Source organism: Leguminivora glycinivorella, chromosome 24 (genome assembly GCF_023078275.1).
Source record: "Leguminivora glycinivorella isolate SPB_JAAS2020 chromosome 24, LegGlyc_1.1, whole genome shotgun sequence".
In the NCBI taxonomy this organism is placed as follows: Eukaryota; Metazoa; Arthropoda; class Insecta; order Lepidoptera; family Tortricidae; genus Leguminivora; species Leguminivora glycinivorella.
This window is the reverse complement of record NC_062994.1, coordinates 10,652,860-10,724,948: the sequence shown is the minus strand read 5'-3', so window position 1 is coordinate 10,724,948 and position 72,089 is coordinate 10,652,860. Positions and strand designations below refer to the sequence as shown.

General features: G+C 38.4%; 4 protein-coding genes and 1 pseudogene across 4 annotated transcripts in view; all 5 read left to right on the top strand.

The window, feature by feature from the left end:
* Positions 1-6,072, top strand: part of LOC125238529 (zinc finger protein 271-like) — a 9,014-nt gene extending 2,942 nt beyond the window's left edge. Inside the window, exons 4-5 of the mRNA XM_048145863.1 lie at positions 1,197-1,817; positions 5,957-6,072. Of these exons, the coding sequence (XP_048001820.1) occupies positions 1,197-1,817; positions 5,957-6,072 (737 nt within the window). The remainder of the gene's footprint in view (positions 1-1,196; positions 1,818-5,956) is intronic.
* Positions 6,073-6,919: 847 nt separating this feature from the next.
* LOC125238528 (zinc finger protein draculin-like) lies at positions 6,920-9,975 on the top strand. Its single transcript, XM_048145862.1, has 5 exons — positions 6,920-7,185; positions 7,379-7,723; positions 7,875-8,147; positions 8,449-9,798; positions 9,968-9,975. The coding sequence occupies exons 1-5, from the start codon at positions 7,086-7,088 to the stop codon at positions 9,973-9,975; spliced, it is 2,076 nt and encodes a 691-aa protein (XP_048001819.1). The 5' UTR covers positions 6,920-7,085.
* Positions 9,976-16,833: 6,858 nt separating this feature from the next.
* LOC125238527 lies at positions 16,834-25,757 on the top strand. The gene is made up of 6 exons (XM_048145860.1): positions 16,834-16,885; positions 17,083-17,225; positions 17,416-17,763; positions 19,172-19,444; positions 24,148-24,339; positions 25,753-25,757. The coding sequence occupies exons 2-6, from the start codon at positions 17,126-17,128 to the stop codon at positions 25,755-25,757; spliced, it is 918 nt and encodes a 305-aa protein (XP_048001817.1). The 5' UTR covers positions 16,834-16,885; positions 17,083-17,125.
* A 19,929-nt stretch (positions 25,758-45,686) lies between these two features.
* Positions 45,687-50,369, top strand: LOC125238526 (zinc finger protein 58-like). Its single transcript, XM_048145859.1, has 4 exons — positions 45,687-45,943; positions 46,134-46,481; positions 46,633-46,908; positions 48,997-50,369. The coding sequence occupies exons 1-4, from the start codon at positions 45,844-45,846 to the stop codon at positions 50,367-50,369; spliced, it is 2,097 nt and encodes a 698-aa protein (XP_048001816.1). The 5' UTR covers positions 45,687-45,843.
* A 10,049-nt stretch (positions 50,370-60,418) lies between these two features.
* LOC125238804 lies at positions 60,419-67,888 on the top strand (annotated as a pseudogene).
* Positions 67,889-72,089: the final 4,201 nt, after the last annotated feature.

Genomic DNA, 72,089 nt, shown 5'->3' with positions numbered 1-72,089 from the left:
AATACTTGCTAATGTCAAAATACGTTTTTCTTTAAATACGTCACGAAGTGAATCTTCTGTGTACATACGATATACAGTTCTTAAGCATTTTTTCTGTAATTTGAATGTTTTATGTACATCTACAGAATTACCCCAGTAGATAACTCTGCATGTAAGTAAGGGATAGACATTTCCATAGTAAGCATTTAGTACAATATTTTCTCAACATGTTTGAGCAAGTAGAGATAAGGCATAGCAACTACTGGATATCTTATTATTTATATGTTCAATATGAGTCTTCCAATTTAAGTGAGAGTCTATTTTAATCCCAAGAAAACTAGCACTGGTCACAACTAGCACTAGTCAGTGTATTTAGTTGATGACCGAATTAAAACCGGCCAAGAGCGTGTCGGGCCACGCTCAGTGTAGGGTTCCGTAGTTTTCCGTATTTTTCTCAAAAACTACTTAACCTATCAAGTTCAAAACAATTTTCCTAGAAAGTCTTTATAAAGTTCTACTTTTGTGATTTTTTTCATATTTTTTAAACATATGGTTCAAAAGTTAGAGGGGGGGGGGGGGGGGGGACGCACTTTTTTTCCTTTAGGAGCGATTATTTCCGAAAATATTAATATTAGCAAAAAACGATCTTAGTAAACCCTTATTCATTTTTAAATACCGATCCAACAATATATCACACGTTGGGGTTGGAATGAAAAAAAATATCAGTCCCCACTTTACATGTAGGGGGCCGTACCCTAATAAAATACTTTTTTCCATTTTTTATTTTTGCACTTTGTCGGCGTGATTGATATACATATTGGTACTAAATTTCAGCTTTCTGCTAACGGTCACTGAGATTATCCGCGGACGGACGGACGGACGGACGGACAGACAGACATGGCGAAACTATAAGGGTTCCTAGTTGACTATGGAACCCTAAAAATGATAGAAATTTGTATTGTGTTGTGCCTGTAATCATTTTTAAAATGGCATATATAAATTGGCTGTGCGTTTGAATACTTTCTGCAGCTTTTCTTAATGATTTACGGATATGAAACATAAAATAATTAAATTAAAAATATAACTGAAGGAAAGTGAGGAAACACTTTATTTTACTGTGAAAAAATTGTAGGTGTTTTGCAGAGTACCTAATGTGATTACAGTAAAAATATGTTTGTGATATTTTATCATTATTAATACTGTCTAAAATGTTTTAGCATTTGCTGGTCAGTGCCAGCAAGAGCAGGAGCGGGCTTTGTGCCGAAGATACGCGATCCAGGACTGCCGCGTGCGCCTCGAACGGCTCCGACACCACGAGGCTCTTGCCACCAACGACACGCAACACACGCATACGGAAATTGATGCGGAGGATATACACACTAGAGTTGACAATGGGAAACCTACTTGTGATCTTTGTGGAGATAGTTTTGCACTGAAATCGGATTTGAAAAAACATATCATGATTGATGTTCACATGCCGACCACACGACGTTCACAAGACCTTAGTCTGAACAAGGAATCAGATAATAGGATTCATATGTATGAGTGTGATATTTGCGGTGAAACATTTCAGCAAAAAAATACTTTACAAATTCATATTCTAACACACTCAACACAGTCAAAGTCCAAGGACTCTAAATGCGATAACATAGGAGAAAAATCTTACAGTTGCGAAATATGTGCAGAGAGTTTCCGAAGTAGATTCCGATTGAATAAACATAGAAGAGTTCATTATAATATAAGTTCATATTCTTGCCACGTATGCGAAAAAAGATTTAAAATTCCTTCTGATTTTAAAAGACATACAAGTTTATGTAGTGACAAACGACCATATTCATGTGATATGTGTAATAAACGATTTAAAACTGACGCTTGTTTAAAACGTCATATACTGTTTCACAGTGATATAAGGCCATATTCTTGTGATGTGTGTAAAAACCGATTCAAAACTGTTTCCGAAGTTAATAGTCATACAAGGACACATAGTGACCTAAGACCACATTCTTGTGACGTATGTAAAAAGCGATTTAAGTTAAAGGCTGTTTTAAATCGACATACACTGACTCATAGAGCACCTTCACATTCGTGTGGTGTGTGTAAAAAACGATTTAGTACTAAGGATTATTTAAAACTACATATTCTGATTCATGGCGATTTAAGATCATATTCGTGTGATGTGTGTAAAAAACGCTTTAACACTCACGTTTATTTAAAACGACATATACTATTACACAGTGATACAAGGCCATATTCTTGTGATGTTTGTAAAAAACCATTTCATACTACTTCTGACTTGAATAAACATACAAAGATACATAGTGATCTAAGACCATATTCGTGTGACGTATGTAAAAAAAGATTTAAGTTTAAGGCTGTTTTAAATCGACATGCACGGACTCATAGAGCTACACGTTCACATTCGTGTGACGTGTGTAAAAAACGATTTAGAACTGAGACTTATTTAAAACTACATACTCTTCTCCATAGTGATGTAAGACCATATTCATGTGATGTGTGTAAAAGAGGATTTATAACTATGTCTCTATTAAAACGACATACATTGGTCCATGCCGAAGTAAGACCAGATTCATAGAGATACAAAACCATATTTAAAAATATTTTAAGCGGGTTACTCACGTATTAAGTCGATATAGCATGTGCCTCGCGCTCTCGACATATAAAGGCGGGGTCGCTACTCTTGAGAAAGATCCTCGAAAATAGATCGTAACATGTCGAACGCTACTCTCAACTCATCTGAGAGGAGAGGTCATCACTCGTATGGATCACCTAGTGTGGATATGCCGCGGGATTCCAGGCTTTATGTGGTTAGAAAAAGGACAGTTTTTTATCATAATATTATGCCTACCTACCTTTGTATTATCAATTTATGGCTATTACCGGTCAATGTTTTAAATAGACCTCAAATCATCTTTGTTATTACCGCTGAAAGTGCTGAATTTATTTTTCTTAATTCACTTACAATAAAATAATAATACGTATAAAAATTCACTTTATTATAGATAAATAATTTAGTGCAAAATAACAAAGTCATTTTCTTATTGACAAAGAAAGTTTGACTTTTTTATATTACACGTAAATAATACCTACATTTACAATTTCATTATTAGACTTATATTGACCGGGATTTAGACCGTCCAAGTCAAGCAAGTGCGTCCGTGCAAGTCTGCTATTGCTCAACATCTCATTGAGTCGGGTGCAAATCATTGGATCGAGCTGCATAGTCCTAAGGTAATTTCGACGGAACGCCACTACATACCGAGATTGGTAAGAGAAGCCATTGAGATTCACAAATATAAAAATTTCAATCGTGAGGATGGCTTCAAAACTATCTAATGTATGGAATCCAGTGATTTGTTTGTGTAAAAAACCGGTGAAGTCAGAATTGAACAAACGTAGTGACACTGTGAGTGTAGTGTGTTTGGACAGACCATCGAGTGTGAATGCGACCAGTGGTAACGCTGAAAGTGAACGCAGCCGACGCGCGCGAAGGAGGGTAGATCGCGCGCTGTCTATGCAACTTTAACATCCACCCGCCTTCGTCAGTTTTCCGTGATCATGATACATGCAACTGCGTCGAAATATCGGGAGCTCGACAAAAATCAAAAAGGTAATCACGGTCTAAATCCCGGTCAATATAAGTCTAATGAAAATAACCGTGAATCGTTCAAAACTCTAATTTCATTATTTTTATATAATCATTCCTATTTCCCTATATCATAACCAACACTTGCTCTTATTCAGTATCGTTTAATTTATAAATATTAAGTATTACTTACACGGGAATTGCTTTTAGTTTTCGACCAGTTACTGTATGCATGTTATGAAGTCATGCATGCCTTAATTCACCAAAAACTCAACACATAGATTTTGCAAGTTTTGCATCTCGCTATCAATCTGTCTATCATTTACAGTGTTTTACTAATATAATATACTGAACCGTAAAATTGTTTCTTTTTATAACCCCCATAATCTCCAAACATAGCTGGGCATTAACTCGTTAATCCGTTAATCGTTAATTAACGAAGTTAACATTTTGGTTAACGGATTAACTTTTAAGTTAACTTTAAAAAATGTTAACGGATTCGTTAACTTCCGTTAAATTTCTTCGAGTCCGTTAATCGTTAATCCAGTTTCGCGCGTGCCGAGTAAAACTTGCTCTGATCGCTACTGTAAAAGGCCGGAGTACGGCGAAATCTTGGATTTTCTCGTAAATTCACAGTCTACAGACCAATTGGTGCCTTTTCGGTCACTTGTTGGACACCTGCTAAAGTTTATTAGTCCTACTGCACCCATCACTAACTGGGAAATAGAATGTAAATCATCAAGGCGTACACAAATCGCGCAACCGACGCATCAAGCCAGGGTTCGGCGGGCCGCGCTATCTAGCAAGTTACCGTGGATCACAACTTCGATTAGAAGTGTCTCAATCCGAGGAACCTACGCACCATGACTACGACCGCATGAATGACCCAATATCTACAGGTCACCAATTTAAAACCTAGGATTTACCGAACCAACGTCGGTGTAAGTCCATAGAGAATATTTTATTAACATTTCGCTTTTACCAATTGGCAGCTGGGATTTTTAAGAGATTTTGGCGAACTTCGGGCTTTTACAGTAACATATAAACTTACGCACACTACAGTAAAATATTTTTTTTATCAAGATTAACGGCTTATCGATTAACTTTAACTTCCGTTAAATTTGTAGAAATGTATCGCTTTAACGATTAACGAAGTTAACTTTTATATTAACGGATTAGCGATTATCGAAGTTAACTATTTGATTAACGGTGCCCAGCTATGTCTCCAAACCTATGATTTTTGAATAATACCACATGGTGGCAAAACAAGCAAACGGCTCGTCTGGTGGTAAGTAGTCACCGTAGCCTAAGGATGCTTGCAACTCCAGAAGTATTACTTCCACGATGCTGGCCCTTTCGCAATCTGTATAATATACTCCTGTTTTGAAGAATTCCATGTTGTACACCCTCAGTAAAATGGCAGGGAGCTGAAATTAATTGAACTGAAATGAAATATTTATTTTCCAAGTAGGCATATTACAATGCGCTTATGATCGTCAAATAAAACTACGCCGGCTCTAACCCTACGCCTCAGCCTCGAGAAGATTTTAGTCCCCCCTCAGTTGGAGGGGGGTATCCACTAAGGGATCGGCAAGAAACATTCCACAGTCGGTCGCGGGAGGAAACTCCTCTTAAACCGCACAGTGCAGTGCAGGCTCCGGGGTGAGAGAAGGAGCACGCAGCCGACGGTAAGCGCGGCGGTGGTAGAAAGCGGCCGTTGGCATCATGCCAAACAATTCGTACGTGACCCCATGTCTGGCTCTGGTGCGCCAGTACGCAAGAGCGATACTTAGAGATAGATTGCAGATGTGTTACGGACACAGGTTTCGTCCGTGAGCTGCTGTTTAGCTTTGGTTTTTTAGGAAGTGTCCTTTCTATTCATAAGTACTATTTCATCATCATCATATCAGCCCTTTATCGTCCACTGCTGAGCATAGGCCTCTCTTCTAGTACGCCACTTGTCCCGGTCCTGAGCTAGTCTCATCCAGTTGTCACCCTCAATTTTCCGGATGTCGTCCACCCAACGAGCTAACGGATGCCAAGAACTTCTTACATCTGTGAGCGGCCACCATTCTGTTAACATTTTAGTCCATCTGCCATCACTCTGCCTAGCAACATGTCCCGCCCAACTCCATTTTAGTTTGGTAATGACGAAACCTACGTCTAGCACCTTGGTGCGACGACGGATCTCGGCATTCCTCTCCCGATCTTGAATCTTGATACCGAGCATGGCGCGCTCCATGGCTCTCTGTGCAACTCGGATCTTATGCACAGCCTTTTTAGTGAGCGTCCATATTTCGGCACCGTAGGTCATGGTGGGCAAGACACATTGGTTAAAGAGGCGAGTCTTCAGGCATTGTGGAATGTTAACAGGTTTGAGGATGTCCGCCAACTTGTTGAATGCCGCCCAACCCAGCTGGGTTCTCCTAGAGATCTCCTGCTCCTGTTGTGTTATGTCCAAGATACACGTAATGCTTGACAGACTCTAGCTCTTCGTTCCCCACCATAATGGTTGAGACCGAATCACCAGAGATGTTCGTCATTACTTTAGTCTTGGACATATTCATCTTAAGACCTATTTTCAAAGAAGCATGGTACAGGTGTTCGACCATGCCTTGGAGCTCTTCTAGGGTCTCGGCGAACAATACAATATCGTCGGCAAACCTCAGGTGCGACAAGAAGACACCATGGATGTTGATACCAGTTTTGTCCCATTTAAGCGTTTTTATGACGACTTCTAGTACCGTCGTAAAAAGTTTGGGTGAAATGGTATCTCCTTGGCGCACCCCCCTACGGATGGATATTGGATCACTGAGTCTATGAAGCCGGACTTGCATTGTTGCCGAGCTGTATAGCTCCCGGAGCACATCCACATAGCGAGCATCAACTGAGCAGCGATGGAGAGAGTCAAACACAACCCAATGTCCGACACTGTCGAAAGCCTTTTCGTAATTTACGAATGCCATGCACAAAGGACGGTTGTACTCGTGCTTTTTCTCCATAAGTTGCTTTACTACGTGAGTGGTACTAGAAGTACTATTTATTTTGTGGTTACAGTCCAATATTATTTACCTATGTAAAGATCAATGCAGATTTGGAGATGATGTCCAGCTATTTAATCTCATCACGAAAAAAACTATTTTAATCACAAATTCATCACCGGATTTGTATGTACCGGTCTGTACTGACCTCTGAACACATCGTATATTCTGGTGACCGGACCAATGCTGCGTCAGGTACGCCCGTCTGTTACGATTTTTAAGTTGATATTTTGTGTTTAAGGTTATGTTGTGTTGTAGAAAAATGTAAATAGAAATTGATATCTTGTATAAAATACGATAGTAAATGTAGAAAAAAACTATACAAGTGAACATTATTAATTCACTAATGTTTTCTATAAAGTACTTAATATTATTTAGATCATCGTAATAGGTACATAGTGTAACTATCAAAAATTTACTTGTATGGAACTAGAATCACAGAATATATAATAGTTGCTAGAATGGAGTTTGTAACTGAAGTGTCAGAGTTTGTGCGATTGAAGGAGGAGCCCGCTGAGCCAGAAGCGGAGCCCGAGCGGCGGCCGCCCGGCGCGGCGCGAGGTGAGTGTCCGGGTGTTTCTCGCGTGCATTTGGCTTCACGACATTGGCAGTGATTCTAACAGCCTCGCAGGTGCAATTTTTACAGAACTATCTTCTTTGTAATTATGGCGTTTACTTAACTCTTGTACATGCTATTAAAATCGTTGCCAAATAAATTTGTTCTGAGTCTAATCGTAATCGTTTTATTCAGCAGTGCACATCAAAGAAGAACCACAGAATGAACATCAGTCAGACAGTGACGAAAAGGAAGATTGTTTGCAACACACAATGAGTGAATACGAAATAAAGAAGGATCCCTCATGCTTTGAAAATATTGTGAGTGATGTGATACATGGCTTGTGTGACGGTAGAGTGAAGGATGAGGTTATGCAGCCGGAGTCCGTGCCACAGATCCCACAGACAGCCTCCTGCTCGGACAGGGAGTGTGTGAGCGAAGCAGCCATGCTGGCCGGCCTGTACACGGACCATGATGTTAAAGATGAGCTTGTGCTGGGTGCGGAGTGCCCATATCGCCCTGATGTCACTCTAGTAGTTCATGGTAAGTTCTGAATTCTTGTGTAATGATGCACTCCCTATATTGGTACTAGTTCTATATTATGCCACATGTTTAATCCTTGAGTAGATAAGAAAGATTTAAATTTAGCATCATATCTACAGAGATTGATCATAATTTAATGTTTGTTGTGCAGGTCGCATTGGCCGTACGCTTCGAGATTGCTCTGTGACACTTGAACGCATCCCACACATCGATGTGCTCGCTAAGCGACAAGGCACAACTAGTAGTGACACTGAGTCCGATACTGATAAATTGCCATTTAGAGATGAATTTTACACAGAAGAGAAAGAACCATTATGTGATCTCTGTGGTGAAAGATTCAGTGTAATGTCGGATTTAGTGAAACATGTCATGGATCATGTACACAGACCGAGAGCGGAGCAGGAAGGCGGAGGGCAAAGCAATGGTGAGTGTATTTAGTTGATGACCGGATTAAAAATGATAGAAATTTGTAGTGTGCCTGTAATAGTTTAAAAATGGCATATGTAAATTGGCTGTGCATTTCAATACTTTCTGCAGCTCTTCTTAATGATTTACGGATATGAAACATAAAATAATTAAATTAAAAATATAACTGAAGAAAAGTGAGCAAACATTTTATTTTACTGTGGAAAAATTGTAGGTGTTTTGCAGAGTACCTAACGTGATTACAGTAAAAATATGTCTGTAATATTTTATCATTATTAATACTGTCTAAAATGTTTTAGCATTTGCTGGTCAGTGCCAGCAAGAGCAGGAGCGGGTTTTATGCCGAAAATACGCGATCCAGGACTGCCGCGTGCGCCTCGAACGGCTCCGAAACCAAGAGGCTCTTGCCGCCAACGACACGCAACACACGGATACGGAAGTTGATGTGGAGGATATACACACTAGAGTTGACAATGGGAAACCGACTTGTGATCTTTGTGGAGATAGTTTTGCACTGAAATCGGATTTGAAAAAACATATGATTGGTGTTCACATGCCGTCGACACGACGTTCACAAGACGTGAGTCCGGACAAGGAATCAGATACTAGGATTCATATGTATGAGTGTGACATATGCGGAGCATCATTTCAGCAAAAAAATACTTTACAAATTCATATCAAAACACACTCAAGACTGTCAAAGTCCAAGGACTCTAAATGCGATAACATAGGAGAAAATGTTTACTGTTGCGAAATATGTGCAGAGCGTTTCCGAAGTAGATTCCGATTGAATAAACATAGAAGAGTTCATTATAATATAAGTTCATATTCTTGCCACGTATGCGAAAAAAGATTTAAAACTCCTTCTGATTTTAAAAGACATACAAGTTTATGTAGTGACAAACGACCATATTCATGTGATGTGTGTAAAAAACGGTTTAAAACTGACGCTTATTTAAAACGACATGTACTGTTTCACAGTGATATAAGGCCATATTCTTGTGATGTGTGTAAAAACCGATTTAAAACTGTTTATGATTTTAAAAGACATACAAGTATACATAGTGACATACGGCCATATTCATGTGATGTATGTAAAAAATGGTTTAAGACTGACGCTTATTTAAAACGACATATACTGTTTCACAGTAATATAAGGCCATATTCATGTGATATGTGTAATAAACGATTTAAAACTGACGCTTGTTTAAAACGTCATATACTGTTTCACAGTGATATAAGGCCATATTCTTGTGATGTGTGTAAAAATCGATTCAAAACTGTTTCCGGAGTTAATAGTCATACAAGGATACATAGTGACCTAAGACCACATTCTTGTGACGTATGTAAAAAGCGATTTAAGTTAAAGGCTGTTTTAAATCGGCATACACTGACTCATAGAGCGCCTTCATATTCGTGTGATGTGTGTAAAAAACGATTTAGTACTAAGGATTATTTAAAACTACATATTCTGATTCATGGCGATTTAAGATCATATTCGTGTGATGTGTGTAAAAAACGATTTAACACTGACGCTTATTTAAAACGACATTTACTGTTACACAGTGATATAAGGCCATATTCTTGTGATGTTTGTAAAAAACGATTTCATACTGTTTCTGATTTGAATAAACATACAAAGATACATAGTGATCTAAGACCATATTCGTGTGACGTATGTAAAAAAAGATTTAAGTTTAAGGCTGTTTTAAATCGACATGCACGGACTCATAGAGCTACACGTTCACATTCGTGTGACGTGTGTAAAAAACGATTTAGAACTGAGACTTATTTAAAACTACATACTCTTCTCCATAGTGATGTAAGACCATATTCATGTGATGTGTGTAAAAGAGGATTTATAACTATGTCTCTATTAAAACGACATACATTGGTCCATGCCGAAGTAAGACCAGATTCATAGAGATACAAAACCATATTTAAAAATATTTTAAGCGGGTTACTCACGTATTAAGTCGATATAGCATGTGCCTCGCGCTCTCGACATATAAAGGCGGGGTCGCCACTCTTGAGAAAGATCCTCGAAAATAGATCGTAACATGTCGAACGCTACTCTCAACTCATCTGAGAGGTCATCATCATCACTCGTGTGGATCACGTAGTCAGCGCCGGCCCGTGCACTCGATCAGGGTAGAGCGAGTTTAAGTTTCGGCGCCCTTGGGAAGAAGTTTTACAATGTAGATAAAAAAAAAATCGCGAGCGTAGCGAGCGCGAAATCTTTCTCATAGTAATGCCGTAATTTAAAGATTAATAACGCAATACAGAATTTATGGATTTCATCATACGGAGTACGAAAGGAGACAAGGGTTGAACTTTCTCAGTCGCACAGTAGTATAGTTACATGGGACTAAAAGTGGATATCATGTACATAAAATAAAAAACAAAAGTACTATAGTGGCCAAGTCAGGAAAGCAGACTTGAAATGAAAACGCGAGCATTTGCGACCTCGGAATTTTTTCTAAGCAACTAAAAGAGAACTGACATAAATAGTAAGCGCGAGTGAAGCGAGCGCTATTTTTTTTTTGTATTGTCGCAATTTATTAAGACTCAGCCCGCTGGCGGGGAAGCAGCGAGCTTCCAAGCTTTGATTAACTGCAGAGCTGCGGTCTCTTGGCATATTTTGGGGTATTTTGACTTCACAGGGCGCTTATGTTCCCGACTTTTAGGCCTTATATTTCGCCATCACTATTATTTTTATTGTAGGTACTAAGAGTTATAATTAAGACATTAACTGCGAACTCGATCGTCACCGTCAGGATGCCCATTTTGGTATTTTGCCTCCTAAGTGCCCTTCGGGATCTTAGTCCTTTGAAGTTCGCTCATCTCCTGTGACTCACAACATTGCGCCTCTCTGAGACGTTTTACGCCTTTGGCTTTATGAGGCACTTCGCTTTGGACTATCGGATAGACTCATATTTTTGCATTTGGATAACGACGTAGCTTTGTCACTGGGCCGCAAAATAATGCGGTTCGTCAAGGGCTAGAATCCTCCTTTTACGGTGCCCTAGCAATAGCGCCGTTATGAATGTTGGTATTTGTTGGCTATGTGGTGCAACTTTCCACTTAATCTGAATTACAAATCTAGATTTTCAATAGTTCTATTAATTCCAGACTCCTCTCGCCATTTTGTGATATGTGTGCGCCCGCGCAATGTATAATTTTTTTGTATGGATTTTTCCACATTCTCGATTTTGGCGCCCCCCTACCATGTGGCGCCTAGAGCGGCCGCTCCACTCGCTCTACCCTTAATCCGGCCCTGCACGTAGTAGTGTGGATATGCCGCGGGATTCCAGGCTTTATGTGGTTAGAAAAAGGACAGTTTTTTATCATAATATTATGCCTACCTACCTTTGTATTATCAATTTATTGCTATTACGGGTCAATGTTTTAAATAGGCCTCAAATCATCTTTGTTATTACCGCTGAAAGAGCTGAATTTATTTTTCTTAATTCACTTACAATAAAATATAGGTATAAAAATTTACTTTATTATAGATAAATAATTTAGTGCAAAATAACAAAGTCATTTTCATAGTGACAAAGAAAGTTTGACTTTTTTATATTACACGTAAATAATACCTACATTTACAATTTCATTATTTTTATATAATCACTAGCTTTTACCCGCGGCTTCGCCCGCGTAATAAAAGTATTCTTATTGAAACGTTTACAAAAAATAAGATTTTCATTTGGATCCGTAGGTTTCTTTGTAGGTACAGATGTCCGCGATTATTTCGATTAAGGTAAAGCGGGGCAATTCTCGACTGGAGGGCCATTGTAACTGATCTATTTGCTGTACGGTCCGGTTTTGGCTGACTGTACCTTACACATATTACTATTGCTTTAAAATAAATTCTTGCAATGATTGTAGAATTATTACAAAGCGACCACAGCGTAGGTAGTAGGTACGAATATGTATGTATTTTACCTATTTAAATATTTATACTGGGGAAACTTCATACAACCCACATAGCCAGTATCTCGACGCTATGGTCGGTAGGGTAGAAAGTACTTCCTTGCATTATCGCTTACAATTTTTTCCATTTTGCTTATACTTATTGCAAACGTAAACATATAAAAGGCAAGCAAACAACGATCTTCTTACAGCACATTGAATGTAATAGTTATTACGGATGCAGGATACTCGCCGATGCCTACTTACTAATACCTTCCCACTGAGCCACCTGCATTTTATCCCCGTCCCCGTCCCCTATTTCTATCCCTATCCCTAACCCTGTCCCCGTTCCGTCCCTGTCCCTGTCCCTGTCCCTGTCCCTGTCCCTGTCCCTGTCCCAGTCCCAGTCCCAGTCCCTGTCCCTGTCCCTGTCCCTGTCCCTGTCCCTGTCCCTGTCCCTGTCCCTGTCCCAGTCCCTGTCCCTGTCCCTGTCCCTGTCCCTGTCCCTGTCCCTGTCCCTGTCCCTGTCCCTGTCCCTGTCCCTGTCCCTGTCCCTGTCCCTGTCCCTGTCCCAGTCCCAGTCCCAGTCCCAGTCCCTGTCCCTGTCCCTGTCCCTGTCCCTGTCCCTGTCCCTGTCCCTGTCCCTGTCCCTGTCCCAGTCCCTGTCCCTGTCCCTGTCCCTGTCCCTGTCCCTGTCCTTGCCCCTGTCAAATTATCATGCTAGGAGGTGAACTATAAAAAATCCTTTCTTAGTGCTCCTCTAAGGAACTTCCGTGTTAATTTGAAATCTCTTGAACCAGAAGTAAAGATAAAAACTAAAGCTATACTTATGGCTATTTTGGATATTTTAACCTCATTGCACAACAACAGGGGAGAATATTTCTTTTCCACCTCATTAAATTTTAAAATCGTTGTATTTATCGTGATCAGCGACCCGATAAACCATAAAAACGATACCCATATTGTGCTTTTGACTTTACCCCCTTTGCACCCCTTTAGGGGTCAAATTTCTTTAGAAATCCTCCTGTGAAGTTTCGAATAAAATAGTCAAACTAATCTTGTTTCCCCATACAAACTTTGAACCCCCATTTCACCCTTTTAAGAGGAGAATTTTGAAAAATCCTTTCTTAGTGCTCCTCTACGCCATATAAGGAACCTTTGTGCCAAATTTGAAATCTCTAGGACCAACAGTTTCGGCTGTGTGTTGATATGTCAATCAGTCAGTCAATATCTTCTTTTATATATTTAAACCCCATTGCACCACAACAGGGGAGAAGGTATTTCACTTCCGCCTCGTTAGATTTTAAAAACGTTGTGTTTATCGTGATCAGCGACCCGATAAACCATAAAAACGATACCCATATTGATTTTTTGACTTTATCACCCCCTTTTCACCCTTTTAGGGGTTAAATTTTCAAAAAACCTGAAACACGTAGTCAGCCATATGTCTTAAGGAATCTTCCTGTGAAGTTTCGAATAAAATAGTCAAACTAACCTTGTTTCCCCATACAAACATTGAACCCCCATTTGACCCCCTTAGGAAGTGAATTTTGGAAAATTCTTTCTTAGTGCTCCTCTACACTATATAAGGAACCTACTTGACAAATTTGACGTCTCTAGGACCAGCGGTTTCGGCTGTGCGTTGATATGTCGGTCAGTCAGTCAATATCCTCTTTTATATATTTTTTTGATATTTAAACCCCATTGCACCACTACAGGGGAGAAGGTATTTCACTTCCGCCTCGTTAGATTTTAAAAACGTTGTATTTATCGTGATCAGCGACCCGATAAACCATAAAAACGATACCCATATTGATTTTTTGACTTTATCACCCCTTTTCACCCTTTTAGGGGTTAAATTTTCAAAAAACCTGAAACACGTATTCAGTCATATGTCTTAAGGAATCTTCCTGTGAAGTTTCGAATAAATTAGTCAAACTAATCTTGTTTCCCCATACAAACTTTGAACCCCCATTTGACCTCCTTAGGAGGTGAATTTTGGAAAATCCTTTCTTAGTGCTCCTCTACACTATATAGGGAACCTACGTGCCAAATTTGAAATCTCTAGGACCAGCGGTTTCGGCTGTGCGTTGATATGTCAGTCAGTCAGTCAGTCAGTCAGTCAGTCAGTCAGTCAGTCAGTCAGTCAGTCAGTCAGTCAGTCAGTCAGTCAGCTTCTTCTTTTATATATTTAGATTTCCCTATATCATAACCAACACTTGCTCTTATTCAATATCGTTTAATTTATAATATTATTACTTACTATTAATATTATTACTTATTATTTATTTATTTATATGATATAACGTCTATATTGCTGTAGTTTGTAGGTTAGGTATAGGTTTAGCTTAGGAACGTCTACCATCTCCAATTCTCCTTTAACTGCTCTAAGGTTAACTGGAAGAAATCCCTTAATGGGATAAGTTCGCCTTTGTACAAATGATGTGTGTGTTCTTTTTTTCTTTACTGTGTGTGTTCTTATCTTTGTACAATAAAGTGTATTACTACTACTACTACTACTACTTACACGGGAATTGCTTTTAGTTTTCGACCAGTTACTGTATGCATGTTATGAAGTCATGCATGCCTTAATTCGCCAAAAACTCAACACATAGATTTTGCAAGTTTTGCATCTCGCTATCAATCTGTCTATCATTTACAGTGTTTTACTAATATAATATACTGAACCGTAAAATTGTTTCTTTTTATAACCTCGATAATCTCCAAACCTGTCTCCATGGGCGGCGGTGATCGCTTACCATCAGGCGACCTGTCTGCTCGTTTGCCTCCTATCCCATAAAAAAAAAAAACCTATGATTTTTGAATAATACCACATGGTGGCAAAACAAGCAAACGGCTCGTCTGGTGGTAAGTAGTCACTATAGCCTAAGGATGCTTGCAACTCCAGAAGTATTACTTGCACGATGCTGGCCCTTTCGCAATCTGTATAATATACTCCTGTTTTGAAGAATTCCATGTTGTACACCCTCAGTAAAATGGCAGGGAGCTGAAATGAAATATTTATTTTCCAAGTAGGCATATTACAATGCGTTTATGATCGTCAAATAAAACTACGCCGGCTCTAACCCTACGCCTCAGCCTCGAGAAGATTTCAGTACCCCCTCAGTTGGAGGGGGGTATCCACTATGGGACCGGCAAGAAACATTCCACAGTCGGTCGCGGGAGGAAACTCCTCTTAAACCGCACAGTGCAGTGCAGGCTCCGGGGTGAGAGAAGGAGCACGCAGCCGACGGTAAGCGCGGCGGTGGTAGAAAGCGGCCGTTGGCATCATGCCAAACAATTCGTACGTGACCCCATGTCTGGCTCTGGTGCGCCAGTACGCAAGAGCGATACTTAGAGATAGATTGCAGATGTGTTACGGACACAGGTTTCGTCCGTGAGCTGCTGTTTAGCTTTGGTTTTTTAGGAAGTGTCCTTTCTATTCAATATTCATAAGTACTATTTCATCATCATCATATCAGCCCTTTATCGCTCACTGCTGAGCATAGGCCTCTCTTCTAGTACGCCACTTGTCCCGGTCCTGAGCTAGTCTCATCCAGTTGTGACCCTCAATTTTCCGGATGTCGTCCACCCAACGAGCTAACGGATGCCAAGCGCTTCTTACATCTGTAACCGGCCACCATTCTGTTAATATTTTAGTCCATCTGCCATCACTCTGCCTAGCAACATGTCCCGCCCAACTCCATTTTAGTTTGGTAATGACGAAACCCACGTCTAGCACCTTGGTGCGACGACGGATCTCGGCATTCCTCACCCGATCTTGAATCTTGATACCGAGCATGGCGCGCTCCATGGCTCTCCGTGCAACTCGGATCTTATGCACAGCCTTTTTAGTGAGCGTCCATATTTCGGCACCGTAGGTCATGGTGGGCAAGACACATTGGTTAAAGAGGCGAGTCTTCAGGCATTGTGGAATGTTAACAGGTTTGAGGATGTCCGCCAACTTGTTGTGAATGCTGCCCAACCCAGCTGGGTTCTCCTAGAGATCTCCTGCTCCTGTTGTGTTTTGTCAAAAGATAGAATATGTCCAAGATACACATAATGCTTGACAGACTCTAGCTCTTCGTTCCCCACCATAATGGTTGAGACCGAATCACCAGAGATGTTCGTCATTACTTTAGTCTTGGACATATTCATCTTAAGACCTATTTTCAAAGAGGCATGGTACAGGTGTTCGACCATGCCTTGGAGCTCTCTAGGGTCTCGGCAAACAATACAATATCGTCGGCAAACCTCAGGTGCGACAAGAAGACACCATGGATGTTGATACCAGTTTTGTCCCATTTACTTAAGCGTTTTTATGACGTCTTCTAGTACCGTCGTAAAAAGTTTGGGTGAAATGGTATCTCCTTGGCGCACCCCCCTACGGATGGATATTGGATCACTGAGTCTATGAAGCCGGACTTGCATTGTTGCCGAGCTGTATAGCTCCCGGAGCACATCCACATAGCGAGCATCAACTGAGCAGCGATGGAGAGAGTCAAACACAACCCAATGTCCGACACTGTCGAAAGCCTTTTCGTAATCTACGAATGCCATGCAGAAAGGACGGTTGTACTCGTGACTTTTCTCCATAAGTTGCTTTACTACGTGAGTAGTACTAGAAGTACTATTTATTTTGTGGTTACAGTCCAATATTATTTACCTACGTTAAAGATCAATGCAGATTTGGAGATGATGCCCAGCTATTTGATCTCATCACGAAAAAAACTATTTTAATCACAAATTCATCACCGGATTTGTATGTACTGACCTCTGAACACATCGTATATTGTGGTGACCGGACCAATGCTGCGTCAGGTACGCCCGTCTGTTACGATTTTTAAGTTGACATTTTGTGTTTGAGGTTATGTTGTAGTTGTAGAAAAATGTAAATAGAAATTGATATCTTGTATAAAATACGATAGTAAATGTAGAAAAAAACTATACAAGTGAACATTATTAATTCACTAATGTTTTCTATAAAGTGCTTAATATTATTTTGATCATCGTAATAGGTACATAGTGAAACTATCAAAAATTGGCTTGTATGGAACTAGAATGGAGTTTGTAACTGAAGTGTCCGAGTTTGTGCGATTGAAGAAGGAGCCTGCTGAGCCAGAAGCGGAGCCCGAGCGGCGGCCGCCCGGCGCGGCGCGAGGTGAGTGTCCGGGTGTTTCTCGCGTGCATTTGGCTTCACGACATTGGCAGTGATTCTAACAGCCTCGCTGGTGCAATTTTTACAGAACTATCTTCTTTGTAATTATGGCGTTTACTTAACTCTTGTATATGCTATTAAAATCGTTGCCAAATAAATTTGTTCTGAGTCTAATCTTAATCGTTTTACTTAGCAGTGCACATCAAAGAAGAACCACAGAATGAACATCAGTCAGACAGTGACGAAAAGGAAGATTGTTTGCAACACACAACGAGTGAATACGAAATAAAGAAGGATCCCTCATGCTTTGAAAATATTGTGAGCGATGTGATAGATGGCTTGTGTGACGGTAGAGTGAAGGATGAGGTTTTGCAGCCGGAGTCCGTGCCACAGATCCCACAGACAGCCTCCTGCTCGGACAGGGAGTGTGTGAGCGAAGCAGCCATGCTGGCCGGCCTGTACACGGACCATGATGTTAAAGATGAGCTTGTGCTGGGTGCGGAGTGCCCATATCGGCCTGATGTCACTCTGGTAGTTCATGGTAAGTTCTGAATTGTTGTGTAATGGTACACTCTCCATGCTGATACTAATTATATATTATGCCATATGTTCAATCCTTGACTTAGTAAGTAGGGTGGGGCGGCTGTGGGCTCTTAGTACATTGGTTAAAGTTAGCATCATAGCTAAAATCGCCGTCAATAGAAATTGTCAACAATGTAAACAAACCATTCTATAAAATATCAATATTCTCTAACATAATTTTATTATTTTAAAGGTTGAGGATCATAATGCACAGAAAACCTCCTATAGATTGCCAATATTGTAAATTTTGTGCGTGCTACAAATCACCAGTGCTTGGGGCGCGAGGAGCGGGAGGGGAATGTGTTTAGCGCGCTGCGATTGGTCGTTTCAAGGACGGCAGGCAGTCGCGCCAGATGAATAGGGACAGAAGTATGACTGTCCCTCTACTGTCGCGTAAGTGGCCAGTGTAAGTTGACCTATGCCGGCTCTGAATAAATTATAAATATGACTTATTTGTGGAATGTAATAGCGTCCCGTTTTTAAATTTGAACTTCTTGTTACCTTTCCACACCATTTCACACTACAGGTGGACATCTTTAAGGCATCAAAATACCCTTTTTCAATTTTTTTATTGCGAAAAACACGAGCTGCATTCGGGTCGGTTACTGAATGGGCACGGCGAGCGTCCGCGCTTATATCATGGCAAATTATACAAGTAAGGCTGGTGAACGCGAGTCGTCTTGTAATGCATGTCTATAGAGGTTGGTCTGTGTCATAATGTGATATGAATTGATTAAATAACACATGGATTTAGCCAGTATCTGATGAGAAGGGAAATTAAGACGATACGGTAGGGGTCAATTTTCCATATCTCTCGACTATTTCCTCCCTGGTTTTTGAAGATAGAGCAATGATTTTTTCAACACAGATTGTTATTATTTTTATCTGTGTCGGACCGTTTTGATTTTTTTGATATTCTGCTTTTTAAAGATTCTAGAGCCAATCAAAAAATTCCAAAAACGGCCTTTTTCATTGTGGCGCAAAAAATGTGTGATACTCAAGATTGGTAACAATTAACCAAAAAAGCGAAACGGTCCGACATAGATTATTTCATTGTTATTCAGATTCTCAAATTTAGTTCCGATTGATTAAGTTTTGAAGAAGGAAAGGATTTTAAAGATTTTTTTGAAATATCTTTTGACTGAGTTGTTCTTAATGGACAATTTTTTTTCGATAAATCTAGTTAATAACACTTGTATATTTAACTAAAATTCCCAAGTTGAAAAGGGGGCTCCTTTCCATTTTAGCATTTTCGCTACCGTATCCTCTTAAAGACATTTTGACTACAAGGTTTGTTTACATTGTTCACAAGTTCTATTGACGGCGACTTTACAGTGATTGACCGTAATTTAATGTTTGTTGTGCAGGTCGCATTGGCCGTACGCTTCGAGATTGCTCTGTGACACTTGAACGCATCCCACACATCGATGTGCTCGCTAAGCGACAAGGCACAACTAGTAGTGACACTGAGTCCGATACTGATAAATTTCCATTTAGAGATGAATTTTACACTGAAGAGAGAGAACCATTATGTGATCTCTGTGGTCAAAGATTCAGTGTAATGTCGGATTTAGTGAAACATGTCATGGATCATGTACACAGACCGAGCGCGGAGCAGGAAGGCGGAGGGCAAAGCAATGGTGAGTGTATTTAGTTGATGACCGGATTAAAAATGATAGAAATTTGTAGTGTACATGTAATAATTTTGAAAATGGCATATGTGAATTGGCTGTGCATTTTAATACTTTCTGCAGCTCTTCTTAATGATTTACGGATATGAAACATAAAATAATTAAATTAAAAATATAACTGAAGAAAAGTGATCCAACACTTTATTTTACTGTGAAAAAATTGTAGGTGTTTTGCAGAGTACCTAATGCGATTAAAGTAAAAATCTGTTTGTGATATTTCATAATTATTAATCTATCTATCTATCTATCTATTAAGCCCCTTTTTTCTGAATTAGAGAATGTCTCTTAGTTCAGTGTGCCGCTTGGCAAAGGCCTCCTCTAGCTCTTTCCATTGACGTCTATCCTGGGCCACTCTTCTCCACTTCGAGCCCAATGTAAGCTTCAGTTCGTCCTCCCATCTCATTCGGGGTTTTTTCTGGCCCCTAGTACAACCTCTAGGGTACCAATTTGTTATGATTTGGCTCCATTTCTCCTGCTTGTCACGGAGCATATGGCCGGTCCATCTCCACTTCTGCTGGTCAATTTTCAATAGTATGTCGGTTACTTTTGTTTTTTCCCTAAGGTCTTCGTTTCGAACTTTGTCCAATCTGCATATCCCCATCATACTTCGTTCCATAGACCTCTGGCAGAACATGAGCCTGTCCCGGTGCTCCTTGGTGAGTGCCCATGTCTCGCATCCATATGTAATGCAGGGTAAGATGCATGTGTTAAATACTTTTCTTTTAACTGTCATACTCAGGTTTTTAGACTTCATGACTTCCTTCATAGACCAGTATTTTTTCCATCCATTTGTTACTCTTGTAATTATTTCTTTGCTTGTGAGGTCTTCCGGAGATATTATTTGGCCCAGGTATGTATACTCTTCTACATAATCTAAGGAGGTCATATCTACAATTATTTTAATTTTAGATGAATTGGTCATTACTTTCGTTTTTGTGGTATTCATCGTCAGGCCTACTTTTCTGCTTTCATTGCATAGGATCTGGATCATAGCTTGCAGTTTTTGTGGATCTTCTTCAAATAAAACAATATCGTCCGCAAATCTAAGGTGGTTTAGTTTCTTGCCGTCTATGTTGAGGCCCATATGTTCCCAGTCTAGTTTGCGGAAAGTGTGTTCGAGGACGGCAGAGAATAGCTTGGGGGACATTGGGTCTCCTTGTCTCACACCTCTTCTGACTCTGAATTCTGGACCAGTTTTTTCTAGTTGTACTCTTGCTTTGCTGTTTGTGTATATTGTTTTAACAATATTAATGTAGATCCCTGGAATACCCTGACTTGACAGACTCTCCCACATGGCCTCATGACTTATACTGTCGAACGCCTTGTTATAGTCAATGAATGCCAAATATAGTTTTTTCTTGTACTCATTATATTTCTCCACCACCTGTTTTACTGTATGGATGTGGTCTAGTGTTGAAAATTGTTTCCTGAAACCAGCTTGTTCGATTGGTTGGTTTTCATCCAGTTTTTTACTTATTCTACCTAATATGACTTTCGAGAAAATTTTATATAGGTTGGACATCAAGCTTATCGGCCTGTAGTTGCCTATGTCTTCCTTTGAGCCTTTCTTATGAAGTAGAATGACGTGCGATGTTTCCCACTGTGTGGGTATCCACTGGTTGATCAATATTCTATTGAATAATTTTGTGAGTATAGGAGCTAGTTCTGTAGCCATCCCTTTTAGAAGCTCGTTGTAGATGTTATCGGGTCCTGCTGCCTTTTCTAACTTTTGAGTCTGGATAGCCTTGACTACTTCGCATTGTAAAATTTCTGGTTCCAATTCAATTTTAGTATCTTGAGGTTGTATAGAACCGCCTTGGTTTTCTGTTTGGCATGTAGGGAAGTCCTTGTAAAGTTGTTCATAGAATTGCGTCGCTGCTTGGACTATATCCTCCCTTTTAGTGACAGTATCTTTTCCTCGTTTCACTTTCGGGATCCATTCTTTGTTTATATCTCTTAGCTCTTTCCAGGCTTTGCGCACTCCCCCTGTTCTGATTATGTGTTTCTCTAAAGTCTGTAGTCTTCTAATTTTACGGTCCCTCCTTATGTTTTGTTTTATTTTTTTGCTAGTTTCGGCTATTTGCTTGAGGTTGTTTTTCTTAAGGGGTCCGTCTATTAGATTTTTCCTTTCTTCTATAAGGTGGAGAGTTTTCTCGCTGAGTTGATGTTTTTGTTTGTTAGGGTTGATGGTTTTGGGAATTGTTAGATGTTCTTCCAGTTTCTGGTAACTTTCTTTGATGCTAGTGTTTTCATTAGTAAGTTTGTGGAGGTTTTCCAACAATGATTGCTTTAAGTCGTTGCAGTTAGGGTCAATAGTACCTTGAGATTTGATTTTGTACTTTCTGGGTGCTTTTGGTGGGTTCAATCTGAGTTTACACTAACTAGTCGATGGTCTGTGTTGAAATTAAGATTTTGTATTACCGAGGTGTCCGTAAATGCTTTTGGGTGGTTGCTTGCAATGTAGTCTATTTCATTTCTATGTTTTCCGTTCGGGGACCTCCAAGTCCACTTAGTGCTCTCCCTTTTTTTGAATAGGCTATTAAGGAGGTATAGGTTGTGTTCCATTAAGAACTCTACTAGTTTCTGTCCGTTTGCACTTCTTTTACCGAACCCAAAATTTCCTATTATATGTTCCATGTTGTTTTGTTTTACACCAATTTGTGCATTTAAGTCGCCCATTAATATAATATTGTTTTTTTTTAGAAAATTTCATGACCACTTCTGACAAGTCCCCGTAGAAGCTTTCGATTGCTAACTGATCAGCCTGTTCCGTTGGAGCGTATGCTTGTATGATTGACCAGGTTTTACTATAACTGGGCAACTTGATGTTAAGAATGGCTATTCTGTCAGAGATTCCAGTTATGTCTATAATTTGGTGTTTCAGGTGTTTTTTAATTAAGAAGCCTACTCCCCTTTGTCCGCCTTTTTCACCTTTGGTAAACATTATGTACTCTTGTCTCTCTTCAATTGCTTCTTGGGGCCTTCTCATTTCGCTGATACCCAGAATGTCCCTTATGTTTTCTAGAGCTACTTCTAACTCTAGTAATGCTTCTGGAGTTCGTAGTGTTCTGGTATTTAATGTTGATATATTTATGTTTACATCTTTTTGCTTTGCTAGAGGGTAATGATCTAATACTCCCGCGGTGACCTGCCGTATTGGGAGATGATTTTGTTGTTGTTTGTTTGTTGTTGTTGTTAGAATAGAATTGTTGTTCTTCCGGGGTCTGTTTTTCTGTGATTGCTATTGTTGATTACTTGTTGATGATAGAGAATTTGAGCGGGATCGGTTTGTGAACTCAAGTGTACTTGTTTTGTTTAGTTTTGAGGGGGCCAGTTGGATTACTTTCTTTTTGTGTGTGTTGTTTTCATCAGATACTGGTGAGTTGGTTGGTGATCTTTTCCTTTTCTCATTTGATTTGTCCTGCTTTGATTTGCCCTTTATTATGAGTTTATCATACCGGATTACGGCAATGTTGCCCTTTTCGATTTCCTCTTGTTTTTTGATGTTGAGTTCCTTTCTTTTGTTGATATATTTTTTGGTAATTTATTGCTGTTCTTCAGCACTAGCATTCGTCTCCAAGCTAGGGTTAATTTTATCAGTATTGGTCGTCGCTTATTTTCCATCTTTTTTCCTAGCCTGCGTGCCTCACTTATCTCCCACTTGTCGAAAGTTTCTGTCTCGTCGTCAGTTATCACCAAGTTTAGAGTATCAATGACCAATTTTATTAGTTCGGTATGGTTCCCTTCAGATTCTTGGATTCCGTGGAGTATTAAGTTATTTTTCCTGGTTTCCCTGTCTAGGTTGTGAACTTTGTTTTTTAGCACTGTTACTTCTTGTTTTATTTTCGCGTTTTCATCCAACAGTGGGGCTAATTTTTCCTCTATGGTTGCTGATACACTTGTTTTGATACTTTCTGTAATAGAAGTTGTGTGTTTTTCGAAGTCGTTCCTGAGCACGACCATATTGTCGTTCATTCTCTTTAAAACCGTGTTTACTAATTCTTCAGTTGACATTTTTATTCCTATTTCTACTATTATGGTAGAAAATTTAGCTCCTGGTATCACTGGTTCGAAGCAGGTATCACTATTTTAAGTTAATTTTCTTTTTCCACTGGTAACACCTTGTAACTCTAATGTCATTGATCGGAAGTTGTTTACTGCCGTTATTTTAGGTTATGTGTATGTATAGTTATAGAGATACGCGTCTGAGACACTTTTTTTGCACTGTTTTCGCTCTGAACGGCACTTTTTTCCGCGGATTTCTATTTCGGCACTGACTTTAGTGGATACTTTAAGGATTTTCAACGTTTTATGAATGCGCGAGTTGTTTTTGCACTGTTTTTTCGTAAAAATATCTAGACGAGGCGTAAAGCGGTTATCACTTGACAGATGTCGTACCGGAAGATGTAATAATTTTTAAAATGGCATATGTGAACTGGCTGTGCATTTCAATACTTTCTGCAGCTCTTCTTAATGATTTACGGATATGAAACATAAAATAATTAAATTAAAAATATAACTGAAGAAAAGTGATCAAACACTTTATTTTACTGTGAAAAAATTGTAGGTGTTTTGCAGAGTACCTAATGCGATTAAAGTAAAAATCTGTTTGTGATATTTCATAATTATTAATACTGTCTAAAATGTTTCAGCAATTGCTGGTCAGTGCCAGCAAGAGCAGGAGCGGGCTTTGTGCCGAAAATACGCGATCCAGGACTGCCGCGTGCGCCTCGAACGGCTCCGACACCAAGAGGCTCTTGCCGCCAACGACACGCAACACACGGATACGGAAATTGATGCGGAGGATATACACACTAGAGTTGACAATGGGAAACCTACTTGTGGTCTTTGTGGAGATAGTTTTGCACTGAAATCGGATTTGAAAAAACATATCATGATTGGTGTTCACATGCCGACGACACGACGTTCACAAGACGTGAGTCCGGACAAGGAATCAGATACTAGGATTCATATGTATGAGTGTGACTTATGCGGAGCAACATTTCAGCAAAAAAATACCTTACAAATTCATATCAAAACACACTCAACACAGTCAAAGTCTAAGGACTCTAAATGCGATAACATAGGAGAAAAATCTTACTATTGCGAAATATGTGCAGAGCGTTTCCGAAGTAGATACCTATTGAATAAACATAGAAGAGTTCACCCTAATATTTATGCATATTATTGCGACGTATGCAAAAAACGATTTAAAACTGCTTCTGATTTTAAAAGTCATACAAGTATACATAGTGACATAGGACCATATTCGTGTGAAGTGTGTAAAAAACAATTTAAAACTGACGCTTATTTAAAACTACATACTCAGATTCATAGACCTACACAGTCATATTCGTGTGATGTGTGTTAAAGACGATTCAGAACTGAGGCTACTCTAAAACGACATATTCTGTTTCATAGTTATATAAGACCATATTCATGCGACATATGTAAAAGAGGATTTTTGACTGTCACTTCATTAAAACAACACACACTATGTCATAGCGATGTAAGCTCACATTCATGTGACATGTAAAAGGTAAAAGAGGACTTTTAACATGTGTCAAACAACATACACAGTTGCATAGTGACATAGGACCGTATTCGTGCGACGTACAGTCGGTTCATCTTTACTTGTCCTATCATGTAAACAAACGAAACGTCAAATATGATCAAAGACAATTACTAGTGATTGGAAATGTCGTAAAAATGATGTATTAACGATAATTTGTAAATAAACGCTGCTAACGACATCAGAGGATTTTCAATTTTACGTCACACAACATCTATGTAAAAACCAAAATTAATTGAGGTCGTCACATTTGCAACAATCATATGGAAAAGGCTATTACATTATTCATTTTATAGTACCTGACATTAACATTAATACAACAAAAATATACTGATAGTAAAATATTCATTGTAAAGAGGTAGGAAATAAAACGTAACGAAGTCGGTTAATAAATCTGATAAATTATTGCAGTTAAAATCAACGCATTTTTTCCAAGCTATACAAACTCAAACGTTAATATCGATCGTTCATAACGATAAGTTGTCATCCCAACATTACGACTCATAGACAATCTAGACTTCGTAATGTCAGGAGTTTTTAATGTCATCCGTTCGTAATTATAATTATTAATGAAAATCGTTTTAGAAATGATATTTTTCAGTGGTTTTTTGATTGATTTCAATACTTTGTGAGTTTATTTGAGTGTATAATAACATTTTAAGTGATGGTTAATGTACAATTCCAGAGTGAGATAATGTTTTCCAGCAGTGTTTGTTTACATGATTGGACAAGTAAGGTTGAACTGAGTGTATGCGGAAATAGTTATACAAGAGTGCAAAGTTGTATTTTAAAGCCGAGTGTGGAATTGAAAAGGCGAGAGGATTCTATAGTTAAACCACGAGTGAAGCGAGTGGTTTGAGAATAGAATCCTGAGCTTGCGAGTTTTTCAACCCGAGAAGTACAATAAAATACATTTGCACTCGTGTGTAACACAAAACTTTTCCCCTCACTATAGCGAGGAAAGCACAACGCAAAAAACGCGTTTATAACTGCTTCCAGTAGTTCCACAGGCGGTATAACATCTTCATCACTAGAGCCTGTGTGGTGACGGGTTAAGAATTTCACCACCCCCTTTCTTCCCGTGGGTGTCGTAGAAGGCGACTATGGGATATGGGTTAAATTGTGGCGTAGGCGAGAGGCTGGCAACCTGTCACTGCAATGTCACAGTTTCGTTTTCTTTCAACCCCTTATTTGCCAAGAGTGGCACTGAAGCTTTAGTAGTTTCATGTGTTCTGCCTACCCCTTTATGGGATACAGGCGTGATTGTATGTATGTATGTATGTATCACTAGATTAACCCAAACTTTGCCTCTATTCAAGGTCAAATTACTTTATCCACTAGTGGATAAAATGCGTTTTTAAGCTTGGAACATACTACGCGGACGTCCGCCGTCGAGCGACCGCGACCGCGACCGATCAGTGTGCACGGACCAAAACATCCAGCGAGCCAGATTTCGATCGGACGTCCATGCGCTCAAGGCCACGTTCACGACCGTCGACCGATAGTTTGCACGGTTAAAGCTAGGAACATACTACGCGGACGTCCGTCGTAAAACGACCGCGACCGCGAACGAACAGTGTGCACGGAACAAAACATCCAGCGAGCCAGATTTCGAACGGACGTCCATGCGCTCAAGGCCACGTCCACGTCCGTCGACCGATAGTTTGCACGGTTGTGTGTATTTCCATTGTCCAGATTGCCGTCCGCGGTCGATTCACGACGGACGTCCGCGTAGTGTGTTCCTAGCTTTAGTGTATCTATATTCCATGTCCAGATCCGCGTCCGCGGTCGCGCGACCACGGACGTCCGAGTAGTATGTTCCTAGCTTTACCCGCTGGTATTAAAGGACAAAAACACGTTTTTCCGAGCTAGTGAGGGGAAAAAGATTTAGAAAAACATATAGGGACTCATAGTGTCATAGTGTTATAATATATGTACATGTGGCGTATGTAGAGAAGGATTTGTAACTCTGTTTGGTTTAAAACAACAATATCTGGGTTCTATTTTGTTATATCACGTCTTTAATATAAAAAAAACTGTTATAAAAAAAATAAAGACAAAAACTTAATTTCTGGCCGGGATTCGAAACCCTGACACATGCGATCTGTCTGCGAACATTAGATCGACCTCAACGCTGAGCTATGCGCAGCCGCCGCGCGGGCGGCGAAATTAAATATATTTTATGTTTTAGTATACGTAAAATATGGTCGTTAATTTCACCGCCCGAGAATTCTGTCTTAACAATACAACTACTCCACACGAGATGGTGCTAAGGCTACGCTAGATCGATTTTTCACTCCCGAAAACTCCCACATACAAATTTCAGCGAAATCGTTAGAGCGGTTTCCGCGAACGTCGGTGTACCTATATGTCGCAGGGAAATGGCCAAAACAGAGATTTGATCAAGTTTCTAAGGGATTTGATCAAATCACGCAGGATGTCAAAATGGCGAATCCATTTCATCATTTCGCTAGAAAATTTCAGTCATTTGACTAAATCCCTGACTCTGTTTAGTGAGATCACAAAATCGGCCAACAGACACGCCACGTTTTGTCATTTCACTAGATTTGTTTAGGGATTTGATAAAATCCCTGAACCGCGACAGTGAGTTGACGAAACGAACTCAAAAAGTCAACTAGTTTTAACATTTCCTAAATTTAGGGAAATGATAAAGTCTCAACTGGTGATTTGATCAAATGTCTGAACTGATTTCGTGAAATGACAAAGCCTAGAATCTAATATATCTAATTAAACTTATTAGACTCTTGCCTTTGTCACTTGATTTGATTGAATCCGTAACTAGATTAGTGAAATGGTAAAATTGAATCCGTTTTTAAGTTTTTGGTTTTCTATAAATAAGAAAAAAAAATAGAATAAGTGAAGAAACAAAGCTAAAAATGTTTCATTTTAAATTATTTTCTAAAACATTTTGTCTTTTCACTGAACTTGTTTAGCGAAATAATAAAACTAATAGTTGACTTTATATATAAGCTCGTTTCGTCAACTTACTGACGTGGTTCAGGGATTTTATTAAATCCCTAAACAAATCTAGTGAAATGACAAAACGTGGCGTGTCTGTTGGTCAATTTTGTGATTTCACTAAACAGAATCAGGGATTTAGTCAAATGACGGAAATTTTCTAGAGAAATGATAAAATGGATTCGACATTTTGACATGCTGCGTGATTTGATCATATCCCTTAGTGATTTGATGAAATCTCTGTTTTGGCCATTTCCCTGCGACATATGTCTATAAATAAATAAATGTCCAAGAATTGCTCATTTTTACTTATACTACGTCGGTGGCAAACAAGCACACGGTCCGCCTGATGGAAAGCGGTCACCGCAACCTATGGACGCCTGCAACTTAAAAAAAAGTGTCACATGCGCGTTGCCACCCCATTAGAAACTTGTACACTCCCTTTTGCTGTGTTAAGTATAAGTACACAGCAAAAAGGAGTGTACAAGTTCAACTTGTAGTAGTCCGTAGTTCTAAAATAACAGTACTTGCTAGTACGGATTACAATTAACAGATGGCGGTATGTGCCTATTATTTCCAGATAATTCTAGAATGTAATATCACTTCTGTTTGAAGTACTTATTGAATTTTAAAAATACTACTGAGATAACGGAAGAAGCTTAAAATTCGTAATAATAATTAAATCACTTAATGAATACGCAAGTTTTGTCAACCGCTAATCATAAGGTCAATCTTTGTTGTTTCGTATCCTTGACCTGTGTCGCCATATGAATATGAAAGAATTCTCAGTCTTAACAATACAACTACTTCACACGAGATGGCGCGCGTTTCGCCACAAAAATTGTCATTCAAAAAAATTGTGTAATTTTCTATTCGTGGTAAGTATTCTTTTCAGTAATATGAAATGTCTTGAAAAAATATTACACCTCAATGTTTGTTGCTTCGTATACGGGGCCTTGACCTGTGTGCCATCTAGTTTTTGCAATAATCGTAAACTAGAACTTTCCTTTGCTAATCCGCGAATAGATAACGTGCAAGTCAATCAGTGCTAACCTGTTATAATTACTTGCGTATTTTTTACATGCAATTAATTTTCCCACCCTCCCGAGTTCGAGTTCGTTTTTGAGGGGGAGGGAAACGGAACCAACACCTCACCATGACTTCCATCCTCGTGTGAAAAATTTAACTGATGTGGAGTTTTCGGAGAATGAAGTAGAGCTTTTAGGAAAAGGGTTGAAATATAATTTCCAGCCAAAAATAACTCAGGGGACGTTAGAGAATTTGGCTGTGGATTCAGAGGTAGCGATAGTGCGGGGCCGTGGTGATTTAGATACCAAGACCATGGTGGCCAATGTTATTAAGAGTACTGTTCTGGCACAGGGTGGTGGATTTAGTTCTGATGGTTTGGCACTGAGAACTATTCAACAGAAAGTGCGAGAAAATGATTTGGTAGTTTCGAAAGCAGACAAAGGAAATTGCATTGTTATTATGGAGAAAGGAAGTTATAATCAGAAAGTTCTTGATCTGATTCAAGGTGATGGCTTTTCGAGTTTGCAGAGAGACCCAACTTCAGGATTCCAGAAAGATCTGAGACAGGCAATTAAGAACTCTATGTTTGTTTTTGAAACTGAACATCAGAAGAGCATGGTTGTGCCAATGAATCCACGAGCTCCTATTCTTTATGGGTTACCTAAGATTCATAAGGATAACATTCCAGTTCGTCCAGTGGTCTCATATTTGGGTGCACCAACTTATAATCTAGCTAAGAGGTTGAATCACATTATTAGAGAAAAGTCTCAGTTCCAGCCGAAGTTTTGTTTGAGGAATAGTTTGCAGTTAATAGAAAAGATCAAAGATATTATTATTCCAGATAATGCTGTCTTGCTTTCGTTGGATGTAGATAGTTTGTTTACGAATGTGCCGTATGGGGAGACTTTGGATATTCTAAGGGACCTTTTTGAAAAGCAACGTTTACATCCGGGGGAGGTAGATGAGTTGATAGATCTAACTGCTATATGTATGAAACATAATTATTTTAGATTCGGGGGACAGTATTATTTGCAAAGTGATGGTTTAGCCATGGGTTCTCCACTGAGTCCTTTAATGGCGGATATCTTTATGGACCACTTTGAGAACCAGCATATTGCAGGGAATGATAATATATTGTATTACTTCAGATACGTAGATGATTTGATTATTTGTTGGACGGGGAGTATGGACCTGCTGGATGAATTTGTAACTGGGCTTAATAGTAAACATCCAAAGATCAAGTTTAAGAAGGAACTAGAGCAAGACAAGTCATTGAATTTTCTAGATTTGACCATTACTAGAGTTAATAATAGCCATCAATTTCAAATTTACCGCAAGCCTACACATACTGATACAGTTATACCAGCTTCTTCTACACACCCTTGGCAGCATAGGTTGGCCGCTTTTCACTGTTATGTGCATAGGATGTTGTCTGTGCCTCTTTCTGAAGAACACTATCGAGCCGAATTGGACAATATTTACCACTTGGCAGTTTCGAACGGTTATGATAAATCAATCGTTGATGGCATCATCAGAAAGAAGCGAATGGTTATGGTTAACAATATGTTGTATGCGGCACGTCCTTCTGAACCGGTTAAGAGGTGTCAAGCGAGCATTACTTATGTTGGCAAAGTGTCAGAGGACATCTATAAGATTTTGAAGTCAAACGGCATTCCTGTGGCCTTTAGGACAAATAACACTTTGCACTCCAAGCTTTGTAACGGCAAAGATAGGATCGAGAAAGGGAAAAAATCTGGGGTTTATAAGTTGAGCTGTGATGTTTGTAACAAAGTGTACGTGGGCCAAACGGGCCGCAATTTCACTACTAGGTATAAGGAGCATATGGCATCATACAGGCACAACCATCCAGAGAGATCCAATTTTGCAAAGCATTTGATAGAGAGTGACCATACTGTATCAGAGAATCATTCTTTTGATGTTTTACATGTATGTGAGAAAGGGCTGCGTTTGGGGGTTCTGGAACAGTTGGAGATAATTAGGTACAACAATAGGGGTTAATCCTTAATGAGCAGTTGAATGTTGCGTCATCGCCGTTATTACGAATTTTTCCATCTAACTTGCTTGGTAGGGGGTGGACAAAGTATAAATATGGCCGACCATTCTGGGGACGATCAGTCAGTTGCGGGACTTCGGACCGTCAACATCAGCTCCTGAGGATGCCTCGTAGAGAGGCGAAACACGTGTCGAGTTTTGTATTTTTGGTGGTGGGTTGTTATATTTATTTGCGTATTTATTTTTATTTTTGCGGTGGGAGGGTGGGAAAATTAATTGCATGTAAAAAATACGCAAGTAATTATAACAGGTTAGCACTGATTGACTTGCACGTTATCTATTCGCGGATTAGCAAAGGAAAGTTCTAGTTTACGATTAACATGGATTTCCGCAAAGTAACGCCTGATTCCATCGATTTTTTGCAATAAGTAGTACCTACATCGACCGAAAGAATTGTGTCTTAATAATACAACTACTCCACACGAGATGGCGCGCGAAGAAAAACGCATGAGAACTCGAAAATTCGCGTTTTCCGGGACCCAAAGACAAGTTAGATCGATTTTTCATCACACATCTAGCATCACAGTTTAAGATAAAATTTTGCCTATTTATGATATTTCACTGATTCGTGTTTAAATTCTATCGCTAAGCGTGTTAAAACTTGAATGTCTTATCCTTCTTTTACATTTCAAGCGTATTGCAGAATAGATACTCCTATTGGTTTCTTTATACTTAGTTTACAAATTAAAACGAGGTGTTTTTTCTCCAATCATGGACAGCAGTTCTCCAGTAAATGGATCCCCCTTTGTCGACAGTAAAATAAGTTTCAAATTTTACTTTTAAGGTGGCTCGCTTTCCATACAAAAAACATCTACCATTTATTTAGTCACCGCACACTACAACTAAATAAAAATATGCGCATACATCTACTATACATTATCCGTCGTCGCGGTAGTGAATGAAATACATTGTTTCATACAGAAATCATGGACAAATCCATGTGAATTTTTTATTAATTTTACGTAAATGTGCGTGCCAAATTTTGTGTACAGACACAGAGCCGTCATATTTCGCGCATTTTTAATTGACATTGTCATCAGTGACACTTGGCTCTTGACAAGTAATTATTAAAGATATTGGTTTAGTTAACTCAAGCAGACTCAGAAATAATGACGCATTTTGTCAATAAAGATACATATCGTATATTTCGGCACTGCTAATGTAAATCGAAATGGCGTCTTGGTCAAATGCACCGATTATGAAGCAGGTGATTCTGAGTTCCATCCCGCAGTTTTTTTTAATCATTTGAACTTTTTTTGGATTTTTTTTAATATATTTTTTAAATGGAATATTTGACTATTACTATATTGCTTTCCTATTTTTTATTTTCATACAAAAATACAATACAATCCTTTATTATGCCTTTGTTGATAAAATAAAATATTACACGTCTGGTATAATACATTATACATAGGTCAAAGTGTGGGCATAGTATTAGTAATGTATTGCATTTACTGAGCTGGTTGACCTATGTTATTGTTGTGTGAATGTTTTTCTTCAACAACTAAATGGTTATATACAAGAATATGGGTAGCTTTTGCACATTGTAATTTTTCCTCAGTCACCCGTTGACCACGAACGCTGTAAAAGTGTTCGAAACATCGGGATGAATTTTAAACTCATTATACGCGATTTAATCCGTTTTCATAGTTTTTATTTCATGAGTAACTATCGCGGTAACTGAAGACAATATTAACTAATTGGTTACAAATAATAATTATCATCAAATTATCATCAATATAATCTGGTCCAGGCAGGCAATTATGGTCGCGCGATAAATGATAAAACATCTGGCCGTCCCTATAATCGCACTTACTAATAGTGCGACAGGGACGGCCTGATATTTTATCGTCTATCGCGCGACCATGCTACCCGTGCTGTACTAGCTTTAGCCCGCGGCTTCGCTTGCGTTAGAAAGAGACAAAAGTAGCATATGTCACTCTCCATCCCTTCAACTATCTCCACTTAAAAAACATGTCAATCTGTCGCTCCGTTTGGCCGTGAAAGACGGACAAACAAACAAACACACATTTTCTTTGGTGAAACAACGAATTCTTCCACTTCAGATTATAGAGTAACCAGCTTTTCCCATTTATAATAAACTAGCTTTTGACCGCGGCTTCGCTCGCGTAAGAAAGAGACAAAAAGTAGCCTATGTCACTCTCCATCCCTTCAACTAAATCCCCTTAAATAATCACGTCAATTCGTCGCTCTGGTTTTGCCGTGAAAGACGGACAAACAAACAGACACACACCCTTTCCCATTTGTAATATTAGTATGGATTTGACATTATTATTTATATTTAAATAATTATATATGTATAGCCCAATTTCGTCGGTAACAGCGTGTTATGTAATGGCGTCGTTGGGGAACAATCGTCTGTCACGCCGTGAAGGTGCGTTCGATTCCCAGGATTCTATAAACTTTTTGTATTTTTTTGGATATAAATTTCGTTTTTTTTATTGACCGAGCAAGAATGGAGAGCCGAAGGTATCAATTTTATCTTAGAGAACATATTGATTTTTTTATTGTCATTTTGATTTTCTATTTATTAAGTTGAGATATAAAACACAACTTTTAATACCCTCGCTAAATATAATATTTTATCGAAATCACTCCTTAGATAAAAAAAGTCCACTTGAGTTTTTAAAGCATTACGTTACTCAGTTAACTATTGCATTTTCATTTACTAATTTAAGATTTCAAAAGCGATTTGAATACCCTTGCTCCATCCAAAATAAACAATTAGAAAAAAAAATCATTCGGATCGTAGTTTAGAAACTAAAATTTATCTATACTTTTTGGAATTTTTTAAAATATCAGATTAGGATAATTATGTTAGAAATTCTGAGTTCGACGAACCCAAAAATTATTACCATGTAAGATAATAGGTTTTTAATCTTTTTTGTGGAAAACGCTCAGTAACTACTGTACGAGTACATATACATTTATGTATAATAATAAAACAAAAAATAGTGTCACATAGTGTTGTGTTCCTGGTGAGTAAGGCTGCCAGAGCTCAACGAGGGTGCGGGGTGCTGACGACGGGAGGACTTACGGAACTAATTTGTTCCGTCTATTGTCCTTTGAGTCGTCGGCAATCCAAACCCTCCTTTGAACTTGTACACTCCTTTTTGCTGTGCATACGCAGCAAAGGGGAGTGTACAAGTTTCTAATGGGGCGGCAACGCGCATACGACACTCTTCGAGTTGCAGGCGTCCATAGGTTACGGTGACCGCTTTCCATCAGGCGGACCGTATGCTTGTTTGCCACCGACGTAGTATTTAAAAAAAAAAAGAGAAAAAGTCCTGGATTCGAACCCAGTACTTCCATGCAAATCATGCGATGGCACGTATTTACCGCAAGGCTATTTAAACAAGCTGTCGCCGCGTGAAATTATCGACTAGAAGGAATACAAAAACACTGTTTGTATGTGTGAGTGGTACTTAAAAATAGTGTAAAATAGTAAATTTATTTACATTAAGGGGATTAACGTTACAATGAGAAGTTGAATGTTAGTTGTAATACGTCAATTTTAATATTAAATGTTCGCGAAGCATAATTGAAAGTATATAAATGCCTGTACGACTCCACAAAAAAAATAAGACTGGTAATTTGCAGATTAACGCCATCTAACGCAGCCTGAGCTTCGGGTAACCTAGGCGAGCCACCTTAAGGCCAACTAATACTGAATGAGTCAATTTGATATACTTACCCCAAATAAAATTATTTTGGGTTAATATTGTCATCGGTTACCGCGATAGTTACTCATGAAATAAAACTATGGAAACGGATTCAATCGCGTATAATGAATTTAAGACGCTACGATACCCCTCATTTCTCCATACAAACGCTCTCGCCTGTTTCCTCTCTGGTTTTTGAAGCTAGATCAATGGTTTTTTCAACACAGACTTTTATTATCAATATCTGTGTCGGACCGTTTTGCTTTTTTTGATATTTTTGTTTTAAAAGGAATTAGAGCCTCTCAAAGTTGGCCAAAACGGCTTAATTGAATTTGCCAGAAAGAAAGGCGTGGTATTCAAAACTGAGATCAATTATCCAAAAAAACGAAACGGTCCGACACAGATAATTTCCTTGTCATTCTGATTTCCAAATTTCGTAACGATTGGTTAAGTTTTGGAGGAGGAAACAGTCGATTTCGCGCCTGAGCTGCAGTTGTCCCTATCGCACCAAATTTAGGGGTGGGGCTAAGTTTTTATATACGTACACTGAAATAAAGTGATGGGAAATACTCGACATCTAATGTCGATAATCTAGTGATGTGAAAAGTTATCGATATACTACGTCGAAATATCGACATACCGTGTTTGACGAAATTTTTAGTTAGAAATACGTACTATTATATGTTCATATTTAAAATTGGTGGTCCAAAAAAGACCAGTCTGCTCCGAGACCACGGGGACAATGCCGTCCTTGAAACGTCGGAGGTTAGTGTTTAAAACATAGTAAATACGCGATTAAGTCCCGTTTGCAATATTAAATATGTGTAAAAATCGTGAAAGTTTGAATCTGTATTATATATTCTGTGGAAATACTAAGTCCATATTTTTATAAGTATAGGTACGTAACAATTGCATACAGGTATAGGTTTATTTTATACATGCATAACTTTTCTCGTCATTGGTTTACTAGTAACAATTATAAAGTTATGCTGTGTTTTACGATAGATTCCACGAATATTAGGCAACTATTTGGTATTCGGTCTTTTCAGCCATTTTGCCGAAAATTTGGTATTCGGTCATCATTGTTTATTTATTACTATTCTGCCGAACACCAATTAGGTAAGTAGTTATATTAGTCGTATTATATGTACTTATTTACACACAATAAAAACAGACATAATATTAATAATTTAAGTCATGTTTTAAAATATTTAAAAAAACGATGGGCCTTATTTAGTAATACATAGTTTATTCAGGTTAGTACCAGTACCTGCCCTTAATAAGGCCCAGTGCTTATATTTCTTCTAAGTTTTGTCAATCATGCCGTTTTGTATATTTTCTTCGCAGACATAGAATCACAAAATGCCCTAAATAGTTACTTCTCTAAATAAGGCCCATCGCTCGCTTCTTAAGTTTTATAACTTTGTGTAAACATTGTGTTCATGAATTCAATCATCAATTTTTGTGATAAGTATTTATACTACGGTCTGTCGTCTAAAACACATTTATTCAGGACTATGCATTTAGGATATGGTACTCTAAATTAGAGGGGTTCAAGTCTTAACAAGCAGTGCGTCAAGGTCAATGTGGTCAAGATATGCAGACTTTATTTCATATTAAGTTTAAAGGGACAAGATTAGGTACTTAATTAAAGTAGTGTTGGGTAGCCTGCTGTCCTACGGGGCAATATATATTATAATGTATTGTGTTTATGTGTATTGTGTATCATAAGTACTGGGCGTTTGCGGGGTCGCCTTCCACTCTGAGGCCACCACTCAAATACTGGCGCTGATGATAGCTCATCTTTGAAGATTATATCCGATCCATCTCTATTTTTTTTTTTTATATATACTACGTCGGTGGCAAATAAGTATACGGCCCGCCTGATGTAAAGCGGTCACCGTAACCTATAGACGCCTGCAACTCAAACAGTGTCACTTGCGCGTTGCCACCCCATTAGAAACTTGTACATTCCCTTTTGCTGTGTTAAGTACACAGCAAAAAGGAGTGCACAAGTTCCAAGGAGGGTTCGGGTTGCCGACGACTCAAAGGACAATAAATGGAACAAGTTAGTTCCGTAAGTCCTCCCGTCATCAGCACACCGCACCTTCGTTGAGCTCTGGCAACCTTACTCACCGACAGGAACACAACACTATGAGTAGGGTCTAGTGCTATTTGGCTGCGGTCTTCTGTAAGGCGGAGGTACTACCCCAGTTGGGCTCTGCTCTAGATTCGAACGAGACGATATCCGCCGTGCTGTGCCCTACCACACAAAGCGGAATATCATTCGCTATGCCCTACCTCCTACTAAATTATCTCTTCTCTATTTCCGCAACGCTACTTCTTGGGTATCGAAGGTTGTGAACATGTGGACACATGGGCGGCATGGGCCTTATTTCATACCTGCATCAAATAAGACCCATAGTTATTCTGTTTAATAATACTTACTTTTTACTTTTTTACTTACTGCACGAAATTTTTGAACCATTTACACTTATCAAGTTATAAAATGTACATAACATTTCGAAACTTAATAGCCGGGCCTTGTTTGCACAAGCAACATTACATATGCCCTTAGTAGGTAGATGAAATGAGTATTACCAACGTTTTAATTCTGCGGTAACAAAAATGCTTTGCCGAAAAGTATAAATAAGATCTAAATAATAAAAGTATATAAAGTATCTATACGTTTAAATAGCCTATAGGTTTAAATTTAGCTGGCAAATTAGTTAAGCATTTTTATGGTTGGTATGCATGTTGGTAACCACGAAAAAATGCACATTTTATTACATTATGATTATGGTAAGTAATTAAATAAATATTGGGGACACCTTACACAGATTAACTTAGCCCCAAACTAAGCAAAGCTTGTACTATGGGTGCTAGGCGACGATATAGCGCAGGACACCATCGCGAGCGCAGACTTCTGGCCGAAAGGTGTGGTTTTTCGGCGATTCCGGGGCAACTTGCCGAATCCTACACCGGGGCAAACGACGCAACGGAGCCACGCTGTTACGTCATCGCCCAAATAAATTCTTTAGTTTTAAACTTTATTGTTTTTTTTTTTTTCATGTTCTTACTTACTGATTTTTTTTCTTTTTTGTTATCTAAGTTTCGTGACGCATTGGTTTTACTGTAATGTCATGTAAACATGTTTTTACTAATAAATAAATTAATAATACATAACATACATACATACAATCACGCCTGTATTCCATAAAGGGGTAGGCAGAACACATGAAACTACTAAAGCTTCATTGCCACTCTTGGCAAATAAGGGGTTGAAAGAAAACGAAACTGTGACATTGCAGTAACAGGTTGCCAGCCTCTCGCATAAATACAAAACCATATTTAAATAGACAAATACATACTCAGGAACAAATATCTGTGCTCATCACACAAATAAATACCCTTACCGGGATTCGACGAACGACGAACGACGACGGGAACCGAAGACAACATTAAAATTAGGTAGTTAATTAAAGTACTTTGAAGTAACCTGGCTGTCCTACGGGATAAATATTATAATATATATAGGTATCCGTATATTTTTATTCTTTTCCTTCCGGCGACCGTCCTTTGTCACCCATGTTTCACAACTAAAGAGTAAGACGAAATTGACGAGTGAAGATGCTCTGACTGAAACAATTACTTTTCATATTATTAATGTTTACCATTATACACAGAGCACAATCTCATCGGTAAATATTGTAAATTTTACTTTATTTCGACGTGAGTTTATCATAGCGCTCTTGAATAATACGATTTTGTAAAGAAAATATCTCCTAGATACATACTATCAATTGTGTCGCTTAGTTTCAAACTTGGGTACTTAAATCCATTCTGCTTTAAGATTGAATATATAAAAAAATATATATTAACCTTGTAGCAGAATGGATTTATCCAGGTTTGAAGTTAAGCGACACAATTACGCTTAATTCGGTATGTAAATACCTTATTTTTTGTTAAGTTACTGATGGGCCTTATTTCATACATGCAGCAATTTGGGAAAAGTGCACCTACTTAATGCACAATTGCACATGGACCCAATTTTTTGACCCATTTACACTTATCTAATTATAAAATGTACATAACATTTCGAGACTTTTAACCGGGCCTTATTTGTATGTAGATTACAGATGCCCTTAGTTGGTAGATGAAATTAGTGTTATATACGTTTTAATTCTATGGTAACAGAAATGCTGATATGTAAGTATAAATAAGTTTTAAATAATAAAAATATCAAAAGTATCTATACGTTTAAGTACCGATACCTAGGTTTAAATTTAGCTGGCAAATTAGTTAAGCATTTTTATGGTTGGTCTTGTTCTGTGCTAAGCCTTGTATTTCTAATGCTAGGTAGGTAATATGTATATGTCGCAGTAAGATAGATAAAACCGTTATATAGGTATAACCCTAGGAATATAATTATACGTCGTAACATAGTTAAACGAAAGCGAATAATTGCTATCTTACTAGGAATATAACTATAATACGTTACTAGTTTAGTAAAATAGTTATATGACTGGATTCAGTCTAGTGAAATGATTGTAGGCAGGAGTGCGGCGGTGCGGCAGAGGTATAGTTATAACCCTAGGGATATAATTATATGCCGTAACATAGCTAAACAAAAGCAATTTATAACCATCTTACTAGGAATATAATTATAATACGGTAGGTACTAGTTTAGTTATATAATTATATCACTGGATTAAACTTAGTCTAGGGATATAATTATAATACGTCTCTAAGTGGGACTGGAACCGGGAGTCCCGGTTCTTTATGGTTCTATACCAAAAAAAAATCAAAAGGAACCCTTATGTCGCGACTCTGTCCATCCGTCTGTGTGTTTAGAGAGAATAAGCACATTGAATTGGAAATAATTAACAAATTCTTGCCCTAAACAATTCTTCACTGTGGTTTGTTTGTTTAACGCATATAATTATATCCCTAGGGTTATAACTATACCTCCGCCGCACCGCCACACTCCTGTCTACAATCATTTCACTAAACTGAATCCAGTCATATAACTATTTGACTAAACTAGTAACGTATTATAGTTATATTCCTAGTAAGATAGCAATAAATCGCTTTCGTTTAACTATGTTACGACGTATAATTATATCCCTAGGGTTATAACTATATAACGGCTTTATCTATCTTACTGCGACATATACACAACCCTAGAAAATTAGAAATATAAGATGCATATGTAGCTTTCCATCTGAAAAAGGTCCTTATGCTTTGGCAGATTTATTGTTAGAATTCTGCTAAAAAGTTCTAATTACCTTGGAACATAATCCGGTGTCTGGTAAGTATAATAGGTACCAAATTGTTACCTAGTTAAATTTTCCTACGCAGTTACTTCTGTCAAACATGTGCAAAAAAAAAAGAATAAGATTCACATACATTTTTGGTAGGTAGATACTGTCAACCAATTATGTAGAATCCTAGGCCACTCTAGAACCCTGTCGTATTGACACCGTCCTTTATTTGCTACAGAAGTCAGTTTTACTTTTACTGTGAAAGGGTCTAGATTGGCCTATGACCTAGGATTCAGATTAATTGGTTGATTGTACGTACCTACTCCTATAATATGGCTTCTCTTTGAAATCGAAAAGGTTTTAGCTTTTTACATACCGAATAACTTTATTTCGCTAACAATGTGACTATCTTAAAAGAAATCTTCTTTTAAGATAATCACATTATGTATAAGATAAGGAATTGTTTCTACCATTCCTTAAAACATTACAAATTTGCATTTTAGTCAAATCAGTACACTTAATATCTTCACGGAGTCCAAAACATTATGCATCAGAACAGAAGTCCGAAACTAGACAAATATAGAGAACGCTTGTGCGCGAGTAAGTACTTGCGCCGGCCGCGGACGCGGGTGTGTGCGTGCGCCGCGCGCACGCACACAGGGCCCCTCTGTGGGTTCCACCCCCGTCAGCGCGACGGCGATAAAGACCTAAAAATCTCAAATTTGAATTCGTGCTTCGGTATCGTATCCTCTTAAAATTCATCCCGACGTTTCGAACTCTTTACATCGTTCGTGGTCAACGGGTGACTGAGGAAAAATTACAATGTGCAAAAGCTGGACATACAATAGTTATTTGTTATACAAGGGGGCAAAGTTGTATTTTAACGCCGAGTGTGGAATTGAAAAACGAGCAAGTGAAAGGATTCTATAGTTGAACCACGAGCGAAGCGAGTGGTTCGAGAATAGAATCCTGAACTTGCGAATTTTTTGACACACGAGAAGTAAAATACATTTGCACCCGAGTGTAACACAAAACTTTTCCCCTCACTATAGCGAGGAAACTACAAATCACAAAAAATGCGTTTATCACTGCTTCCAGTAGTTCCACATGGGGTAAATCATCTCCATTACTAGACTCACCTACTTTAATAAATTTTAAAGCAGTTAATTTGACTTTATTCAAGATCAAATTACTTAACCACTAGTGGATAAAATGCGTTTTTACCCGCTGGTATTAGGCCGGCAACAGACAGTCTTAAAAATTCATAATCTTAGAAAAGTTTTGTATGCAAACTGACACTGACAGATCTGTCAGTGTTTATAATATTTGTTTTTTTTGTCCATAATGGCATCACCGTCCATTACAGGGTATTTTACATTACATATTTTAGGTGAAAAGGTAAACAAACTTACAGTTAGATACTAGCTAAAGAGTGAACGAAGTAGTACCTACCTTACGTATGTACAGTGCCGGACAAAATTCTTCATACACCGACTATAAACTTTCTGTCATAATTTCTTTACCCTTAAACTTAACATCACAGTTGTGTTGGAAAACTTTTAGCTAATTTCATGGCGTAGGTACAACATACAGACAATAACATATCAATGGTTGTACAATTATTTTCTTACAACATATATCACGCCTGTATCCCATAAAGGGATAGGCAGAACACATGAAACTACTAAAGCTTCAGTGCCACTCTTGGCAAATGAGGGGTTGAAAGAAAACGAAACTGTTCATGTTTATTAAACACATCATATATATTCAGACGGGCGATGGCTGAAAGACAATACCAGTATGTATATCTCGTGCGTTTGTTATGATTAATAGGAATGAATAGCTTGAATGGCTAACATTATATTTCCTCGCTTCATTGTTCGATATAATTATTAAGTTTACATTATTGTAGTTTATTTAATCTACTGGCAACATATTGCACGCTTATTTTAAAGATTTATAAAAAATAAGTATTTCAATTGCCTCTAAACCTTCTCCCCCCCACCCTCAGGTCGGTGTCAACCGGCGGTGGCACCCTCATTATTTTTTCGTGCACGGCAACAGACGCACGCGTAGTCCACTGCACTATCTTTTGATACTAAGTTTATCTTGGTCGTTGGCAATGCCAAAGCGTAAAACGCACTGACCAAGAAAAACAGTGGACTAGTATTTTTATCATCATCTACGGATGATCACACAACGCGTACTTTTAACAAGACGCGAGCCTGGAGGTTGACCGTGAGTCAACACGAAGGCAGCCGGGGGGTTGACCGTGAGTCAACACGAAGGCATAACTCATGTAAGACATGGTGATTCTATTACGAACACATGTTGATATGAACATTAGTTACTGAATGTTATCCGCGAGATAACACTAAGTAAGACGCGCATATGGGTGAAATCTACACTGAGAGAAATTTGCATTGTGAATTTAACAAGTTCGACTTGTTGCGGTTTATCCGTTTAAATCAGCCAAACGTATGTTTAAAACAATATGTGTCAGGTTGTTTTTATAAAATCGACTTGTTGATTCAAATATATATATTGCCGATTCAAATGACAAGTAGCTTGTTGTTTGAACCAAAGAGCACGTAGGTGCTATTTTAACCAAAAAATTTGTTGAACGAACATGAAACTGGTTGTATTTTCTCTCAGTGTACCCACAATTTTGGTATTATTTTTATTTTAGTTTTTATAAAACTAAATTATGGCTTGGTTTTTGTTCTGTTCAGAAAGCATCGTTGCTTTCTCGAACACGAAGTCACGGAGATAACGTAAGTCATTTTCTAGCTTGTTTTTATTTAATCTAGACGCAAAAAGTTGCTTACTCGTATTTTTATGTGTTTTACGAAAGAGGGTCAAAGTGCAGCATTATGTCGGTAACTGTAGAATTGGTAACGATTGTAAGAGCGGGGTAAACTGTTTTAAGCATGATATGGTCCAAACAAGAGCCGCTTTTGTGTGTTGGAAGCATGTGGGCGGGAAGCATTCCATGAAATGAACATAGATTCAAATAGTTTTGCGACATGGGGTCGCTATTCTCCGGTAGAATATTAATGTTTATGTCCCCTATTAGTGCAGTAGTTTTAAAAGATTTTAGGGATCCCAAATAGACATCGAGGGACTCGATAAAGCTATTTGTATTTCTAAAAGAAGGTGGTCTGTATAAGGCAATTATGGCAAGATCTGTGCCGATTTTAATTGTTAGACGACTACAGTCTGAGATATCAGGTTCTTCAACTGATATATTTAAGTTGGTCTTGATATATACTACTACTCCGTCGTTTTGGTTGCAATTTGTCTTACTGTGATACATACTATATCCTGGCATATTCGGTAGATTTTTCTGATTTGCTAACCAACATTCTGTCAAAATGATTATATCACTTTCGTGGCCAAGCCTATGTTGAAATACGTTGAAGTTATCGAAGTTTTTATAAATACTGCGTATATTTTGGGTTAATATAGTCAGAGGATTAGGGTGGGCGAGAATATATTGTTTACAATCTTCTATATCGCATGTTATGCACTCCGACACAGAGAGGCTATCTAAATCAGCTAATACACTATTAGTCATAAATTTAGGAAAAAAACTAGGTTATTACTTATCTAAGAGAAAGTATAAAATAGAATGCAATAATATTACACTCGTAGTGACGCTCTTAGGCGCCTTCATAATCTATTGAATCAACAAACCTTTTTTCGGCAAGTTTTCTTGCTGGGCACTCAGCATCGCCAGTTCGGTGGTCACAGGGCTTTTTGTACTGCATACATGTTGCACATTTCGGGGCTCGTCTTTGTTGGGGCACTCTTTTCTGTCGTGTCCTATAATGCCACAATGTCCGCATGTGTTGGATACTGCTCGGCAAGTTTTAGCGGCATGTCCGTAACCTTGGCAACGGAAACAGAGAGTGACTAAGGTAAAATCTCGAACTGGGCAAGAGGACCAGTTTACAAATACCCGGTTGTTTTTAATTAGGGCTTTCCGTATAATTGCAGGGACTTCTATAATGTAATTGCAGGTGTCGGCATCTTTTCTCCCAGATTTGTGGCTAAGTTTAGACGAGGCCAAAAATGTTTCTAGTGTCCAGTTGCTTTTATCGGATATATTTTGATGATAGAGGCATTTAAAAAATTCTGTCTCTTCCATGCTTGAGGGGACTCCGACAATCACGATTCTGGGCTTCCGTTTTTGCGCTTCGTCCACAATGAGACCAGAGGAGGTTAACTGCACAGATTTAAGCTTGGCGATGTCCTCCTTCGATTCGGTGCTTATTATTATACCACCATTCTTGATTTTTCTTAGACCTCGTACGTGCAAGTTGTGCTCTTCCGGCCGAATTATTTTCTGTACCAGTGTTTTCGTTTCCTCGCTAGATTTTAGTTTATCCGTAGGAAAAATTGTTACCGAGCTAATATTTGTGGGCTGGACATACCTTTTATCATTATTTTTGAGGGCATCGGCAAAGGTAACAGGTACTGGGGTGGATTTCGAGGATTCGTCAATGCTCTTTTTGAGTTCCTGGAATTGTTTTGAGAGCTCTCTTGTTTCTTTTTGGGCTTGATGGGCGTGGTAAGAGAGACGAGCGTTGCCTTTCAGGCCTTGGTATTCCACTGCCATAGCCGCGGCGTAGTGAGTAACTTGTCTACACATGTCCTGAATTTTGGTCCTTTGCTCAGCGTTTATCTTGCCGGTCGAGTTTGATGCTAGAGTGGAGATCGTTTGTAGGGCATGCTCTATGTTTTTAATCCACCCATGGATATCCACGGTAGGAATCATCTTCGGGGGGCCAACATCTTGCTCCATTTCTTCTTCGATGGCAGGTTCAGCTGGTTGTGGTTTTGTTGGGCTTCGCGGCGTTAGTCCACTCCGATTGAAAGGGTTGTCGTCTCCCATTTTCATTTTAACATTCTTCTACATAAAAGAAAGAATCAAACGTTTGACCTAGTTAATATTGTGCACTCCGTTTAATTGTCTGTGTTCGCGATTTTTGTAAGTGACAATAAAATTAAAATTAAATATTAAACATTTGTCACGTCCGATCTCGTTGTCGGTTTGAAACAGAAAAAAAAAACACAAAAAAAATTACTGAATGAATGACTTGAAAGCGCTGTTGATCGTCCATTTCGAGATGACTAAAGAGCTTAGCTGTTTACGACGTGTAAACGCTTACTTAAAATTAAGTCGCTTAAAATTAAGTTAAAATTTAGTTAATTACTTGACAACTTAATACGTGTGAACCGGCCTTTAGTAGTACCTACTAGAAGTACTATTTATTTTGTGGTTACAGTCCAATATTATTTACCTACGTTAAAGATCAATGCAGATTTGGAGATGATGTCCAGCCAAGAATATTATATTGGTATATAATATTCTTGTGTCCAGCTATTTGATCTCATCACGAAAAAAACTAACTTAATCACAAATTCATCACCGGATTTGTATGTGAGGTCAGTACAGACGAACACATCGTATATTGTGGTGACCGGACCAATGCTGCGTCAGGTACGCCCGTCTGTTACGATTTTTAAAAGTTGACATTTTGTGTTTAAGATTATGTTGTAGTTGTAGAAAAATGTAAATAGAAATTGATATCTTGTATAAAATACGATAGTAAATGTAGAAAAAACCTATACAAGTGAACATTATTAATTAACTAATGTTTTCTATAAAGTACTTAATATTATTTTGATCATCGTAATAGGTACATAGTGTAACTATAAAAAATTTACTTGTATGGAACTAGAATGGAGTTTGTAACCGAAGTGTCCGAGTTTGTGCGATTGAAGGAGGAGCCTGCTGAGCCAGAAGCGGAGCCCGAGCGGCGGCCGCCCGGCGCGGCGCGAGGTGAGTGTCCGGGTGTTTCTCGCGTGCATTTGGCTTAACGACATTGGCAGTGATTCTAACAGCCTCGCCGGTGCAATGTTTACAAAACTATCTTCATTGTAATTATGGCGTTTACTTAACTCTTGTATATGCTATTAAAATCGTTGCCAAGTAAATTTGTTCTGAGTCTAATCTTAATCGTTTTACTTAGCAGTGCACATCAAAGAAGAACCACAGAATGAACATCAGTCAGACAGTGACGAAATAGAAGATTGTTTGCAACACACAACGAGTGAATACGAAATAAAGGAAGATCCCTCATGCTTTGAAAATATTGTGAGCGATGTGATACATGGCTTGTGTGACGGTAGAGTGAAGGATGAGGTTATGCAGCCGGAGTCCGTGCCACAGATCCCACAGACAGCCTCCTGCTCGGACAGTGAGTGTGTGAGCGAAGCAGCCATGCTGGCCGGCCTGTACACGGACCATGATGTTAAAGATGAGCTTGTGCTGGGTGCGGAGTGCCCATATCGCCCTGATGTCACTCTAGTAGTTCATGGTAAGTTCTGAATTCTTGTGTAATGATGCACTCCTTATATTGGTACTAGTTCTATATTATGCCAAATGTTTAATCCTTGAGTAAATAAGAAAGATTTAAATTTAGCATCATATCTACAGAGATTGACCATAATTTGATGTTTGTTGTGCAGGTCGCATTGGCCATACGATTCGAGATTGCTCTGTGACACTTGAACGCATCCCACACATTGATGTGCTCGCTAAGCGACAAGGCACAACTAGTAGTGACACTGAGTCCGATACTGATAAATTTACATTTAGAGGTGAATTTCACACTGAAGAGAAAGAACCATTATGTGATATTTGTGGTGAGAGACACAGTGTAAAATCAGATTTAGTGAAACATGTCATAGATCATATCCACAGACCTCCGAGCATGGAACAGGAAGGCGGTGCGCAGGGCAATGGTGAGTGAATAGAATAGAATAGAATTTTATTGTATAACTGTGTACATGCATAGGTGCTTTTTTTATACAAGAAGTATCAACAGTTGCCTGCTAGGGCATACAATTATGGTAGGTAACCTACCCATTTTATAACTAAGCTTATTATCTAACATTACATAGGTGTCTTATTAACTAGCAAAAAATTATTTTGTGTCATAAAACACTTGCTATCATTTCCGGCGTCATTTCTTGTGGATATGATAGAGGATTCCTCTAAACTCCCATCACTCACCTCAAAAAAAAAAAAAAAAAAAAAAAAAAACACTTGCTCAATCAGCCAACTCTTGAGCTTACATTTAAACATAATTCCGTCTAGCGCTTTGATATTGAGAGGAAAATGGTGGAAAATACGGATAGCCATAATAAACATGCTCTTTTTGTTCATAGAGTTGTTAACCCGTGGAAGATATAGGTCATATTTGTATTGGTCTCTTTTTTTTTTCTCTATCATGGCTTTTACTCCTTGATATTTTGAGCCAGGTGGATTCTGCCAATGTCGTGGTGACTTTTGACTTTTTTTTTTTTAAACGAGTGTTCGGTGATTTTTGATTTAATTTTTGGAAGGATAGGTCAGGAACCTAGAACGAAAAATAAAACACAATATTGGTCTCTTATATTATTTTTTAATGATGACTTTTTAACAAAATATGCAGTTTGACTCTTTATAAACATACATAGCTCTAAGACATAAATACTTGCTAATGTCAAAATACGTTTTTCTTTAAATACGTCACGAAGTGAATCTTCTGTGTACATACGATATACAGTTCTTAAGCATTTTTTCTGTAATTTGAATGTTTTATGTACATCTACAGAATTACCCCAGTAGATTACAGCAGAGACTCTGCATGTAAGTAAGGGATAGACATTTCCATAGTAAGCATTTAGTACAATATTTTCTCAACATGTTTGAGCAAGTAGAGATAAGGCATAGCAACTACTGGATATCTTATTATTTATATGTTCAATATGAGTCTTCCAATTTAAGTGAGAGTCTATTTTAATCCCAAGAAAACTAGCACTGGCCCCGTAGCCGAATGGCATTTCTCCGACGCCAAACGAAAGCGATACGCCGCTGGCTCTGTCGCGCCAATACGCAAGCGCGATAGAGATAGATATCTACTAGCGCTTCGTTTCGTGAGCGTTTCGTGAGCGATTGTGCCATTCGGCTAGCCACCCTGGTCACAACTAGCACTAGTCAGTGTATTTAGTTGATGCCCGAATTAAAACCGGCCAAGAGCGTGTCGGACCACGCTCAGTGTAGGGTTCCGTAGTTTTCCGTATTTTTCTCAAAAACTACTTAACCTATCAAGTTCAAAACAATTTTCCTAGAAAGTCTTTATAAAGTTCTACTTTTGTGATTTTTTTCATATTTTTTAAACATATGGTTCAAAAGTTAGAGGGGGGGGACGCACTTTTTTTTCCTTTAGGAGCGATTATTTCCGAAAATATTAATATTAGCAAAAAACGATCTTAGTAAACCCTTATTCATTTTTAAATACCTATCCAACAATATATCACACGTTGGGGTTGGAATGAAAAAAAATATCAGCCCCACTTTACATGTAGGGGGCCGTACCCTAATAAAATACTTTTTTCCATTTTTTATTTTTGCACTTTGTCGGCGTGATTGATATACATATTGGTACTAAATTTCAGCTTTCTAGTGCTAACGGTCACTGAGATTATCCGCGGACGGACGGACGGACGGACGGACGGACAGACAGACATGGCGAAACTATAAGGGTTCCTAGTTGACTACGGAACCCTAAAAATGATAGAAATTTGTATTGTGTTGTGCCTGTAATCATTTTTAAAATGGCATATATAAATTGGCTGTGCGTTTGAATACTTTCTGCAGCTTTTCTTAATGATTTACGGATATGAAACATAAAAAAATTAAATTAAAAATATAACTGAAGAAAAGTGAGCAAACATTTTATTTTACTGTGGAAAAATTGTAGGTGTTTTGCAGAGTACCTAACGTGATTACAGTAAAAATATGTCTGTAATATTTTATCATTATTAATACTGTCTAAAATGTTTTAGCATTTGTTGGTCAGTGCCAGCAAGAGCAGGAGCGGGTTTTATGCCGAAAATACGCGATCCAGGACCGCGTGCGCCTCGAACGGCTCCGAAACCAAGAGGCTCTTGCCGCCAACGACACGCAACACACGCATACGGAAGTTGATGCGGAGGATATACACACTAGAGTTGACAATGGGAAACCGACTTGTGATCTTTGTGGAGATAGTTTTGCACGGAAAATGGATTTGAAAAACCATATCATGTTTGGTGTTCACATGCCGACGACACGACGTTCACAAGACGTGAGTCCGAACAAGGAATCAGATACTAGGATTCATATGTATGAGTGTGACTTATGCGGAGCATCATTTCAGCAAAAAAATACCTTACACATTCATATCAAAACACACTCAACACAGTCAAAGTCTAAGGACTCTAAATGCGATAACATAGGAGAAAAATTTTACTGTTGCGAAATATGTGCAGAGCGTTTCCGAAGTAAATTCCGATTGAATAAACATAGAAGAGTTCATTATAATATAAGTTCATATTCTTGCCACGTATGCGAAAAAAGATTTAAAACTCCTTCTGATTTTAAAAGACATACAAGTTTATGTAGTGACAAACGACCATATTCCTGTGATGTGTGTAAAAAACGGTTTAAAACTAACGCTTTTTTAAAACGACATATACTGTTTCACAGTAATATAAGGCCATATTCATGTGATGTGTGTAAAAAACGATTTAAAACTGACGCTTGTTTAAAACGACATATACTGTTTCACAGTGATATAAGGCCATATTCTTGTGATGTGTGTAAAAACCGATTCAAAACTGTTTCCGAAGTTAATAGTCATACAAGGATACATAGTGACCTAAGACCACATTCTTGTGACGTATGTAAAAAGCGATTTAAGTTAAAGGCTGTTTTAAATCGACATACACTGACTCATAGAGCGCCTTCATATTCGTGTGATGTGTGTAAAAAACGATTTAGTACTAAGGATTATTTAAAACTACATATTCTGATTCATGGCGATTTAAGATCATATTCGTGTGATGTGTGTAAAAAACGCTTTAACACTCAGGTTTATTTAAAACGACATATACTATTACACAGTGATACAAGGCCATATTCTTGTGATGTTTGTAAAAAAAGATTTAAGGTTAAGGCTGTTTTAAATCGACATGCACGGACTCATAGAGCTACACGTTCACATTCGTGTGACGTGTGTAAAAAACGATTTAGAACTGAGGCTTATTTAAAACTACATACTCTTCTCCATAGTGATGTAAGACCATATTCATGTGATGTGTGTAAAAGAGGATTTATAACTATGTCTCTATTAAAACGACATACATTGGTCCATGTCGAAGTAAGACCAGATTCATAGAGATACAAAACCATATTTAAAAATATTTTAAGCGGGTTACTCACGTATTAAGTCTGTGCCTCGCGCTCTCGACATATAAAGGCGGGGTCGCTACTCTTGAGAAAGATCCTCGAAAATAGATCGTAACATGTCGAACGCTACTCTCAACTCATCTGAGAGGAGAGGTCATCACTCGTATGGATCACGTAGTGTGGATATGCCGCGGGATTCCAGGCTTTATGTGGTTAGAAAAAGGACAGTTTTTTATCATAATATTATGCCTACCTACCTTTGTATTATCAATTTATGGCTATTACGGGTCAATGTTTTAAATAGACCTCAAATCATCTTTGTTATTACCGCTGAAAGTGCTGAATTTATTTTTCTTAATTCACTTACAATAAAATATTAATACGTATAAAAATTCACTTTATTATAGATAAATAATTTAGTGCAAAATAACAAAGTTATTTTCTTATTGACAAAGAAAGTTTGACTTTTTTATATTACACGTAAATAATACCTACATTTACAATTTCATTATTAGACTTATATTGACCGGGATTTAGACCGTCCAAGTCAAGCAAGTGCGTCCGTGCAAGTCTGCTATTGCTCAACATCTCATTGAGTCGGGTGCAAATCATTGGATCGAGCTGCATAGTCCTAAGGTAATTTCGACGGAACGCCACTACATACCGAGATTGGTAAGAGAAGCCATTGAGCTTCACAAATATAAAAATTTCAATCGTGAGGATGGCATCAAACTATCTAATGTATGGAATCCAGTGATTTGTTTGTGTAAAAAACCGGTGAAGTCAGAATTGAACAAACGTAGTGACACTGTGAGTGTAGTGTGTTTGGACAGACCATCGAGTGTGAATGCGACCAGTGGTAACGCTGAAAGTGAACGCAGCCGACGCGCGCGAAGGAGGGTAGATCGCGCGCTGTCTATGCAACTTTAACATCCACCCGCCTTCGTCAGTTTTCCGTGATCATGATGCATGCAACTGCGTCGAAATATCGGGAGCTCGACAAAAATCAAAAAGGTAATCACGGTCTAAATCCCGGTCAATATAAGTCTAATGAAAATAACCGTGAATCGTTCAAAACTCTAATTTCATTATTTTTATATAATCATTCCTATTTCCCTATATCATAACCAACACTTGCTCTTATTCAGTATCGTTTAATTTATAAATATTATTAATTACACGGGAAATGCTTTTAGTTTTCGACCAGTTACTGTATGCATGTTATGAAGTCATGCATGCCTTAATTCACCAAAAACTCAACACATAGATTTTGCAAGTTTTGCATCTCGCTATCAATCTGTCTATCATTTACAGTGTTTTACAAATATAATATACTGAACCGTAATAAAATTGTTTCGTTTTATAACCTCCATAATCTCCAAACCTATGATTTTTGAATAATACCACATGGTGGCAAAACAAGCCAACGGCTCGTCTGGTGGTAAGTAGTCACCGTAGCCTAAGGATGCTTGCAACTCCAGAAGTATTACTTGCACGATGCTGGCCCTTTCGCAATCTGTATAATATACTCCTGTTTTGAAGAATTCCATGTTGTACACCCTTAGTAAAACGGCACGGAGCTGATTTAAAATGAAATGAAATATTTATTTTCCAAGTAGGTATATTACAATGCGCTTATGAACGTCAAAATTAAACTACGCCGGCTCTAACCCTACGCCTCAGCCTCGAGAAGATTTCAGTCCCCCCTCAGTTGGAGGGGGGTATCCACTATGGGACCGGCAAGAAACATTCCACAGTCGGTCGTGGGAGGAAACTCTTAAACCGCACAGTGCAGTGCAGGCTCCCCGGGGTGAGAGAAGGAGCACGCAGCCGACGGTAAGCGCGGCGGTGGTAGAAAGCGGCCGTTGGCATCATGGCAAACAATTCATACGTGACCCCATGTCTGGCTCTGGTGCGCCAGTACGCAAGAGCGATACTTAGAGATAGATTGCAGATGTGTTACGGACACAAGTTTCGTCCGTGAGCTGCTGTTTAGCTTTGGTTTTTTTAGGAAGTGTCCTTTCTATTCATAAGTACTATTTCATCATCATCATATCAGCCCTTTATCGCCCACTGCTGAGCATAGGCCTCTCATCTAGTACGCCACTTGTCCCGGTCCTGAGCTAGTCTCATCCAGTTGTGACCCTCAATTTTCCGGATGTCGTCCATCCCAACGAGCTAACGGATGCCAAGCGCTTCTTACATCTGTGAGCGAGCGGCCACCATTCTGTTAACATTTTAGTCCATCTGCCATCACTCTGCCTAGCAACATGTCCCGCCCAACTCCATTTTAGTTTGGTAATGACGAAACCCACGTCTAGCACCTTGGTGCGACGACGGATCTCGGCATTCCTCACCCGATCTTGAATCTTGATACCGAGCATGGCGCGCTCCATGGCTCTCTGTGCAACTCGGATCTTATGCACAGCCTTTTTAGTGAGCGTCCATGTTTCGGCACCGTAGGTCATGGTGGGCAAGACACATTGGTTAAAGAGGCGAGTCTTCAGGCATTGTGGAATGTTAACAGGTTTTGAGGATGTCCGCCAACTTGTTGAATGCCGCCCAACCCAGCTGGGTTCTCCTAGAGATCTCCTGCTCCTGTTGTGTTTTGTCAAAAGATAGAACATGTCCAAGATAGACGTAATGCTTGACAGACTCTAGCTCTTCGTTCCCCACCATAATGGTTGAGACCGAATCACCAGAGATGTTCGTCATTACTTTAGTCGTGGACATATTCATCTTAAGACCTATTTTCAAAGAAGCATGGTACAGGTGTTCGACCATGCCTTGGAGCTCTTCTAGGGTCTCGGCGAACAATACAATATCGTCGGCAAACCTCAGGTGCGACAAGAAGACACCATGGATGTTGATACCAGTTTTGTCCCATTTAAGCGTTTTTATGACGTCTTCTAGTACCGTCGTAAAAAGTTTGGGTGAAATGGTATCTCCTTGGCGCACCCCCCTACGGATGGATATTGGATCACTGAGTCTATGAAGCCGGACTTGCATTGTTGCCGAGCTGTATAGCTCCCGGAGCACATCCACATAGCGAGCATCAACTGAGCAGCGATAGAGAGAGTCAAACACAACCCAATGTCCGACACTGTCGAAAGCCTTTTCGTAATCTACGAATGCCATGCAGAAAGGACGGTTGTATTCGTGACTTTTCTCCATAAGTTGCTTTACTACGTTAGTAGTACCTACTAGAAGTACTATTTATTTTGTGGTTACAGTCCAATATTATTTACCTACGTTAAAGATCAATGCAGATTTGGAGATGATGTCCAGCTATTTGATCTCATCACGAAAAAAACTAACTTAATCACAAATTCATCACTGGATTTGTATGTGAGGTCAGTACAGACGAACACATCGTATATTGTGGTGACCGGACCAATGCTGCGTCAGGTACGTCCGTCTGTTAGGGTGCGCGCACACGGGCGCCAAAGTTGCTCGGCGACTTTCGTATTTGTATGAAAAGTTGCGTCGCCTCGTGTGCGCACCTTCATACTAGCCCATAGATAGACCGAGCGACGGAGACAAAACAGTTTTGTCTCCCGTCTATGGGGGCCCTTACGATTTTTAAGTTGACATTTTGTGTTTAAGGTTATGTTGTAGTTGTAGAAAAATGTAAATAGAAATTGATATCTTGTATAAAATACGATAGTAAATGTAGAAAGTAACTATACAAGTGAACATTATTAATTCACTAATGTTTTCTATAAAGTACTTAATATTATTTTGATCATCGTAATAGGTACATAGTGTAACTATCAAAAATTTACTTGTATGGAACTAGAATGGAGTTTGTAACCGAAGTGTCCGAGTTTGTGCGATTGAAGGAGGAGCCCGCTGAGCCAGAAGCTGAGCCCGAGCGGCGGCCGCCCGGCGCGGCGCGAGGTGAGTGTCCGGGTGTTTCTCGCGTGCATTTGGCTTCACGACATTGGCAGTGATTCTAACAGCCTCGCCGGTGCAATTTTTACAGAACTATCTTCTTTGTAATTATGGCGTTTACTTAACTCTTGTATATGCTATTAAAATCGTTGCCAAGTAAATTTGTTCTGAGTCTAATCTTAATCGTTTTACTTAGCAGTGCACATCAACGAAGAACCACAGAATGAACATCAGTCAGACAGTGACGAAATGGAAGATTGTTTGCAACACACAACGAGTGAATACGAAATAAAGGAAGATCCCTCATGCTTTGAAAATATTGTGAGCGATGTGATACATGGCTTGTGTGACGGTAGAGTGAAGGATGAGGTTATGCAGCCGGAGTCTGTGCCACAGATCCCACAGACAGCCATATCTACAGAGATTGACCATAATTTGATGTTTGTTGTGCAGGTCGCATTGGCCATACGCTTCGAGATTGCTCTGTGACACTTGAACACATCCCACATATCGATGTGCTAGCTAAGCGACAAGGCACAACTAGTAGCGACACTGAGTCCGATACTGATAAATTTACATTTAGAGATGAATTTCACACTGAAGAGAAAGAACCATTATGTGATCTTTGTGGTGAAAGATTCAGTGTAAAATCAGATTTAGTGAAACATGTCATAGATCATATCCACAGACCTCCGAGCATGGAACAGGAAGCCAGTGCGCAGGGCAATGGTGAGTGAATAGAATAGAATAGAATTTTATTGTATAACTGTGTACATGCATAGGTGTTTTTTGTTATTCAAGAAGTATCAACAGTTGCCTGCTAGGGCGTACAATTATGGTAGGTAACCTACCCATTTTATAACTAAGCTTATTATCTAACATTACATAGGTGTCTTATTAACTAGCAAAAAATTCTTTTGTGTCATAAAACACTTGCTCAATCAGCCAGCTCTAGAGCTTACATTTAAACATAATTCCGTCTAGCGCTTTGATATTGAGAGGAAGATGGTTGAAAATATGGATAGCCATAATAAACATGCTCTTTTTGTACATAGAGTTGTTAACCCGTGGAAGATATAGGTCATATTTGTATTGGTCTCTTATATTATTTTTTAATGATGACTTTTTAACAAAATATGCAGCTTGACTCTTTATAACTATACATAGCTCTAAGATATAAATACTTGCTAATGTCAAAATACGTTTTTCTTTAAATACGTCACGAAGTGAATCTTCTGTGTACATACGATATACAGTTCTTAAGCATTTTTTCTGTAATTTGAATGTTTTATGTACATCTACAGAATTACCCCAGTAGATAACTCTGCATGTAAGTAAGGGATAGACATTTCCATAGTAAGCATTTAGTACAATATTTTCTCAACATGTTTGAGCAAGTAGAGATAAGGCATAGCAACTACTGGATATCTTAATAATTATTATTTATATGTTCAACTTCAATATGAGTCTTCCAATTTAAGTGAGAGTCTATTTTAATCCCAAGAAAACTAGCACTGGTCACAACTAGCACTAGTCAGTGTATTTAGTTGATGACCGAATTAAAACCGGCCAAGAGCGTGTCGGGCCACGCTCGGTGTAGGGTTCCGTAGTTTTCCGTATTTTTCTCAAAAACTACTGAACCTATCAGTTCAAAACAATTTTCCTAGAAAGTGTTTATAAAGTTCTACTTTTGTGATTTATTTCATATTTTTTAAACATATGGTTCAATTATTTCGATTATTTCCGAAAATATTAATATTTTCAAAAAACGATCTTAGTAAACTCTTACTCATTTTTAAATACCTATCCAACAATATATCACACGTTGGGGTTGGAATGAAAAAAGATATCAGCCCCCACTTTACATGTACGGGGGGTACCCTAAGAAAACATTTTTTTCCATTTTTTATTTTTGCACTTTCTTGGCGTGATTGATATACATATTGGTACCAAATTTCAGCTTTCTAGTGCAAACGATTACTGAGATTATCCGCGGACGGACGGACGGACGGACGGACGGACGGACGGACGGACGGACGGACGGACGACAGACATGGCGAAACTATAAGGGTTCCTTAGTTGACTACGGAACCCTAAAAATGATAGAAATTTGTATTGTGTTGTGCCTGTAATCATTATTAAAATGGCATATATAAATTGGCTGTGCGTTTGAATACTTTCTGCAGCTGTTCTTAATGATTTACGGATATGAAACATAAAATAATTAAATTCAAAATATAACTGAAGAAAAGTGAGCAAACACTTTATTTTACTGTGGAAAAATTGTAGGTGTTTTGCAGAGTACCTAATGTGATTACAGTAAAAATATGTTTGTGATATTTTATCATTATTAATACTGTCTAAAATGTTTTAGCATTTGCTGGTCAGTGCCAGCAAGAGCAGGAGCGGGCTTTATGCCGAAAATACGCGATCCAGGACTGCCGCGTGCGCCTCGAACGGCTCCGACACCAAGAGGCTCTTGCCGCCAACGACACGCAACACACGGATACGGAAATTGATGCGGAGGATATACACACTAGAGTTGACAATGGGAAACCGACTTGTGGTCTTTGTGGAGATAGTTTTGCTCTGAAATCAGATTTGGATCAACATATCATGACTCATATCCATATGCCGACCGCACAGCGTTCACAAGACCCGAGTCCGGAGAAGGAATCGGACACTGAAGAGAAAAACATCGACATTGACTGTGAGAACGAACCTACTTGTGAATTTTGTGGCGAAAAATTTGCTCTAGACTCAGACTTGATGAAACATGTTATGAGACATATAAATGTAGATCGCACTAAACAATTGTATGAAAAGTCAGGAGTTCATATGTATGAGTGTGACATTTGCGGTGAAACATTTCATCAAAAAAATACCTTAAAAATTCATATAGAAACTCACTCTACACAGTCAAAGTCTAAGGACTCTAAATGCGATAACATAGGAGAAAAATCTTACTGTTGCGAAATATGTGCAGAGCGTTTCCGAAGTAGATACCTATTGAATAAACATAGAAGAGTTCACCCTAATATTTATGCATATTATTGCGACGTATGCAAAAAACGATTTAAAACTGCTTATGATTTTAAAAATCATATAGGTATACATAGTGACATAGGACCATATTCGTGTGAAGTGTGTAAAAAACAATTTAAAACTGACGCTTATTTAAAACTGCATACTCAGATTCATAGACCTACACAGTCATATTCGTGTGATGTGTGTAAAAGACGATTCAGAACTAAGGCTACTCTAAAACGACATATTCTGACTCATATAAGACCATATTCGTGTGATATATGTAAAAAAGGATTTTTGACTGTCAATTCTTTAAAACAACACACATTGCATCATAGTGTTGTAAACCCACATGCATCACATTCATGTGACATAAAGAAAGAAGGGTTTTTAACTTGTGTCAAAAAACATACAGGGTTGCATAGTGACATAGGACCGTATTACTGCGACGTATGCGGAAAACGATTTATATCGAAGAGGAATTTAGAAAGACATATAGGGACACATAGTGTTATAAAACAAAATACATGTAGCGTGTATAGAGAAGGATTTGTAACTCTGCTTGGTTTAAAACAACATACTCAGATGGTTCGTGCTGATGTAAAACCATATTCTTGTAACACGTGTAAGAAACGATTTAGGAAAGCGTATGATTTAAAGATTCATGCACAGATTCATGGCAGTACAAAGCCATATTCGTGTGATGTGTGTAAAAAAGGATTTTCAAATATGTCTCATTTAAAAGGACATACAGTTGTTCATACTGACATAAGACCATATTCGTGTGACGTGTGCAATAAACGATTTAAGATTGCGTCCCATTTAAAGGAACATACACAGATTCATAGGGGTACAAAACCATATTCGTGTGATTTGTGTAAAAACCGATTTAGAACAAAATCAAAATTAAAGCGACATACAACTTTTCATAGTGATATGAGACCATATTCGTGTGATGTGTGCAAAAAAGGATTTAGATGTCAGTCAAATTTAAATGAACATATTCTGATTCATAGTGATTTGAAACCATATTCGTGTGATGTGTGCAAAAAAGCATTTAGAACTCAGTCTAATTTAAAAATACATACTCGGATTCATAGTGATATGAGACCATATTCGTGTGATGTGTGCAAAAAAGCATTTAGAACTCAGTCAAATTTAAATAAACATACTCTGATTCATAGTGATATGAAACCATATTCGTGTGACGTGTGCAACAAAGGATTTAGAAGTCAGTCCAATTTAAAAAGACATAATCGGACTCAGATTCATAGTGATATCGATTCCAGTTCTTTTTAAAGTGTTTCAGTTGCCCCTCTGTTTCCTGTTTCTTTTATCCAACCTTACAGTATTTTTTTAAATGTAAAAAAATAAGCTTTCCATAGGTACATCATCGGGTTACTATACCACCTACAGCTAAACACGTCAGTTAGTAAGAATATACGATACACACTGAGCACAAATACCTTATCTCACATACGATCGGAAATAGCTGCTAAAAATCGTTAATAGCTTCACAGCCATTATTATGGGGCGGTAATAGTAACAACCGACTCATCAATTTTATAGTATGTTATTTAAATCTAAATCCTTCATTTAAGTACAGATCGCTTAATATTTATCTTTTATAAACATTAAATCCATACTAATATTATAAATGGGAAAGTGTGTGTCTGTTTGTTTGTCCGTCTTTCACGGCAAAACGGAGCGATGAATTGACGTGATTTTTTAAGTGGAGATAGTTAAAGGGTTGGAGAGTGACAGGCTACATCAGCAATTCCCGTCAACTTTGTACAATGCCACGTCAGCAAATTTTAATTGATCCTATTTTGTTACCAACATTTAGTAATATAATTCGACTTTCGTAAGATATATACAGGATAATTGTTATAATTAAGAAAATATAGATACTAGAGAACCTTAATGACGAAATAAAACTTAATAAAATCTCAATTCATCAACAAAATCTTGGTAACAAAATAGGAATTAATAAAAACAAATTTAACTTTTCCCTTAATTTTTGTACAAAGTTGACGGGAATTGCTGACATTTGATCTCTCTCTAACGCGAGGGAAGCCGCGGGCAAAAGCTAGTTAGCATATAAAATTAAAAAATAAAATTTTAGGGCAATCTGTATACTTAAAAATAAGGGTTGATTGTAAAATTGCCTTAAGGGGGCGTTAATAGCTGGGTCTACCTTACAGCAGCGGCTGGTCCATACAAGCCGATTCCCACCGGCTTGCCTAAAATTGGTTACTAGTAAAGTACCTAATGTTAAGATAGGTTTCTTTTTGCTCAGTGTTGCCTACCAGAAATTTTCACCAGCCGCCACTGCTACCTTATAACACTTTGATCCTCTTTGACTATATGTATTGCCTCTGTTTGTTTCCCAAAGGTCTAAATAAATAAATTACCAAACCTATGTTTTTTTTTATTATACCACATGGTGGCAAACAAGTATATAAGATAGGATATAAGTAAGTACACACACAATGTCACAATTTCGTTTTCTTTCAACCCTTTATTTGCCAAGAGTGGCACTGGAGTAGTTTCATGTGCTCAGCCTATCCCTTCATGGGATACAGGCGTGATTGTATGTATGTGTGTATAAGTAACTAAAGCACTCAAACATTTTACCTTATTACTATCTTTTATAAAATGCTATGTTCCTTGAGAAGAATCATTATTTTATGGCCATTATTTCGATTGGCATGGTATCATAAAAGTTAGCGTGATTTTTGCAGTTTGAACTGCTAAAAGTAATCTTATTCAAACGTTGTCTTCGTAATCCATTTCATCCCCCTTAGGATGTGAATTTTGAAAAATCCTTTCTTAGTGCTCCTCTACATCTTATAAGCAACCGACGTGCTTTTGAAATCTCTAGGCCCAACGGTTTCGGCTGTGCGTTGATATATCAGTCAGTCAGCAAGTCAGTCAGTTTCTTCTTTTATATATTTAGATTTAAATAAAAGAAGTATTGGTTGTTGCCCGTCGGTATACTTATTAATAAAATGATAATGTTGTTGTTGTTGAATATTCGGACGCCACAGGTCACTCTAGAGCTACATATTTACATCACCTTGAATGTCCGATAACATAAATAGACGCTAAATAATCGCCAACTTTGTCAGTCTCAGTGCAGTTTTGCGTTGATAAACCATTTATACAGTCTGCAATTATCTTTAAAAATGTTTTTATCAGTTAGTATCATTGTAGTGATTGTGTTTTTATTGTTTTTAAATTCGATTAAATACAACTATTGGGCAATAAAAGGAGTAAAACATGAGATATGTTTCCCTCTTTTTGGATCCATATATCGGGTTATCACGCACCACCTCTGTTTGTCAGAATACGTCGCAGAGTTGTATTACAAGTATCCAAAAGAGCAGCTCGTCGGATTCTCTATCTGTGGTATGAATGCTCTAGTTGTGAGAGACCCTGAATTGATAAAACAAGTTTTAGCAACTGACTTCCAGCACTTTTATCCGAGAGCACTAAACGTGGACAAGAAAGTGATAGAACCGATGCTCAAGAACTTGTTCTTCGCTGACGGGGATCTGTGGAAGCTACTGCGGCAGAGGATGACACCGGCGTTCACGTCGGGCAAGCTGAAGGCGATGTTCCCCTGATCGTGGAGCGCACGGAGCGGCTGCAGCGCTCCGCCGCCGCCGCCGCGGCGCGCGGCGCGGAGCTGGATGTGCGCGACCTCATGGCGCGCTACACCACAGACTTCATCGGCGCGTGCGGCTTCGGCTTAGACACTGACTCCATCAACGACGACACGTCAGCTTTCCGTCAGCTAGGTAAAAGCATTTTCAGCCCTACAAAAAAACAAGCTATAATCTCTGGACTGAAGTGGATATTCCCGGAAAAGTTCAAGCATTTACGACTGTTGCCGTTGCATATTGAAGATACTACGGTAGGGTTAGTGAAGGGGATAATGATGAAGAGGAATTACAAGCCATCGGGGAGAAACGACTTTATTGATCTGCTTTTGGAACTTAAAGAGAAAGGCACCATTGTTGGAGAGTCGTTGGAGAGCAGGAATCGTGATGGGTCACCACAGAAGGCTGAGCTAGAGTTGGATGAGCTGCTGATGGCAGCGCAGGTGTTTGTGTTCTTCGCGGCGGGGTTCGAGACGTCCTCTTCAGCGACCAGCTATACTCTGCACCAGCTGGCACTGAACCCAGACAAACAGGCCAAGTGTCAGCAGGAGATCGACAATGTCCTCGCAAAATATGATGGGAAACTTTGCTACGATGCCGTCAAAGAAATGAAGTATTTAGAAATGTGTTTCAAGTAAGTTTTATACTAAGATACGAGCAAGTGTGTCATATGGAAAAGTATGTCTGGCCTTCACATTTGGCCTGACCTGTTTAAACAAAGATCAGCTCAGCAGCAGATCAGATACTAATAGCATTTTTTGTTTGAAAGCTAAATTAGGTAGTCGGGAATGTCCACTATGTCGGGGTAGTCTTCAACCTAGCGTTTTCCCGGCCTAGCGTCAAGGTTTCTTCAAAATTTATGTCCTTTTTCCAGAGAAGGCATGCGGATGCTGCCATCACTAGGCTTCCTCATCCGCCAGTGCGTAAGACCCTACACCTTCAAAGGAACCAACGTGAGCATAGACGCTGGCGTGTACATCCTAGTCTCAATCCAGGGTCTGCACAATGACGATCAGTACTTCAAGGATCCGGGGCAGTTTCGTCCGGAGCGGTTCGCTGGAGAGATCCCTAAACATGTTTATTTGCCTTTCGGTGAAGGACCTCGGGCTTGCATAGGTAAGAAGTCTGTTTTCATTTCATAATCCCGGTAAGGGCATTTATTTGTGTGATGAGAACAGATATTTGTTCCTGAGTCATGGATGTTTTCTATGTATATAAGTATTTATATATTATATATATCGTTGTCTGAGTACCCACAACCCAAGCCTTCTTGAGCTTACCGCGTGGGCCTCAGTCAATCTGTGTAAGAATGTCCTATAATATTTATTTATTATTATTTGTTATTTACATTTTAATTTATTTATTTTTTTTTTATTTGGGAGAAGGAGATTCAGGTGTGGAGTGGATGTAGATGTGGTGACCAAGATTGAGATGAGTATGTTAAGGTGGTTCGGGCATGTAGAGAGGATGGATGAGAGGAGATTAACGAAGAAAGTATATGAAAAAAGAGTGGAAGGGTCAGTTGGAAGTGGAACACCTAGAACGGCGAACTTTTCTTGATCAATTCGGGGAAATATTGCAAAAAGGTCAGGTCAGAAGTACTCGAAACCGACGAGCGTGTATGAGAAACGTTATGAAAGTGTGTGAAGCGAAAGTGGTTGTCAGGATTATAAATGGAAATCCGTGATCGCTGCCTACCCCTCTGGGAAACAGGCGTGAGGCGTATTATGTAATTCAGGAGCAATGTTACCCAAACACCGGGTAAGACCAATTAACTCTTACCTTATTTTTAATCAGCGGTGTAGCACAATTTAAAAACGTTGACAGTAAAACTTCAGGGAGATCTTCCGTATATGCACACATAAATAAATAGTGACTGGGCGACCGAGCTTCGCTCGGGGTTCAAAAACTCGTAATTTTGCGTTTCCAGTGACCTTAGAGTCCTTAGACTAAGCTAGATCGATGTTTCACCCCCGAAAACCCCCACATAACAAACAGCGAAATCGTTATAGCGGTTTCAGATCGCCGGTATAAATAAATAAATAAATATACAAGAATTGCTCGTTTAAATGTATAGATAAGATTAATAAGATATTTATACATATATTTAAAAAAATGTCTGGGATGGCTGTCAGAGGCGTATTTCAAGGATTTGGCGTTGGCATCCTGAGCCAGTCAGGATTACCGCCCCGTTAAGTGACGATAAAGTATGAAATTTAAGAAAAAACGCTGCTTCGCTATTCTAAAAAGAGCCTGCCGCCTTTAATACGCCCCTGTATAAAATGAATAAAACAGAAGCAAAATATACTATCACTTTTCTTTTACATGAAGTAATTTTTCAACTACTTTACAGCACTTCTCAGTTGAACTAATTTTGAGGCGTTTGCAGAAAATTCCTATGATTTACTGTGCTTGACGTTCATAATTTGGCACTGCCTCCTAATTAAGAGTTTTGTTATAAGCCAATATTTGTTGCTTCAATCTTCGTGTTTCTTGCATGTTTACCAGGGAAAGTTAATATTTACTGCAAAAAGCCTTGAAAACCTTTGCCCAACATTATCTTCATACAGTACCGTTACCATGGGCTGCCCAAGTGAGAGCCGTATTACTTTACTCAGAAAGTAAGTGAGTTTACGTTTGTTTACAATATATTGTGCCTAACTTCACGCCAAAGAAGCTGCTTCTATCCCTTTCTAAGTTTATCAATAAACGGAGAAAGAACTATAGGCGAATGCTACGCCTCTGGTGTTTACGCGATGGAACTAAAATCATAAGTAAATGTAATTTACCTATCGAAATCTGTCAATATAGGGTCTACTGCAAATTTCGAAACATACGCACTGAGGGATTCTTCCTCTTTCACTTTATACTGATAAGAGTAAAAGAGACTCATGTCCACATGTCGATAACTTCGGTATTCGGTAGTAGGCCTCAAACCATTTTGACGTGACATTTCTGTCAAGTTATACAAAAATCACACGGAATTTTCACAATTATATTTGCAGTTTTAAATAAAATTATGACTAACATATTGCATTAATTTATACTATTACGTGAAATTCAAGATTAGCTAAAATTGAATAAAAAGATAAACCAGTGAACAAATCAAATAAGGTAATGAGTTATTTTTGGCCATCATATTGTACTATTTACAATTGAGATGATTATAATGCTCAAAGCAGTTTTTGGTTTCAGAAAGATGACGGAAGCTATGATTGAAATCAATATTTCCGAACAAACCCGTATGGTATTCAGTCAACATGGAAGATGGTTCAATTGATATTAATACTGTGGCACTCTGGCAGTTATGCTACTCAAAACCTTAGGGCAGCAGAGGGGAGCAGTACCAATTTATAGGTGTTTTTGTTCCGCGATGCACTTAATGGTATTTTTGGCCATGATCATCACAGGTATATGTATAGAAGTGCTCCAATAAAGGAAAAAACCTGAACTCCAAAAAATAATCCTGTTACTAAAATAAAGTATTTCATTAATTGACTTTGTTTATTTGTGATGTTCTTGAGTAGTAAAGAAATAGAAATATATTTTACAGAAAAAGGGTACATAGCATCTTATATAAAATTAGCTTTTGCCCGCGGTTTCGCTCGCGTACTAAAAGAATTCTTATTCAAACATATACAAATAATAACATTTTCATTTGGATCCGTAGGTTTCTATGCAGACGTTTGTCTGCGTTTTTTTTCAATTACCCATATTACTATTGTTTTTAAAAAAGAAATGCTTGCAGTGGTTGTACAAATGTGACACAGCAACCACAGCGTAGGTAGTAGGTAAGAGTAGGTAATGTATTCTATATACACTGAGGAAATTACATATTGTACAACAGAACTCACATAGCTCCGTATCTGGGCACTATTGTCGATGGGTAAAAAGTACTTTCTCGCATTATCGCTTACAATTACCGATTGCCGACCGATTACCCCTATCCCTGTGCCTAACCCTACCCCTATCCCTATTAGGGTTTGTTGGGATTTTCCGCCAAGCAATGAACCGGTAAATGAACTTGAAGGCTGTAGGCATTAAACCCTATAATTTATGAATTTATTATGCACACTATTGGCGCTTTGTAAATAATTTGTAATTGTTTAAAAATACTTCTTTTCATTCATAAAACATTGTATTGTGTAGTTACTAAATAGTCATAAGTTTAGCATTTCAATATGTGCAATATTACTTTTATGATTAACAAAGTAATTGTTATTCCTGTAATTGTTTCTTCTGCTGTATGTTGTATTAAATATTGTATGTTTGTGCTGATTGCCAAGTTGCAAATGCTCCCAATAAATTTAAAAAAAAATTAGCTTTGTCAACTTTGACACTAGGACTTAGCTGAAATGTCAATCGTTGACGCTGAACCATGGACTTTAAATCTATGCGCTAAACGCCGATCGAAATTCAGTCTAGCTCTGTCATGTCAATACGGAAAAGTGATAGAGATAGCTAAGCTACGATAACGATGTTAATCATAATCGTTTGTGCATTTGGCTACGTGCCCTGCCAAAAAATAGATACAATTTTTACTTGTTTCAAAATGCTTTTTCTACTCACTTTTGTATCAAATTATAATCTTCAAATACACCCCATAATGGCCTAATCACCTTCAAAAGTTCTATACCTTACCTTAGACTTTGTTGTTACCTATGTCGATGTCGTTGTAATTGATGTTTGATATGTACGAAAACGCTGAATTTTAGGTTTTTAGTTTTCGTTTCACATCAATTTATTAAATACTTAGCCTGTTACTCAAGAATATTACAAAATAAACAAAGTCACAGAATGAGATACTTTATTTCAGTAATAGGTTAATTTTTTTTTCCTTTGGTTCACTTCTAATATATACCCACGAGATATGGTGTTATGGTGACTACAGGTACAAGTATTGTGCATTGAGGAACTAACATGCCCATGAATTGGTACTGCCTGCTGCTGTAGGTAATCAGTTGATTCTTAACTGCCTCAATCATTATCAATTTGAACAATCTTCTACGTTGGGTTTGCTGAATACCATACGGCTGGCATGGAAATATTGTTTTCAATAATATCTTCTTTTTCTGAAAGCAACCAATATAATCATCTCAACTGTAGCTAAACAGTACAAAATGATGAATAAATATAACTCATTACCTTTGTAAAAGTATCAAACACTGGTTTCATCACTGTTTTATCTTTTTATCGAACTACTGACTAACTGCTACATTTAAGCTGTTCTTTAATTTCACGTAATATTATACATTAATACATATTAGTCATAATTGCATTTAAAATTGCAAATATAATCGTGAAAATGTTGTGGGATTGTTATATAATTTGACAGTGACACATCAGAGTGAATTGGTGGTTTACTTTTACGTTAGTGACTGTCATGATTACTCACGTAAAGTATTGAGTTTTCACTAGAGACTGTCAAATAGTTCTGGTTCTATTGACTTCATACAATCAGAAAGAGAGCGCCTTAGCTGTAAAGTTAGGAACGTATTGAAAACTCGGAGTAAACACGTTAATAACTTATGGTACCGATGAAAATTTTAGTACGTGAGCGTTTCCGCTTGGAGCGCTGTTCAGTTTTTCCATACATTTTCCGTAACTCTCACTGAAAACGTAACGTATTTTTTAACTCAAAAAAGTCATGGTAAGGCTACAGGAGATGGATAAATATGCCGATTCTTCGTTACCTGTTAAAATTACCCATAATCGTCATCTGAAATAAAGAGATTATCGATAAGTTGGTCACACTCTATTGGTATTTTAGGTTGTTTGTTTACGAAAAAACTTATTTACAGAATGTTTTCGCTTAAATCGTAGACTGTACATGATAAGTACTACTTTAAATTGATTAAATGAGTAGGTAACTGTTAGCAACTCGAAACGAAAATATAATAAAATACTAGTTACCGACCTGCATATATCCAGTGCAAAGCTAGGCAAAAACAAGCCACCATCACAAATTTCACACTTTCTTATTGGTTTGCCCGAAATTTCAATAATAACTTTAGTTATTTTATTATTTACTTACAAAATTCAAACAAGTTACGACAGATTTGACATTGACGACTTGACGTTTTGAAAAAAAAACACGTAGGTCAGGCCATAGACTAAGGAAATATGAAACTCTATTATCTATGTATTTTTGCTACCAAAATATAATGGACTTTAGTACTATTAATAATAGATGTCATTTTGATTTGATAGCATTTTTTTTGTGTCGTAATGTTGGGAATCATTGCTTGATGATATTATCATACTATGGAGTGACGACGGGCTGGATAAGATAAATAAGACTGTTTAAATGTTCTCAAAAATCAAGGAGTAAAACTTTTTGTGCCAATGGTGCAAAGTAGCCTCGCTAGAAGTGTAACGGCCCAGCCACGACATAGGTCTAAGCGCGACAGCGGTGAGCGGCAGCCATGCGTGCGAATGAAAAGTCCCATCGCTATGTCTCGCTCCAAAGTATGACCGCCGCTCACCGCTGTCGCGCTTAAAAAGACCAATGTTGTGACTGAGCCGTAAGGCCTGAGTGCACGCTGATATTGGGCGTACAGCGTGGCGGGACGCGCGGCGTGCGTCTCAAATAATTGAAGATCAATACAAGTGTCCTCAGTGGACACTGCATATGGCGGCACGCTCGTCCACCCCGCCGAACCAAACGCTCCGAGCGTCCACTCAAGCTTTAAAGAATGTAACATTTTTTGCAGGAGAGCGTTTGGGTTTGATGCAGTCGCTGGCGGGGTTGGCAGCGCTGCTCCGCCAGTGCTCAGTGGCGCCCTCTGTCAACACCCGCGCGCCTCGAGTCGACCCCGCCTCCTTCATAGTACAGAACATTAAAGGTGGACTGCCGCTCTCGTTGGTGCCTCGCGAGTAGATGTTTATAAGTACCCGTGCCGTGGGTTAAGGAATACCCCCTTTCCACTACCCCATTTGTTACAAACAATGAAGTGTTACATTTGGATTTGATAAAGTAAAAAAAAACCACAGAACACCCTTGCCTCAACTGGCTGGTTTTCAAGACCCTTGATATATTGTCACCTTACAGGGCGACTCGCGGATTTGAAACGACCAATGGCAGCACCGTGCGCTCCCGCCTCGCCCCGCAAGGTTTGGTGATTTGCGTCTCGAACAATATCGCTTGCATTAGGCTTCTAGTCATGCGCGGATCCAGGGGGGGGGGGGTCATGGGGGTCATGCATGACCCCCCTGGAGCCTAGGTTGGCCATACAAATAGACCACGTGACCCCCGCCTGAGGCCTGGGCCTTTACCACGTGACCCCCCCCTGGGCACGAAGCTGGATCCGCGCTTGCTTCTAGTTGGGTGTTTTGTGCCCCTTTCTTCCCGTGGGTGTCGTAGAAGTCGACTGTGAGATTTGGGTTACAGTCTGACCAAAAAGAGCAGAAATTAAAAGTGGCAACATCGTAATGTCACAGTATAATAAAGAGTACTATCGTACAGTATGGCCACTCCTGCTTCCCGCTGAAAGTACCGCCCACCCCCTCGCAGTTGCCTCATCGCCACTGCTCGCTGGATGTTTTGGTGACCGTGCACACTGATCGGTCGCGGTCGCGGTCGCTCGACGGCGGACGTCCGCGTAGTATATTCCTAGCTTAAAGCTCGTAAATCGACCGCGGACGGGAATCTGGACAATGAAATTACACATAACCGTGCAAACTATCGGTCGACGGACGTGGACGTGGCCTTGAGCGCATGGACGTCCGATCGAAATCTGGCTCGCTGGATGTTTTGTTCTGTGCCACTTCTGTGCACACTGATCGGTCGCGGTCGCGGTCGATTTACGACGGACGTCCGCGTAGTATGTTCCTAGCTTAAATGGCCGCAACTTCGTCTGCATGCTAATAAGGACTGTTTCAAAATGCTCCCGCCATTTTAAGAAAATGGCGCCTTTGTTTTTTTTTCGTATTTTTGACTGAACAGAGCTCTTGCGAATTAGCACGAGCTGTGTAGAATCAATGTCATAGGCTTGCCACAGACAGTCTTAAAAATTCATAATCTTAAGATTAGATTAGATTTTTAAAATTAAATGGCCTCAGTCCCATTGGTGGGACTATTTTGCCAGTGTCAAGGTGATAGAGTCTGGCTAGCCAAATATTGTTGACAGATATTTCCTTGTGGTATCACCAATTGTCTATGGTTTAAAAAAAAAGGCTAAAAGTCTGCTGTCAATTTATGTCACTTATTCAAATTGTTCGCGGGTTATTAAGGGTAAATCTTAAATATTATAACAATGACGATACCAAGCGAGGTCCGCAATTTGCTGTTTAAGCTAATAAATAATTACAACCAAGAGCGAAGTCGACGTGAAGCGGCATATAATGAAAAACTGTAATGTTTACAAGTCGTAAACAATATAGTAGGTCGGTGCTCTATTAATATTTTGATACTTTAAGTACTAGTTCTAACATTTGCCTATAACTTTGATTAAGTATGTGAATATAATAAAACTTAAATCTCATAAACAGGAAAAGAGTGTAAAGACAAGGAGAAACTCGAAGAAGCTCTGGAAAGCATTAATAAAATAAAAATATTGGAACGTAACGACTTACTTACGAAAAACCAATATTTAGAAGAAATCAGTGAAGTGACTGGTCAGTAGTAATTTGATATAAAAATATAAAAAATAAAATAAATAATATAATTTAGCCTATATACGTTCCACTGCTGGGCACAGGCCTCCTCTCATGTCTGAGAGGGCTCGGGCTATATAGTCTCCACGCTAGCCCAATGCGGGTTGGAGACTTCACATAAATCTTTGAATTTCTTCGCTGATGTATGCAGGTTTCCTCACGATGTTTTCCTTCACCGTAAAGCTAGTGGTACATATTAAATGATATTTCGTACGTAAGTTCCGAAAAACTCATTGGTACGAGCCAGGATTTGAACAGGCACTTTTAATTTTTTCATCCATTCCCCATTACTACTTGTAATACACGTTAATTATTAATATTTAAATGCTAATAACCATCGTAAAACTTTTAGGTTAATACGTCAAATGCTAACAGATTTTGTCAAATTTCTGTACATATATTAGCAATTTCTATTGATTTTCAATATTAAGTGTGCACAGAAAACAAAAATATTTTCTAGTATCAAAACTATATCTCCTACTATACCAAGTGTGACCAGCCCTAGATTTTTTGAATTTCCCGCCAAAAGTTGGGGCAATATTTCATTAGCCACACTCTATAAGCTAATTGTTTTAGATTTTGGTACGGTAAGTACGACAGTGTTCGGTAGTTGGCACTAGAGATGGGTAGGGGTGAGTAAATACTGAGTATTTACCCGTAATTTACTCAAAGCACCGAGTAAATACTCGTATTTACTCATTTGGGTGAGTATAAACTGTTACCTAAAAATAATTTAAAAAATGAGATTTAAGTACTTAGTCGTGTTTATTTTAACTGTGTGGACATGTTTAAATGAGATTTATATTATTAGAAGCTTATGGGAGTCTTAGTTTGTCGAAAAAAAGGTAATCTTTGTGAGAAAAAAATAGTGATAATGTTTAGTTAGCAGTTTTGTTTTAAGAAAGCAGGTATTTACAGTAAAAGTATGAAACTTCAATGAAATTGATGTTCTAGATAACGGCATGACGTTCGGAAGTGATTGTTAATGTGGCACTTACGACCTTTTATTAAGGGTTTTCTAAAGAAAACTCAAAAATGGCTCAGCTGGTGACATTTAAAGTACTAGTTTTGTGTTTTGTATTATATGGCCAATAATTTGACGGTTTCTGGATATTTTTCCAACAACGAATTCGAAAGTTATAAAGGTATAAACATTATTTCGGCCTTAATTATCGTTTTATTCCAAAACTGTTCATATTATTAAAAAACTTTTTTAGAAACATTCAATTAATTTTTAAAGACCTATCAGATGATGTATAACACACTGGTAATTTCTGAATTTTATTTTTGTGAAAAATAGTTACATGTATGGAGAGCACGTCTTTAAAATAAAATTAATATAAATTTGATTACTTAACTTAGTAGTCGATAACAAAATACACCAATATTTCTAATTTGTATTTCCATTTCAGCACGCGAAATAGTTTATACCCATCAATTTGAGTAAAAACGAGTAAATACGGGTATTTTGAGTAAATACTGAGTATTTACTCGATATTTACTCTTGAGTATTTACTCACTACCCATCTCTAGTTGGCACTTGTAAATTGATAGCTAGATTTTACAAGGGCACGTGGACTATCGGCCGTTGACGACAAAAGAGGGGCTAAACGCGTTTCGAGATTAATTCTTCATCAGCTTCTCACTATAACATTAGTTTACTGCATAATAAGCTATCGATATTACACTTTAAACAAAATTAATGAGCAAAAGAAGGAGAAATTATTCACGACACGATACCGCTAAGATGGCGCCCGTACCGGAAGTCTCATAATCTTAAAAAAAAAAAAATTATAAAAAAAAATTGTATGCAAACTGACAGTTCAAACTGACACTGACAGATCTGTCTGTGTCAATTTGCATAATTTTTTTTTAAGATTATGAATTTTTAAGACTGTCTGTGGCAAGCCATAATAGACACTGAAGAAGGGATTTAAGTAGATAGTGAAATAAGTAGATAGATAAGTATTTAATGCGAAATAATTATCTGCATAATTATACAATATCTAGCAATTAATAACATTATCTAAAACTATAATTAGTACATTACGATACTTACAAGCGTGGCAAAGAAATTCGAAACGAGTTACGAAGTATCTTCGCATTTATTATATTTTACTAAATACGCATTGTATAAATTGCATATCTTACATACTTTTATTTTTATTTACAACTTCCTACATCATTTAGGCACAGTCTAAAATTCATAATCTTAGAAAAGATTTGTATGCAAACTGACACTGATAGATCTGTCAGTGTCAGTTTGAACCATAGATTTATATATTATTAAGCTAGATTGAGTTGTTAGGCCAAAAAGTGTGTCCACATGAGAGGGTAAAGTTGGGGCTGGTATCCCTCTCGCACTTATTGCCAGTGTCAAAATTATTTGAATGACGTCATCACTGTCATTATTTGGGGTTACCAGTCAATATTCAAAGTTACTACCAAATCTACTAATACCGAATTAA

Coding starts and splice junctions, on each gene's coding strand:
- LOC125238528 (XM_048145862.1), top strand. CDS start 7,086: ATGGAGTTTGTAACTGAAGTGTCAGAGTTTGTGCGATTGAAGGAGGAG. Junction 7,186..7,378: donor GCCGCCCGGCGCGGCGCGAG/GTGAGTGTCCGG, acceptor TTTATTCAGCAG/TGCACATCAAAGAAGAACCA. Junction 7,724..7,874: donor TGTCACTCTAGTAGTTCATG/GTAAGTTCTGAA, acceptor TTTGTTGTGCAG/GTCGCATTGGCCGTACGCTT.
- LOC125238527 (XM_048145860.1), top strand. CDS start 17,126: ATGGAGTTTGTAACTGAAGTGTCCGAGTTTGTGCGATTGAAGAAGGAG. Junction 17,226..17,415: donor GCCGCCCGGCGCGGCGCGAG/GTGAGTGTCCGG, acceptor CGTTTTACTTAG/CAGTGCACATCAAAGAAGAA. Junction 17,764..19,171: donor TGTCACTCTGGTAGTTCATG/GTAAGTTCTGAA, acceptor TTTGTTGTGCAG/GTCGCATTGGCCGTACGCTT.
- LOC125238526 (XM_048145859.1), top strand. CDS start 45,844: ATGGAGTTTGTAACCGAAGTGTCCGAGTTTGTGCGATTGAAGGAGGAG. Junction 45,944..46,133: donor GCCGCCCGGCGCGGCGCGAG/GTGAGTGTCCGG, acceptor CGTTTTACTTAG/CAGTGCACATCAAAGAAGAA. Junction 46,909..48,996: donor AGGCGGTGCGCAGGGCAATG/GTGAGTGAATAG, acceptor AAAATGTTTTAG/CATTTGTTGGTCAGTGCCAG.